At 47.2% G+C, this 72,089-nt stretch overlaps 1 long non-coding RNA gene across 1 annotated transcript; it reads right to left on the reverse strand.

Annotated features, from left to right (window-relative positions):
- Positions 1-42,291: 42,291 nt before the first annotated feature.
- LOC137544573 (uncharacterized) lies at positions 42,292-58,397 on the reverse strand. The gene is made up of 3 exons (XR_011025915.1): positions 58,308-58,397; positions 50,268-50,302; positions 42,292-42,754 (listed from the first exon to the last, which is right to left on the reverse strand). It is a non-coding gene; the product is annotated as an uncharacterized lncRNA (long non-coding RNA).
- Positions 58,398-72,089: the final 13,692 nt, after the last annotated feature.

Raw genomic sequence — 72,089 nt, forward strand, 5'->3', positions numbered from 1 at the left:
GGTTTTTTTTGCTGATACATCAGCAGTGTAGGGCCATTCACCTATGCTATTGGTGGTGTTTTGACTGAATCTGAGACTTTGATCTCTACTGCGCAGTCTATTTGTCGCACAAATCAAGAACGGTATCTCCGCTGCCAGAGTGGTACTCTTCTTGGTATGTGTGATTGTCAGGGGAAGTAGCAGGCGTCGTGTGGGTCCAAGTCAGATGTGAGGTTGAGACCACATCTATAGCATATTGGTGGGGTGGGAGGGTTCTCTTAGAAGGGTAGATTTTTTCCTGGAGTTTGTACTCCTTTCAACTAGTTAGGGCATACCTTTCAACTATTATAGGCTTTTAAAAGGGTGGGGGGTAGGTTCCTTAGAGAAGATTGTGTTTTCCATTGGAAGATTCTTCTCTTGTTCAATTAGCACGGGGTGGGTTGTGCCAACATATACTAGGTTGGTGGGATGAAGTAGTTCCCTGGGGAGGGTGTCTGTGTGATGTCACTTTTTGCTGTGACTAGGATCTCTGCTGCACCTTCTGCTTATCACACAAATCAGTAAAACATCTCAGCAGCCAAGCTGCTACTGATGTATGTGATGCCGGGGAGGTAGGAGACGCAGTTTAGCGCCAAGTCTAACTGAAGTTGACGCCACACATATAGTGAACCGGAGGTGCAGGTAGGGTCCCAGAGAAGATTGATTTCCAGTGGAAGATTCTTCTCATGTTAGGTTAGCACTGGGTGGGAAGCCGACATACAGCATGTTGGTGGGATGAAATTGTTCCCTGGGGAGGTTGTCTTAATCTGGGAGGGTTTTTTTGCTGATAAATCAGCAGTGTAGGGCCATTCACCTATTCTATTGGTGATGTCTTGACTGAAGCTGAGACGTTGATCTCTACTGCGCGGTCTATTTTTCGCACAAATCCAGAACGGTATTTTCGCTGCCAGAGTGGTACTCTTCTTGGTATGTGTCATTGTCAGGGGAAGTAGAATGCGTTGTGTGGGTCCAAGTCAGATGTGAGGTTGAGACCACATCTATAGCATATTGGTGGGGTGGGAGGGTTCACTTAGAAGGGTAAATTTTTTCCTGGAGTTTGTACTCCTTTCAACTAGTTAGGGCATACCTTTCAACTATTATAGGCTTTTAAAAGGGTGGGGGGTAGGTTCCTTAGAGAAGATTGTGTTTTCCATTGGAAGATTCTTCTCTTGTTCAGTTAGCACAGGGTGGGTTGTGCCAACATATACTAGGTTGGTGGGATGAAGCAGAGCCGGGACAAGGTCCTCCAGCACCCAAGGCTGAGACAGCAAAGTGCGCCCCTCCATCCCTGCCACCCCAGCCGTCACACACTGATTGCTATTAGACTAAGAGGTGCCACAGGGCCCACAACCTCCCCAACACCGTAATCTCTACTTATCTGGCTTGCAGTCACTGCCATGTATCCCCTTTTCTTATTTCTTTCTGCTTCAAACACAATTAGGAATGACAGCTGAATGAATTGTGCGCCCCCTCGTACACTGCGCCCTGAGGCTGGAGCCTCTCCAGCCTATGCCTCGGCCCGGCCCTGGGATGAAGTAGTTCCCTGGGGAGGGTGTCTGTGTGATGTCACTTTTTGCTGTGACTAGGATCTCTGCTGCGCCTTCTGCTTATCACACAAATCAGTAAAACATCTCAGCAGCCAAGCTGCTACTGATGTGTGTGATGCCGGGGAGGTAGGAGACGCAGTTTAGCGCCAAGTCTAGCTGAAGTTGACGCCACACATATAGTGAACCGGAGGTGCAGGTAGGGTCCCAGAGAAGATTGATTTCCAGTGGAAGATTCTTCTCATGTTAGGTTAGCACTGGGTGGGAAGCCGACATACAGCATGTTGGTGGGATGAAATTGTTCCCTGGGGAGGGTGTCTTAATCTGGGAGGTGTATTTTGCTGATAAATCAGCAGTGTAGGGCCATTCACCTATGCTATTGGTGGTGTCTTGACTGAAGCGGAGACTTTGATCTCTACTGCGCAGTCTATTTGTCGCACAAATCAAGAACGGTATCTCCGCTGCCAGAGTGGTACTCTTCTTGGTATGTATGATTGTCAAGAAAAGTAGAAGGCGTTGTGTGGGTCCAAGTCAGAAGTGAGGTTGAGACCACATCTATAGCATATTGGTGGGGTGGGAGGGTTCTCTTAGAAGGGTAGATTTTTTCCTGGAGTTTGTACTCCTTGCAACTAGTTAGGGCATACCTTTCAACAATTATAGGCTTTTAAAAGGGTGGGGGGTAGGTTCCTTAGTGAACCGGAGGTGCGGGTGGGGTCCCAGAGAAGATTGATTTCCAGTGGAAGATACTTCTCATGTTAGGTTAGCACTGGGTGGGAAGCCGACATACAGCATGTTGGTGGGATGAAATTGTTCCCTGGGGAGGGTGTCTTAATCTGGGAGGGTTTTTTTGCTGATAAATCAGCAGTGTAGGTCCATTCACCTATGCTATTGGTGGTGTCTTGACTGAAGCTGAGACTTTGATCTCTACTGCGCAGTCTATTTGTCGTACAAATCAAGAACGGTATCTCCGCTGCCAGAGTGGTACTCTTCTTGGTATGTGTGATTGTCAGGGGAAGTAGAAGGCGTTGTGTGGGTCCAAGTCAGATATGAGGTTGAGACCACATCTATAGCATATTGGTGGGGTGGGAGGGTTCTCTTAGAAGGGTAAATTTTTTCCTGGAGTTTGTACTCCTTTTAACTAGTTAGGGCATACCTTTCAACTATTATAGGCTTTTAAAAGGGTGGGGGGTAGGTTCCTTAGAGAAGATTGTGTTTTCCATTGGAAGATTCTTCTCTTGTTCAATTAGCACGGGGTGGGTTGTGCCAACATATACTAGGTTGGTGGGATGAAGTAGTTCCCTGGGGAGGGTGTCTGTGTGATGTCACTTTTTGCTGTGACTAGGATCTCTGCTGCACCTTCTGCTTATCACACAAATCAGTAAAATATCTCAGCAACCAAGCTGCTACTGATGTGTGTGATGCCGGGGAGGTAGGAGACGCAGTTTAGCGCCAAGTCTAACTGAAGTTGACGCCACACATATAGTGAACCGGAGGTGCAGGTAGGGTCCCAGAGAAGATTGATTTCCAGTGGAAGATTCTTCTCATGTTAGGTTAGCACTGGGTGGGAAGCCGACATACAGCATGTTGGTGGGATGAAATTGTTCCCTGGGGAGGGTGTCTTAATCTGGGAGGTTTATTTTGCTGATAAATCAGCAGTGTAGGGCCATTCACCTATGCTATTGGTGGTGTCTTGACTGAAGCGGAGACTTTGATCTCTACTGCGCAGTCTATTTGTCGCACAAATCAAGAACGGTATCTCCGCTGCCAGAGTGGTACTCTTCTTGGTATGTATGATTGTCAAGAAAAGTAGAAGGCGTCGTGTGGGTCCAAGTCAGAAGTGAGGTTGAGACCACATCTATAGCATATTGGTGGGGTGGGAGGGTTCTCTTAGAAGGGTAGATTTTTTCCTGGAGTTTGTACTCCTTTCAACTAGTTAGGGCATACCTTTCAACTATTATAGGCTTTTAAAAGGGTGGGGGGTAGGTTCCTTAGAGAAGATTGTGTTTTCCATTGGAAGATTCTTCTCTTGTTCAGTTAGCACGGGGTGGGTTGTGCCAACATATACTAGGTTGGTGGGATTAAGTAGTTCCCTGGGGAGGGTGTCTGTGTGATGTCACTTTTTGCTGTGACTAGGATCTCTGCTGCGCCTTCTGCTTATCACACAAATCAGTAAAACATCTCAGCAGCCAAGCTGCTACTGATGTGTGTGATACCGGGGAGGTAGGAGACGCAGTTTAGCGCCAAGTCTAACTGAAGTTGACGCCACACATATAGTGAACCGGAGGTGCGGGTAGGGTCCCAGAGAAGATTGATTTCCAGTGGAAGATACTTCTCATGTTAGGTTAGCACTGGGTGGGAAGCCGACATACAGCATGTTGGTGGGATGAAATTGTTCCCTGGGGAGGGTGTCTTAATCTGGGAGGGTTTTTTTTGCTGATAAATCAGCAGTGTAGGGCCATTCACCTATGCTATTGTTGGTGTCTTGACTGAAGCTGAGACTTTGCTCTCTACTGCGCGGTCTATTTGTCGCACAAATCCAGAACGGTATTTTCGCTGCCAGAGTGGTACCCTTCTTGGTATGTATTATTGTCAAGAAAAGTAGAAGGCGTCGTGTGGGTCCAAGTCAGAAGTGAGGTTGAGACCACATCTATAGCATATTGGTGGGGTGGGAGGGTTCTCTTAGAAGGGTAGATTTTTTCCTGGAGTTTGTACTCCTTTCAACTAGTTAGGGCATACCTTTCATCTATTATAGGCTTTTAAAAGGGTGGGGGGTAGGTTCCTTAGAGAAGATTGTGTTTTCCATTGGAAGATTCTTCTCTTGTTCAGTTAGCACAGGATGGGTTGTGCCAACATATACTAGGTTGGTGAGATGAAGTAGTTCCCTGGGGAGGGTGTCTGTGTGATGTCACTTTTTCTGTGACTAGGATCTCTGCTGCGCCTTCTGCTTATCACACAAATCAGTAAAACATCTCAGCAGCCGAGCTGCTACTTATGTGTGTGATGCCGGGGAGGTAGGGGATGCAGTTTAGCGCCAAGTCTAACTGAAGTTGACGCCACACATATAGTGAACTGGAGGTGCGGTCCCAGAGAAGATTGATTTCCAGTGGAAGATTCTTCTCATGTTAGGTTAGCACTGGGTGGGAAGCCGACATACAGCATGTTGGTGGGATGAAATTGTTCCCTGGGGAGGGTGTCTTAATCTGGGAGGGGGTTTTTTTGTTGATAAATCAGCAGTGTAGGGCCATTCACCTATGCTATTGGCGGTGTCTTGACTGAAGCTGAGACTTTGATCTCTACTGCGCAGTCTATTTTGTCGCACAAATCAAGAACGGTATCTCCGCTGCCAGAGTGGTACTCTTCTTGGTATGTGTGATTGTCAGGGGAAGTAGAAGGCGTCGTGTGGGTCCAAGTCAGATGTGAGGTGAGACCACATCTATAGCATATTTGTGGGGTGGGAGGGTTCTCTTAGAAGGGTAGATTTTTTCCTGGAGTTTGTACTCCTTTCAACTAGTTAGGGCATACCTTTCAAATATTATAGGCTTTTAAAAGGGTGGGGGGTAGGTTCCTTAGAGAAGATTGTGTTTTCCATTGGAAGATTCTTCTCTTGTTCAGTTAGCACGGGGTGGGTTGTGCCAACATATACTAGGTTGGTGGGATGAAGTAGTTCCCTGGGGAGGGTGTCTGTGTGATGTCACTTTTTGCTGTGACTAGGATCTCTGCTGCACCTTCTGCTTATCACACAAATCAGTAAAATATCTCAGCAACCAAGCTGCTACTGATGTATGTGATGCCGGGGAGGTAGGAGACGCAGTTTAGCGCCAAGTCTAACTGAAGTTGACGCCACACATATAGTGAACCGGAGGTGAGGGTGGGGTCCCAGAGAAGATTGATTTCCAGTGGAAGATTCTTCTCATGTTAGGTTGGCACTGGGTGGGAAGCCGACATAAAGCATGTTGGTGGGATAAAATTGTTCCCTGGGGAGGGTCTCTTAATCTGGGAGGGTTTTTTTGCTGATAAATCAGCAGTGTAGGGCCATTCACCTATGCTATTGTTGGTGTCTTGACTGAAGCTCAGACTTTGATCTCTACTGCACGGTCTATTTGTCGCACAAATCCAGAACGGTATCTCCGCTGCCAGAGTGGTACTCTTCTTGGTATGTGTGATTGTCAGGGGAAGTAGAAGGCGTTGTGTGGGTCCAAGTCAGATGTGAGGTTGAGACCACATCTATAGCTTATTGGTGGGGTGGGAGGGTTCTCTTAGAAGGGTAGATTTTTTTCCTGGAGTTTGTACTCCTTTCAACTAGTTAGGGCATACCTTTCATCTATTATAGGCTTTTAAAAGGGTGGAGGGTAGGTTCCTTAGAGAAGATTGTGTTTTCCATTGGAAGATTCTTCTCTTGTTCAGTTAGCACAGGGTGGGTTGTGCCAACATATACTAGGTTGGTGAGATGAAGTAGTTCCCTGGGGAGGGTGTCTGTGTGATGTCACTTTTTCTGTGACTAGGATCTCTGCTGTGCCTTCTGCTTATCACACAAATCAGTAAAACATCTCAGCAGCCAAGCTGCTACTGATGTGTGTGATGCCGGGGAGGTAGGAGACGCAGTTTAGCGCCAAGTCTAACTGAAGTTGACGCCACACATATAGTGAACCGGAGGTGCGGGTGGGGTCCCAGAGAAGAGTGATTTCCAGTGGAAGATTCTTCTCATGTTGGTGGGATGAAATTATTCCCTGGGGAGGGTGTTTTAATCTGGGAGGTTTTTTTTGCTGATACATCAGCAGTGTAGGGCCATTCACCTATGCTATTGGTGGTGTTTTGACTGAATCTGAGACTTTGATCTCTACTGCGCAGTCTATTTGTCGCACAAATCAAGAACGGTATCTCCGCTGCCAGAGTGGTACTCTTCTTGGTATGTGTGATTGTCAGGGGAAGTAGCAGGCGTCGTGTGGGTCCAAGTCAGATGTGAGGTTGAGACCACATCTATAGCATATTGGTGGGGTGGGAGGGTTCTCTTAGAAGGGTAGATTTTTTCCTGGAGTTTGTACTCCTTTCAACTAGTTAGGGCATACCTTTCAACTATTATAGGCTTTTAAAAGGGTGGGGGGTAGGTTCCTTAGAGAAGATTGTGTTTTCCATTGGAAGATTCTTCTCTTGTTCAATTAGCACGGGGTGGGTTGTGCCAACATATACTAGGTTGGTGGGATGAAGTAGTTCCCTGGGGAGGGTGTCTGTGTGATGTCACTTTTTGCTGTGACTAGGATCTCTGCTGCACCTTCTGCTTATCACACAAATCAGTAAAACATCTCAGCAGCCAAGCTGCTACTGATGTATGTGATGCCGGGGAGGTAGGAGACGCAGTTTAGCGCCAAGTCTAACTGAAGTTGACGCCACACATATAGTGAACCGGAGGTGCAGGTAGGGTCCCAGAGAAGATTGATTTCCAGTGGAAGATTCTTCTCATGTTAGGTTAGCACTGGGTGGGAAGCCGACATACAGCATGTTGGTGGGATGAAATTGTTCCCTGGGGAGGTTGTCTTAATCTGGGAGGGTTTTTTTGCTGATAAATCAGCAGTGTAGGGCCATTCACCTATTCTATTGGTGATGTCTTGACTGAAGCTGAGACGTTGATCTCTACTGCGCGGTCTATTTTTCGCACAAATCCAGAACGGTATTTTCGCTGCCAGAGTGGTACTCTTCTTGGTATGTGTCATTGTCAGGGGAAGTAGAATGCGTTGTGTGGGTCCAAGTCAGATGTGAGGTTGAGACCACATCTATAGCATATTGGTGGGGTGGGAGGGTTCACTTAGAAGGGTAAATTTTTTCCTGGAGTTTGTACTCCTTTCAACTAGTTAGGGCATACCTTTCAACTATTATAGGCTTTTAAAAGGGTGGGGGGTAGGTTCCTTAGAGAAGATTGTGTTTTCCATTGGAAGATTCTTCTCTTGTTCAGTTAGCACAGGGTGGGTTGTGCCAACATATACTAGGTTGGTGGGATGAAGCAGAGCCGGGACAAGGTCCTCCAGCACCCAAGGCTGAGACAGCAAAGTGCGCCCCTCCATCCCTGCCACCCCAGCCGTCACACACTGATTGCTATTAGACTAAGAGGTGCCACAGGGCCCACAACCTCCCCAACACCGTAATCTCTACTTATCTGGCTTGCAGTCACTGCCATGTATCCCCTTTTCTTATTTCTTTCTGCTTCAAACACAATTAGGAATGACAGCTGAATGAATTGTGCGCCCCCTCGTACACTGCGCCCTGAGGCTGGAGCCTCTCCAGCCTATGCCTCGGCCCGGCCCTGGGATGAAGTAGTTCCCTGGGGAGGGTGTCTGTGTGATGTCACTTTTTGCTGTGACTAGGATCTCTGCTGCGCCTTCTGCTTATCACACAAATCAGTAAAACATCTCAGCAGCCAAGCTGCTACTGATGTGTGTGATGCCGGGGAGGTAGGAGACGCAGTTTAGCGCCAAGTCTAGCTGAAGTTGACGCCACACATATAGTGAACCGGAGGTGCAGGTAGGGTCCCAGAGAAGATTGATTTCCAGTGGAAGATTCTTCTCATGTTAGGTTAGCACTGGGTGGGAAGCCGACATACAGCATGTTGGTGGGATGAAATTGTTCCCTGGGGAGGGTGTCTTAATCTGGGAGGTGTATTTTGCTGATAAATCAGCAGTGTAGGGCCATTCACCTATGCTATTGGTGGTGTCTTGACTGAAGCGGAGACTTTGATCTCTACTGCGCAGTCTATTTGTCGCACAAATCAAGAACGGTATCTCCGCTGCCAGAGTGGTACTCTTCTTGGTATGTATGATTGTCAAGAAAAGTAGAAGGCGTTGTGTGGGTCCAAGTCAGAAGTGAGGTTGAGACCACATCTATAGCATATTGGTGGGGTGGGAGGGTTCTCTTAGAAGGGTAGATTTTTTCCTGGAGTTTGTACTCCTTGCAACTAGTTAGGGCATACCTTTCAACAATTATAGGCTTTTAAAAGGGTGGGGGGTAGGTTCCTTAGTGAACCGGAGGTGCGGGTGGGGTCCCAGAGAAGATTGATTTCCAGTGGAAGATACTTCTCATGTTAGGTTAGCACTGGGTGGGAAGCCGACATACAGCATGTTGGTGGGATGAAATTGTTCCCTGGGGAGGGTGTCTTAATCTGGGAGGGTTTTTTTGCTGATAAATCAGCAGTGTAGGTCCATTCACCTATGCTATTGGTGGTGTCTTGACTGAAGCTGAGACTTTGATCTCTACTGCGCAGTCTATTTGTCGTACAAATCAAGAACGGTATCTCCGCTGCCAGAGTGGTACTCTTCTTGGTATGTGTGATTGTCAGGGGAAGTAGAAGGCGTTGTGTGGGTCCAAGTCAGATATGAGGTTGAGACCACATCTATAGCATATTGGTGGGGTGGGAGGGTTCTCTTAGAAGGGTAAATTTTTTCCTGGAGTTTGTACTCCTTTTAACTAGTTAGGGCATACCTTTCAACTATTATAGGCTTTTAAAAGGGTGGGGGGTAGGTTCCTTAGAGAAGATTGTGTTTTCCATTGGAAGATTCTTCTCTTGTTCAATTAGCACGGGGTGGGTTGTGCCAACATATACTAGGTTGGTGGGATGAAGTAGTTCCCTGGGGAGGGTGTCTGTGTGATGTCACTTTTTGCTGTGACTAGGATCTCTGCTGCACCTTCTGCTTATCACACAAATCAGTAAAATATCTCAGCAACCAAGCTGCTACTGATGTGTGTGATGCCGGGGAGGTAGGAGACGCAGTTTAGCGCCAAGTCTAACTGAAGTTGACGCCACACATATAGTGAACCGGAGGTGCAGGTAGGGTCCCAGAGAAGATTGATTTCCAGTGGAAGATTCTTCTCATGTTAGGTTAGCACTGGGTGGGAAGCCGACATACAGCATGTTGGTGGGATGAAATTGTTCCCTGGGGAGGGTGTCTTAATCTGGGAGGTTTATTTTGCTGATAAATCAGCAGTGTAGGGCCATTCACCTATGCTATTGGTGGTGTCTTGACTGAAGCGGAGACTTTGATCTCTACTGCGCAGTCTATTTGTCGCACAAATCAAGAACGGTATCTCCGCTGCCAGAGTGGTACTCTTCTTGGTATGTATGATTGTCAAGAAAAGTAGAAGGCGTCGTGTGGGTCCAAGTCAGAAGTGAGGTTGAGACCACATCTATAGCATATTGGTGGGGTGGGAGGGTTCTCTTAGAAGGGTAGATTTTTTCCTGGAGTTTGTACTCCTTTCAACTAGTTAGGGCATACCTTTCAACTATTATAGGCTTTTAAAAGGGTGGGGGGTAGGTTCCTTAGAGAAGATTGTGTTTTCCATTGGAAGATTCTTCTCTTGTTCAGTTAGCACGGGGTGGGTTGTGCCAACATATACTAGGTTGGTGGGATTAAGTAGTTCCCTGGGGAGGGTGTCTGTGTGATGTCACTTTTTGCTGTGACTAGGATCTCTGCTGCGCCTTCTGCTTATCACACAAATCAGTAAAACATCTCAGCAGCCAAGCTGCTACTGATGTGTGTGATACCGGGGAGGTAGGAGACGCAGTTTAGCGCCAAGTCTAACTGAAGTTGACGCCACACATATAGTGAACCGGAGGTGCGGGTAGGGTCCCAGAGAAGATTGATTTCCAGTGGAAGATACTTCTCATGTTAGGTTAGCACTGGGTGGGAAGCCGACATACAGCATGTTGGTGGGATGAAATTGTTCCCTGGGGAGGGTGTCTTAATCTGGGAGGGTTTTTTTTGCTGATAAATCAGCAGTGTAGGGCCATTCACCTATGCTATTGTTGGTGTCTTGACTGAAGCTGAGACTTTGCTCTCTACTGCGCGGTCTATTTGTCGCACAAATCCAGAACGGTATTTTCGCTGCCAGAGTGGTACCCTTCTTGGTATGTATTATTGTCAAGAAAAGTAGAAGGCGTCGTGTGGGTCCAAGTCAGAAGTGAGGTTGAGACCACATCTATAGCATATTGGTGGGGTGGGAGGGTTCTCTTAGAAGGGTAGATTTTTTCCTGGAGTTTGTACTCCTTTCAACTAGTTAGGGCATACCTTTCATCTATTATAGGCTTTTAAAAGGGTGGGGGGTAGGTTCCTTAGAGAAGATTGTGTTTTCCATTGGAAGATTCTTCTCTTGTTCAGTTAGCACAGGATGGGTTGTGCCAACATATACTAGGTTGGTGAGATGAAGTAGTTCCCTGGGGAGGGTGTCTGTGTGATGTCACTTTTTCTGTGACTAGGATCTCTGCTGCGCCTTCTGCTTATCACACAAATCAGTAAAACATCTCAGCAGCCGAGCTGCTACTTATGTGTGTGATGCCGGGGAGGTAGGGGATGCAGTTTAGCGCCAAGTCTAACTGAAGTTGACGCCACACATATAGTGAACTGGAGGTGCGGTCCCAGAGAAGATTGATTTCCAGTGGAAGATTCTTCTCATGTTAGGTTAGCACTGGGTGGGAAGCCGACATACAGCATGTTGGTGGGATGAAATTGTTCCCTGGGGAGGGTGTCTTAATCTGGGAGGGGGTTTTTTTGTTGATAAATCAGCAGTGTAGGGCCATTCACCTATGCTATTGGCGGTGTCTTGACTGAAGCTGAGACTTTGATCTCTACTGCGCAGTCTATTTTGTCGCACAAATCAAGAACGGTATCTCCGCTGCCAGAGTGGTACTCTTCTTGGTATGTGTGATTGTCAGGGGAAGTAGAAGGCGTCGTGTGGGTCCAAGTCAGATGTGAGGTGAGACCACATCTATAGCATATTTGTGGGGTGGGAGGGTTCTCTTAGAAGGGTAGATTTTTTCCTGGAGTTTGTACTCCTTTCAACTAGTTAGGGCATACCTTTCAAATATTATAGGCTTTTAAAAGGGTGGGGGGTAGGTTCCTTAGAGAAGATTGTGTTTTCCATTGGAAGATTCTTCTCTTGTTCAGTTAGCACGGGGTGGGTTGTGCCAACATATACTAGGTTGGTGGGATGAAGTAGTTCCCTGGGGAGGGTGTCTGTGTGATGTCACTTTTTGCTGTGACTAGGATCTCTGCTGCACCTTCTGCTTATCACACAAATCAGTAAAATATCTCAGCAACCAAGCTGCTACTGATGTATGTGATGCCGGGGAGGTAGGAGACGCAGTTTAGCGCCAAGTCTAACTGAAGTTGACGCCACACATATAGTGAACCGGAGGTGAGGGTGGGGTCCCAGAGAAGATTGATTTCCAGTGGAAGATTCTTCTCATGTTAGGTTGGCACTGGGTGGGAAGCCGACATAAAGCATGTTGGTGGGATAAAATTGTTCCCTGGGGAGGGTCTCTTAATCTGGGAGGGTTTTTTTGCTGATAAATCAGCAGTGTAGGGCCATTCACCTATGCTATTGTTGGTGTCTTGACTGAAGCTCAGACTTTGATCTCTACTGCACGGTCTATTTGTCGCACAAATCCAGAACGGTATCTCCGCTGCCAGAGTGGTACTCTTCTTGGTATGTGTGATTGTCAGGGGAAGTAGAAGGCGTTGTGTGGGTCCAAGTCAGATGTGAGGTTGAGACCACATCTATAGCTTATTGGTGGGGTGGGAGGGTTCTCTTAGAAGGGTAGATTTTTTTCCTGGAGTTTGTACTCCTTTCAACTAGTTAGGGCATACCTTTCATCTATTATAGGCTTTTAAAAGGGTGGAGGGTAGGTTCCTTAGAGAAGATTGTGTTTTCCATTGGAAGATTCTTCTCTTGTTCAGTTAGCACAGGGTGGGTTGTGCCAACATATACTAGGTTGGTGAGATGAAGTAGTTCCCTGGGGAGGGTGTCTGTGTGATGTCACTTTTTCTGTGACTAGGATCTCTGCTGTGCCTTCTGCTTATCACACAAATCAGTAAAACATCTCAGCAGCCAAGCTGCTACTGATGTGTGTGATGCCGGGGAGGTAGGAGACGCAGTTTAGCGCCAAGTCTAACTGAAGTTGACGCCACACATATAGTGAACCGGAGGTGCGGGTGGGGTCCCAGAGAAGAGTGATTTCCAGTGGAAGATTCTTCTCATGTTGGTGGGATGAAATTATTCCCTGGGGAGGGTGTTTTAATCTGGGAGGTTTTTTTTGCTGATACATCAGCAGTGTAGGGCCATTCACCTATGCTATTGGTGGTGTTTTGACTGAATCTGAGACTTTGATCTCTACTGCGCAGTCTATTTGTCGCACAAATCAAGAACGGTATCTCCGCTGCCAGAGTGGTACTCTTCTTGGTATGTGTGATTGTCAGGGGAAGTAGCAGGCGTCGTGTGGGTCCAAGTCAGATGTGAGGTTGAGACCACATCTATAGCATATTGGTGGGGTGGGAGGGTTCTCTTAGAAGGGTAGATTTTTTCTTGGAGTTTGTACTCCTTTCAACTAGTTAGGGCATACCTTTCAACTATTATAGGCCTTTAAAAGGGTGGGGGGTAGGTTCCTTAGAGAAGATTGTGTATCATTTAAAGAGAGCCCGAGGTGGGCTCAAAAAAAAAGTAGCCCACCTGATCCAGGGGGCTATAGTGTGGTGTTGGTGAGGCAGAGACCGGCAGTGTGGGGACACAGAGGCGTGTCAGAAGGCAGAGAACATGCCTCTGTGTCCCATCTGCCCCGCAAAGTTCCTCCTTGGGTTCTCTTTAAGCCTGGTACACACTTTTAGGGCTCACTAGCAGCCTTTTCTAAGCTCTAGTAACTTGAAAAGCTCTTGCTAATGATATGCTAAGGGGGATTTTTATAAAATCACATCCCTCAAGTGGGATCACACCCATAGCATTACACTAGCAAGAGCTTTTCAAATCACAAGTGCTTGGAAATGGCTTAGTAACTTACTGCTAGTGATTTTCAGGCCTCAATTATGATTGGCCAATCACTGACCAATTTTACCACCTTTATGTAGTCAATAAATGTACTTTTTGTGGTGCTGATCACATATAAACAATAGAATACAACCACATTAACAACTCATTCATAAAAAAAATTGACAGATGCCGTTCACTATTCAATCCTTTAAGTTTTCTAGCACACATGTTGAAGACCAGAGGATGCAGCGGACGAGACCGGGAGAAGCTGGACGGTCACTGCTGCTGAAACAGGTGAGATTACAATGCATAGGGACTGGGGGGTACATTTTCTTTTGGGTGACAGCATCCAGGTGGTGAAGGGCGGTGTCACAAGGCCAATCCCCAAGAGATTTCATGGTGAAATTGATTGGGAATTGGCCTGCGGTGTATGGGCAGCCGACAGATCTTTTTCAGAGCAGATTCGATCAGAGCGAGATCTGTCCCTTCGTAAATCTGCCCAAACATGGCTAGATGTATGGGCACCTTAAAGGATACTTTAGCGCTAACTTCAAATAAAAAAGGAAGCTCAATGTGTGCATGTGGAGCTGTACGGATCCTTACCGTTCCTCCCGTGCCCTGGCGTCTCCCTCCGTTCTCCGGTAATAATCCTAATTCTCCTCTTCCTGTTCAGCATGGTCATTGACCTCCGACCCGGACATACTGCGCTGTGCAAGTATGTCTGCCAGGGTGCTTTGTTACCACACCCAACAGCGACGCCATATGACATAAGTGAGTTAAAGTGGTCGCAAGATGCCCTAGCACATATACTGCACATGCACAGCACCGTATGTCCTGGTCAGAGGTCACCGACCGCGCCGACGAGGAAAAGGAAGAATTGGATTATTAGCGGAGAACAGAGGGAGACGTCAGGGCACGGGAGGTACGCAAAGGATCCGCCCAGCTCACCATACACACATTAGGCGTCCTTTTTGAATTTAAAAGACAACTGAAGTGAGAGTTATATGGAGGCTGCCATATTTATTTCCTTTTAAGCAATACTAGTTGCCTCAGCAGAAAATTCTTATGGATAATACAAGGAAAAAATTGCAAACGTGGATCGCGTCTCACTAATTGCTGTGTTCACAATACCGTTAAAAGTACATCAAAGAGACTGCGCTCTTCATCAAAGCTAAATACAGAAAAGTCTCACTGTCCTTATTCGGATTGTCCACAGACCATCCCCGATCAAGGTTCACACTGCATGTGTCTCTAGTGCTCCAACCAGTATCAGCCAAGATTCATGTTATATGCAGAAAAAAGGAGACAAAGCAAACATAGTGTAAAACTGTATCAGGATGTCAGATGCTCCAGCACCTCTCCAGAGTGTCAACTTCCGTCACCCAGCACACTACACCAACTGTGCCTGGACACCTCCCAATGTTCCCGCACTCACCCAATTAACCTCCAAGATAGCAACAGTATTTTGTGTGCCCACCATTATTTTCAAGTGTACTGCACGTCATCACCAGCAAATTTAAAACTTCTGCATCACCCATTGACTTTCATGTATTCCGTCATCGATTGGTCGTTGCAGAAGTCCAATGGTAATGCACTCTTGACTTTGTGGCGGTTCGGTGGCTGATCGGTAACTTCCGACACAACGAAGGCATAGGTGCTCCCATTAAAGCCAGGCATGGGTGCTCCCAGCATAGCCAGGCATAGGTGCTTCCAGTATAGCCAGGCATAGGTGCTGTCAGTATAGCCAGGCATAGGTGCTCCCAGCATAGCCAGGCATAGGTGCTCCCAGCATAGCCAGGCGTAGGTGCTCCCAGAATAGCCAGGCGTAGGTGCTCTCAGCATAGCCAGGCGTAGGTGCTCCCAGTATAGCCAGGCATAGGTGCTGTCAGCATAGCCAGGCATAGGTGCTCCCAGCATAGCCAGGCATAGGTGCTCCCAGCATAGCCAGGCGTTGGTGCTCCCAGCATAGCCAGGCGTAGGTGCTCCCAGCATAGCCAGGCGTAGGTGCTCCCAGTATAGCCAGGCGTAGTTGCTCCCAGTATAGCCAGGCATAGGTGCTCCCAGTGTAGCCAGACTTAGGTCCTCCCAGTTTAGCCAGGCACATGCTTCCAGTATAGCCAGGCATAGGAGCTCCCAGTATAGCCAGGAAAGTGCTCCCAGTATAGCCAGACATGGGTACTCCCAGTATAGCCAGTCATAAGAATTCCCAGTATACTGTAGCCATGTATAGAAGTTCCCAGTATAGCAAGGAAAGTGCTCCTAGTATAGCCAGACATGGGTACTCCCAGTATAGCCAGGCACAGGTGCTTCCATTAAAGTCAGGCATAGGTGCTCCCATTAAAGCTAATCAAAGGTGCTCCCAGTATAGCCAGACATGGGTACTCCCAGTATAGCCAGGCATAGGTGCTCCCAGTATAGCCAGACATAGGTCCTCCCAGTTTAGCCAGGCAAATGCTTCCAGTATAGCCAAGCATAGGAGCTCCCAGTATAGCCAGGAAAGTGCTCCCAGTATAGCCAGGCATGGGTACACCCAGTATAGCCAGTCATAAGAGTTCCCAGTATAGCCAGGCATAGAAGTTCCCAGTATAGCCAGGAAAGTGCTACTAGTATAGCCAGACATGGGTACTCCCAGTATAGCCAGTCGTAAGAGTTCCCAGTATAGCCAGGCATAGAAGTTCCCAGTATAGCCAGGAAAGTGCTACTAGTATAGCCAGACATGGGTACTCCCAGTATAGCCAGGAACAGGTGCTCCCATTAAAGCCAGGCAAAAGTTCTTCCAGTATAGCCAGGCATAAGTGATCCCATTAAAGCTAGGCATAGGTTCTGCCAGTATAGCAAGGCATAGGTGCTGCCTGTATAGCCAGGCATAGGTGCTGCCAGTATAGCCAGGCATAGCTGCTCCCAGCATAGCCAGGTGTAGGTGCCCCATCATAGCCAGGCGTAGTAGCTCCCAGTATAGCCAAGCGTAGTTGCTCCCAGTATAGCCAGGTGTAGTTGCTCCCAGTATAGCCAGGCATAGTTGCTCTCAGTATAGCCAGGCATAGTTGCTCCCAGTATAGCCAGGCATAGTTGCTCCCAGTATAGCCAGGCATAGTTGCTCCCACTAAAGCCAGGCATAGTTGCTCCCAGTAAAGCCAGGCATAGGTGCTCCCAGTAAAGCCAGACATAGGTGGTCCCAGTAAAGCCAGGCATAGGTGCTCCCAATAAAGCCAGGCGTAGGTGCTGCCAGCATAGCCAGGCATAGGTGCTCCCAGTATAGCCAGGCATAGGTGCTCCTAGTATAGCCAGGCATAGGTGCTCCCATTAAAGCCAGGCATAGGTGCTTCCAGTATAGCCAGGCATAGGAGCTCCGAGTATAGGCAGACATGGGTACTCCCAAGATAGCAAGTCATAAGAGTTCCCAGTATAGCCAGGCATAGAAGTTCCCAGTATAGCCAAGAAAGTGCTCGAAGTATAGCCAGACATGGGTACTTCCAGTATAGCCAGGCACAGGTGCTCCCATTAAAGCCAGGCATAGGTGCTCCCAGTATAGCCAGGCATAGGTGCACCCAGTATAGCCAGGCATAGGTGCTTCCAGTAAAGCCAGGCATAGGTGCTCCCAGTAAAGCCAGGCATAGGTGCTCCCAGTAAAGCCAGGCATAGGTGCTGCCAGTATAGCCAGGCATAGGTGCTGCGAGTATAGCCAGGCATAGGTGCTCCCAGTATAGCCAGGCATAGGTGCTCCTAGTATAGCCAGGCATAGGTGCTCCCATTAAAGCCAGGCATAGGGGCTCCCAGTATAGCCAGGCATAGGTGCTACCAGTATAGCCAGACATAGGTCCTCCCACTTTAGCCAGGTATATGCTTCCAGTATAGCCAGGCATAGGAGCTCCCAGTATAGCCAGACATGGGTACTGCCAAGATAGCAAGTCATAAGAGTTCCCAGTATAGCCAGGAAAGTGCTCGTAGTATAGCCAGACATGGGTACTTCCAGTATAGCCAGGCACAGGTGCTCCCATTAAAGCCAGGCAAAGGTGCTCCCAGTATAGCCAGGCATAAGTGATCCCATTAAAGCTAGGCATAAGTGCTCCCAGCATAGTCAGGCAGAGTTGCTCCCAGCATAGTCAGGCATAGTTGCTCCCAGTATAGCCAGGCATAGTTGCTCCCAGTATAGCCAGGCATAGTTGCTCCCAGTATAGCCAGGCATAGGTGCTGCCAATATAGCCAGGCATAGGTGATGCCAGTATAGCCAGGCATAGGTGATGCCAGTATAGCCAGGCATAAGTGATCCCATTAAAGCTAGGCATAAGTGCTCCCAGCATAGTCAGGCAGAGTTGCTCCCAGCATAGTCAGGCATAGTTGCTCCCAGTATAGCCAGGCATAGTTGCTCCCAGTATAGCCAGGCATAGTTGCTCCCAGTATAGCCAGGCATAGGTGCTGCCAATATAGCCAGGCATAGGTGATGCCAGTATAGCCAGGCATAGGTGATGCCAGTATAGCCAGGCATAGGTGATGCCAGTATAGCCAGGCATAGGTGCTCCCAGTAAAGTCAGGCATAGGTGCTCCCAGTAAAGTCAGGCATAGGTGCTCCCAGTAAAGCCAGGCATAGGTGCTCCCAGCATAGGCAGGCATAGGTGCTCCCAGCATAGCCAGGCATAGGTGCTCCCAGCATAGCCAGGCATAGGTGCTCCCAGCATAGCCAGGCATAGGTGCTCCCAGCAGAGCCAGGCATAGGTGCTCCCAGCAGAGCCAGGCATAGTTGTTCCCAGTATAGCCAGGCATAGTTGCTCCCAGTATAGCCAGGCATAGGTGCTGCCAATATAGCCAGGCATAGGTGATGCCAGTATAGCCAGGCATAGGTGATGCCAGTATAGCCAGGCATAGGTGAGGCCAGTATAGCCAGGCATAGGTGCTCCCAGTAAAGTCAGGCATAGGTGCTCCCAGTAAAGCCAGGCATAGGTGCTCCCAGTAAAGCCAGACATAGGTGCTCCCAGCATAGACAGGCATAGGTGCTCCCAACACAGCCAGGCATAGGTGCTCCCAGCATAGCCAGGCATAGGTGCTCCCAGCATAGCCAGGCATAGGTGCTCCCAGCAGAGCCAGGCATAGGTGCTCCCAGCAGAGCCAGGCATAGGTGCTCCCAGCAGAGCCAGGCATAGGTGCTCCCAGCAGAGCCAGGCATAGGTGCTCCCAGCAGAGCCAGGCATAGGTGCTGCCAGTATAGCCAGGCATAGGTGCTGCTAGTATAGCCAGGAATAGGTGCTCCCATTAAAGCTAGGCATAGGTGCTCCCATTAAAGCCAGACATGGGTGCTCCCAGTATAGCCAGGCATAGGTCCTGCTTGTATAAGTAATGTGGCAGGGGAGAGCGGGCATAGCGCTACAACAAACCTTCCTCGATCCCTGCATGCACGCAGCCTCTACCTCCTTCCTTGCAGGCGTCTGTCGCAATGTTGATAACAGCACCCTCTGTGATGAAATGTGGTTACCTCATCACAGTTACCAATGCAACAGGTGCCTGGGAGGAAGGAGATAGCAGCGTGCATGCAGGGATGGAGGAAGATGAGTTGTAGCGCTATACCCGCTCCTCCCCCCCCCCCCCCGACTGCACCCACGCACCTGCCACTCCGCCTGATGTTCAGGGCAGTTGCACTGTCCGCACGGGCTTGGAAAAAGGACAGATGCAGTTCCCGGGCAACTGTCCCGATCCAAGTCGTCTCAGACCCACGCTCTCCCGCTCGTAGCTCCGTGCGCTTCCGTGTATCTTGCCTGCGGGTCACGTGTGCCGAAGCTCCGCCCTGGGCAGAGACGACTTGGATCGGGACAGTTGCCCGGGATCTGCATCTGTATCCTATATGCGCTTGAAACATCCACCGCTTGTGAGTGCAATACTTTTTAACCTATTAAACTCGTTTGGTTTTACACTATCAGAGTATGGTTCAGTTGCAGTGTTAATGGAACTCTAGTGGATATCTTTGAACTGCGGATGATTCCTACCCCCAAAAGCTTTCATTCCTACCTCCGGATATCTTGGAGGTTAATTGGGTGAGTGCGGGCACATTGGGGGGTGTCCAGGCACAGTTGGTGTAGTGTGCTCGGTGACGGAGGTTGACACTCTGGAGAGGTGCTGGAGCATCTGACATCCTGATACAGTTTTACACTATGTTTGCTTTGTCTCTTTTTTCTGCATATAACGTGAATCTTGGCTGATACTGGTTGGAGCACTAGAGACACATGCAGTGTGAACCTTGATCGGGGATGGTCTGTGGACAATCCGAATAAGGACAGTGAGACTTTTCTGTATTTAGCTTTGATGAAGAGCGCAGTCTCTTTGATGTACTTGTAATACTAGTTGCCTGGCAGCCTTGTCACTTCTCTGCCTCTAACACTTTTAGCCATAGACCCTGAACAAGCATAGGCAGATCAGGTGTTTCTCACATTTTTGTCAGATCTGACAAGATTAACTGCATGCTTGTTTCTGGTGTGATTCAGACACTACTGCAGCCAAATAGATCAGCAGGGCTGCCAGGCAACTGGTATTGTTTAAAAGGGAATTAATATGGCAGCCTCCATAGTCTTCTCTCTTCAGTTGTCCCTTAAGTTAGCGCTAAGGTACCCACAGGTAACTGTTAAAATCTATCCGTTTCTCTGATAGGAGCCTACTCAATAGCCTGTATGGTAAAAGTCATCAGATTGCCCCGTGCAGATCTAAGACATGTCAGGACACATTAGTGTTTCTTTTATTCTGGACATCATTAATATGCTCCCTTGCTCTATCTTTTAAATGGCAGCTAGTCCATCCTACATATTGAATCTTGCATTATGTGCATGTAATGACTTACAGTATCTCACAAAAGTGAGTACAACCCTCACATTTTTGTAAATATTTTATTATATCTTTTCATGGGACAACACTGAAGTTATGAAACTTTGATACAATGTAAAGTAATAGTGTAAATTTCATCAAATTATCTCAACACACAACCATTAATGTGTAGACAACTGGTAACAAAAATGTGTGCACCCCTAAGTGAAGAATATCATAATATCTGCCCATAGCAACAGTATTTTGTGTGCCCACCATTATTTTCAAGCGCACTGCACGTCATCACCAGCAAATTTAAAAGTTCTGCGTCACCCATTGACTTTCATGTATTCCGTCGTCGATTGGTCGTTGCAGAAGTCCGATGGTAATGCACTCTAGACTTTGCGGTGGTTCGGTGGCTGATCGGTAACTTCCGACACAACGAAGGCATAGGTGCTCCCATTAAAGCCAGGCATAGGTGCTCCCAGTATAGCCAGGCATAGGTGCTGTCAGTTTAGCCAGGCATAGGTGCTCCCAGCATAGCCAGGCATAGGTGCTGTCAGTATAGCCAGGCATAGATGCTGCCAGTATAGCCAGGCATAGGTGCTCCCATTAAAGCCATGCATAGGTGCTCCCAGTATAGCCAGACATAGGTCCTCCCAGTTTAGCCAGGCACATGCTTCCAGTATAGCCAGGCATAGGAGCTCCCAGTATAGCCAGGAAAGTGCTCCCAGTATAGGCAGGCATGGGTACTCCCCGTATAGCTAGGCATAGGAGTTCCCAGTATAGCTAGGCATAGGAGTTCCCAGTATAGCCAAGCATAGGAGTTCCCAGTATAGCCAAGCATAGAAGGTCCCAATATAGCAAGGAAAGTGCTCCTAGTATAGCCAGACATGGGTACTCCCAGTATAGCCAGTCATAAGAATTCCCAGTATACTGTAGCCATGTCTAGAAGTTCCCAGTATAGCAAGGAAAGTGCTCCTATTATAGCCAGACATGGGTACTCCCAGTATAGCCAGGCACAGGTGCTTCCATTAAAGTCAGGCATAGGTGCTCCCATTAAAGCCAGGCATAGGTGCTCCCAGTATAGCCAGACATAGGTCCTCCCAGTTTAGCCAGGCAAATGCTTCCAGTATAGCCAAGCATAGGAGCTCCCAGTATAGCCAGGAAAGTGCTCCCAGTATAGCCAGACATGGGTACACCCAGTATAGCCAGTCATAAGAGTTCCTAGTATAGCCAGGCATAGAAGTTCCCAGTATAGCCAGGAAAGTGCTACTAGTGTAGCCAGGCATGGGTACTCCCAGTATAGCCAGGAACAGGTACTCCTATTAAAGCCAGGCAAAGGTGCTCCCAGTATAGCCAGGCATAAGTGATCCCATTAAAGCTAGGCATAGGTGCTGCCAGTATAGCAAGGCATAGGTGCTGCCAGTATAGCAAGGCATAGGTGCTGCCAGTATAGCCAGGCATAGGTGCTGCCAGTATAGCCAGGCATAGCTGCTCCCAGCATAGCCAGGTGTAGGTGCTCCCATCATAGCCAGGCGTAGTTGCTCCCAGTATAGCCAGGCGTAGTTGCTCCCAGTATAGCCAGGCGTAGTTGCTCCCAGTATAGCCAGGCGTAGTTGCTCACAGTATAGCCAGGTGTAGTTGCTCCCAGTATAGCCAGGCGTAGTTGCTCCCAGTATAGCCAGGCGTAGTTGCTCCCAGTATAGCCAGGCATAGTTGCTTCCAGTATAGCCAGGCATAGGTGCTCCCACTAAAGCCGGGCATAGGTGCTCCCAGTAAAGCCAGGCATAGGTGCTCCCAGTAAAGCCAGGCATAGGTGCTCCCAGTAAAGCCAGGCATAGGTGCTCCCAGTATAGCTAGACATAGGTCCTCCTAGTTTAGCCAGGCAAATGCTTCCAGTATAGCCAAGCATAGGAGCTCCCAGTATAGCCAGGAAAGTGCTACCAGTATAGCCAGACATGGGTACACCCAGTATAGCCAGTCATAAGAGTTCCCAGTATAGCCAGGCATAGAAGTTCCCAGTATAGCCAGGAAAGTGCTACTTGTATAGCCAGACATGGGTACTCCCAGTATAGCCAGGAACAGGTGCTCCCATTACAGCCAGGCAAAGGTGCTCCCAGTATAGCCAGGCATAAGTGATCCCATTAAAGCTAGGCATATGTGCTGCCAGTATAGCAAGGCATAGGTGCTGTCAGTATAGCAAGGCATAGGTGCTGTCAGTATAGCAAGGCATAGGTGCTGCCAGTATAGCCAGGCATAGGTGCTGCCAGTATAGCTAGGCATAGCTGCTCCCAGCATAGCCAGGTGTAGGTGCTCCCATCATAGCCAGTCGTAGTTGTTCCTAGTATAGCCAGGCGTAGTTGCTCCCAGTATAGCCAGGCGTAGTTGCTCCCAGTATAGCCAAGCATAGTTGCTCCCAGTATAGCCAGGCATAGTTGCTCCCAGTATAGCCAGGCATAGTTGCTCCCACTAAAGCCAGGCATAGTTGCTCCCACTAAAGCCAGGCATAGGTGCTCCCAGTAAAGCCAGGCATAGGTGCTCCCACTAAAACCAGGCATAGGTGCTCCCAGTAAAGCCAGGCATAGGTGCTCCCAGTAAAGTCAGGCATAGGTGCTCCCAGTAAAGTCAGGGATAGGTGCTCCCAGTAAAGCCAGGTGTCACGGAACGCAAACGCAATCGGTTTATTGCACCGATTGCCAGTGACGTGCTATATCTGGATTGATTGTGTAGGAGCTTCTGCAGTCTTTTCTCAGCAGAGAGATAGCATCAGCTTAACTGCAGGATGGCTCTTTTGATATGCTAATGAGCAGGAACAAACCCTTGTGTTCAGGAGGCTAGAGTTTACTTTTTATTACCTCAGATAGATGTCAATGGGCTCACCAAATGGTGACTCTATTCAAAGCACTGCTTTCCCCCCAGACTGGCCGGAGCCATATAGACAGAATAAGAAAGCATGGAGTTTAGGATTTTGAGCATGTTTAAGCAATACCGTTCAGGTGAGAAATGTGAAAGTTATATCATTCTGCTGGTCCGGATCTTGTGAGTATTTTGATATTAAATTGGGGCCACTGGCATAACCAGAACTCGGGGGATTCCACTGTTTTTTAACCGGGCATGAAAACATGCCCAAGTTTGGTATCATATGAACTGGCCTAGTCTGAGAAATATGAACATGTGATGGTCATGTGTGTGCGGAAAGCGTAAGCCGAGATATGGCAAATGTCATATTTGGTGGGCATAGAGCACCCCTCCAGGGAGCTCACCGCCCCTGTCTAACCCCTGGGCTGTACTTGAGGCTCCACCCAAAGGCGGGCATTGTTCAAAATTGTTTGCAAGGGACCACTCCCTCAGTCCTCCAAATTCCACCTTCACGAGAGCACACTGACAGCCAGGGGACCATGTGGTTGGCGGACATCTTGTCTGAACTGAAACAAAGGACATTTTCCATTTTGCTTGGATTTTAAATTGAGCTGAAAAAGGACATTTTCCATGAAACTAAGTATTTTTTCTCCCTTTCTTTTATTTTTCATACTGGCTATTAATGTTTCAATAATTGTTGATTTTAGTAATTGTCTGTATATATTTATTATTTATATTGCCGTGAATAAAGACTTTATCAAAGTCATTCACTGTTCTGCTACCCTGCTATTCAGCCATACACATAAATTGATCCCAGGTCTCTGGAGAGACGCTACTACTATTGTTGATATCTAGACAGAATACAGCGTGTTTTAACCGTTTTTTTTTGCAGGATCAGTCAGTCAGTCAGTCGGTAGGGTCCACTGGCCCATACCAGTGGTGGTGGCAGATATACCCTGAAATAGTGTGTAAGTTGTATTTCCGTAACCCCACAGGCTCCCTTCTGGTCGGGCTGCTGCCCAAATTTCTGTCGGTTTCTGCGCAAAGATCGCGACCAAAGCTTGCATGGTCTGTGTGCTGAAACCGATTGGAAGGCAATTTGCGGTCTGACCACTAGGGCTCCTGTGACACCAGGCATAGGTGCTGCCAGTATAGCCAGGCATAGGTGCTGCCAGTATAGCCAGGCATAGGTGCTGCCAGTATAGCCAGGCATAGGTGCTCCCAGTATAGCCAGGCATAGGTGCTCCTAGTATAGCCAGGCATAGGTGCTCCCATTAAAGCCAGGCATAGGTGCTCCCAGCAGAGCCAGGCATAGGTGCTCCCAGCAGAGCCAAGCATAGGTGCTCCCAGCAGAGCCAGGCATAGGTGCTCCCAGCAGAGCCAGGCATAGGTGCTCCCAGCAGAGCCAGGCATACGTGCTCCCAGCATAGCCAGGCATAGGTGCTGCCAGTATAGCCAGGCATAGGTGCTCCCAGCAGAGCCAGGCATAGGTGCTCCCAGCAGAGCCAGGCATAGGTGCTCCCAGCAGAGCCAGGCATAGGTGCTGCTAGTATAGCCAGGAATAGGTGCTCCCATTAAAGCCAGGCATAGGTGCTGCTAGTATAGCCAGGAATAGGTGCTCCCATTAAAGCTAGGCATAGGTGCTCCCATTAAAGCCAGACATGGGTGCTCCCAGTATAGCCAGGCATAGGTCCTGCTTGTATAAGTAATGTGGCAGGGGAGAGCGGGCATAGCGCTACAACTCACCTTCCTCGATCCCTGCATGCACGCAGCCTCTACCTCCTTCCTTCCAGGCGTCCGTCGCAATGTTGATAACAGCACCCTCTGTGATGAAATGTGGTTACCTCATCACAGTTACCAACGCAACAGGCGCCTGGGAGGAAGGAGATAGCAGCGTGCATGCAGGGATGGAGGAAGATGAGTTGTAGCGCTATACCCGCTCCCCCCCCCCCCCCCGACTGCACCCATGCACCTGCCACTCCGCCTGGTGCTCAGGGCAGTTGCACTGTCCGCACGGGCTTGGAAAAAGGACGGGAGGAATTGGCAGATGTCAGCATTAGGGTGACAGATATGCACCTATCCTCTCTTGTCAATAGTATCAAAAAGTCCTGTGAGTCTCCCAGAGAGCAATATAATATACTGTATTAGGTAGCCAGAAGTCCCCGAAAAATAATATAAGGTAGTCAAAGGTGCCCCCAAATAGTAATGAGTATCCAGAGGTTTCACCAAAATAGTACTAGGTAGCCAATGGAGTCAATTTGGGATGGATAAATGGCCCAATATGCGAGTAACCTTTTTTTTTTTTTTTTTAATTAAATACAGATATTGGAATCATTTTAGACTAATGTTTACATGTTTAAAATGCTATCTTACTGTACTACTGTCATATCTTGCCACTTAGTTGAAATATTTCATTGTTGGTGTGTCTTGAAGTACTTATATATTGTCAATGCATTTATGTAACAAACATATCGATGGTAAACGTTATTCTCCTGAACAGTTGAAAGTAAACGTTATTCTCCTGAACAGTTGAAAACCATATTTAAAGAAAACCACAGCTGTTAGAAAAAAAAGAATCTATACTTCCCCGGGGCAGAGGATCCCGACTGAACCAGTTACCGGTGCTGATTGTGTCTGTAAGGCAGACCGCTGGACGATGGCAAGGGACTCAGAAGTGCTTATGGAACTGGAGGAAGCCCGTGGGTAGGTATCTATTCTTAGTATTCTAACAGCTTTGGTACACTTTACATTTCTTAGTACCAATTTGGAGAGAAGAGGATTTGGCTGTAGGGGAGGTGGAGGCCATATGTAAAGCTTAGGGGTATATTTAAATAATTTTATTTTAACTTATATTGTAAAAGCATTTATGTAACGATGGTAAAAGTGTTTTTCCTGAACGGTTGGCAACCATATTTAAAGAAAACCAGAGCTGTTAGAAAAAAATAATCTATACTTACACGGGGCAGAAGATCCCGACTGAACCAGTTAACGGTGCTGATTGTGTCTGAAAGGCAGACCGCGGGACGACGGCGAGGGACTCAGAAGTGCGTATGGAGCTGGAGGAAGCCCCTGGGTAGGTATCTAGTCTTTGTATTCTAACAGCTTTGGTACACTTTTCATTTCTTAGTACCAATTTGGAGAGAGGAGGATTTGGCTGTAGGGGAGGTATAAGCCATATGTAAAGCTTAGGGGTATATTTAAATAATTTTAAATATGCCCCTGATTTTTACTCAGCAGATTGCAACCCTTTGTAATTGAATGTTAAATTGTGTCTTTAAAGCTGCAAGCTTAGTATTTTAGCTTTTGTTTTAAAAATTGTAGTGTACTGCATGTTTTTTGTATGCAAGATGTTTTCCAGTATATTTCCTCTATAGATGCGGAACATGTGAGAATTTCAATAGGTTAACATTCTGAAAAACCCTTCTGGAAAATTTGACGACAGCACTGCAAAAATGCAAGGGTTACAAGAGAAAGGATAATACCACTGGATATAGCGGATTAGGAATGAGAATCTCTTGGTGAAGAACAGACATGGGACCCGAAGTCTAGAGCTCTCTATCATGTATGGAGTCAATTTGGGATGGATAATTGGCCCAATATGTGAGTAAACTTTTTTTTCTGTTGATACAGATATTGGAAGCATTCTAGACGAATGTTTACATGTTTAAAATGCTATGTTACTGTATTACTGTCATATCTTGCCAGATAGTTGAAATATTTTTTTGTTGGTGTGCCTGGAAGTACTTGTATATTGTCAGCGCATTTATGTAATGATGGTAAAAGTGTTTTTCCTGAACGGTTGGCAACCATATTTAAAGAAAAGCAGAGCTGTTAGAAAAAAAAGAATCTATACTTCCCCGGGGCAGAAGATTCCGACTGAACCAGTTACCGGTGCTGATTGTGTCTGAAAGGCAGACCGCGGGACGACGGCGAAGGACTCAGAAGTGCTTATGGAGCTGGAGGAAGCCCCTGGGTAGGTATCTAGTCTTTGTATTCTAACAGCTTTGGTACACTTTACATTTCTTAGTGCCAATTTGGAGAGAAGAGGTTTTGGCTGTAGGGGAGGTGGAGGCCATATGTAAAGCTTAGGGGTATATTTAAATTTTAAATATGCCCCTGATTTTTACTCAGCAGGTTGCAACTGTTTGTAATTGAATGTTAAATTGTGTCTCTATAGCTGTAAGTTTAGCATTTTAGCTTTTGTCTTGAAAATTGTACTGTACTGCATGTTGTTTTTTGTATGCAAGATGTTTTCCAGAACATTTCCTCCATAGATGCGGAACATGTGAGAATTTCAATAGGTTAACATTTTGAAAAACCCTTCTGGAAAATTTGACGACAGCACTGCAAAAATGCAAGGGTTACAAGAGAAAGGATAATACCACTGGATATAGCGTGTTAGGAATGAGAATCTCTTGGTGAAGAACAGACATGGGATCTGAAGTCTAGAGCTATCTATCATGTATGAAGTCAATTTGGGATGGATAATTGGCCCAATATGTGAGTAACCTTTTTTTTTGTTAATACAGATATTGGAAGCATTCTAGACTAATGTTTACATGTTTAAAATGCTATGTTACTGTATTACTGTCATATCTTGCCAGATAGTTGAAATATGTTTTTGCGTGGAAGTACTTATATATTGTCAATACATTTATGTAACGATGGTAAAAGTGATTTTCCTGACCGGTTGACAACCATATTTAACCACTTGATGACCCAGCCTTTACCCCCCCCCCCCCCCTTAAGGACCAGCGCTATTTTTTGTGATCTGTGCTGGGTGGGCTCTGCAGCCCCCAGCACAGATCAGCTGGCACGCAGAGCGATCAGATCGCCCCCCCTTTTTTCCCCCCTATTGGGATGATGTGCAGGGGGTCTGATCGCTCCGATCGGCAGGCATGTTGCGGGGGGGCACCTCAAAGCCCCCCTCCGCGGCAAAATTCACCCCCTCCCTCTCCTCCCTCTCACCCCTGATGATCCGGGATGCACAGGACGCTATCCGTCCTGTGCAGCCAGTGACAGGCTGTCCCGTCACATGGCGGCGATCCCCGGCCGCTGATTGGCTGGGGATCGCTGATCTGCCGTACGTCGCTGCTGCGCAGCAGCGCCGTACAATGTAAACAAAGGAGACAAATGTCTCCTACGTTTACATTTTGCGAGCCGCAATCAGCGGCTCGCAGGCTATTCACGGAGATCCGCTCCGTGATCTAACAGGAAACGGCTGCTCGCGCGAGCGGCCTTTCCTGATTAATTAGGGAGGCACCTGGCGACACAGATGTGCGTCGCTGGTCCTCCAGCTACCACTTTGCCGCCGTACGGTATGAGTGTGCGGTCGGCAAGTGGTTAAAGAAAACCAAATTCTAACAGCTTTGGTACACTTTACATTTCTTAGTACCAATTTGGAGAGAAGAGGTTTTGGCTGTAGGGGAGGTGGAGGCTATATGTAAAGCTTAGGGGTATATTTAAGTAATTTTTTTTTTTTTTTTTTTATATTCTTTATTTATACCAAAAATATAATTTTACATATCATATCATATCATCACGAAGAAAACATTTCTTTACATATCATCTTCATTTTACATATTTTACTACTTTAAAATCCAGTGATAATTCTTGGCTATTAGATTGTTTTCAGACACTCCAAAAATCTCTATTTTTCAAGTTCCAACTACCATGGAGCCTTTCTCTTTGCACCATTGCTACCAAGTACCCTTATTTCCTTTCACTTTCTTCCTCTCATTCTAGATACCCACCTTCCTCATTCATCTGGGATTTCACCCGTCCCCATTCGATATCACTTACACTCCATTCAGCTTTAACTCACTTACATCATACACACCTAGCTCATATACACTAGACAGGGAGAGGGGTAGGAGGGGAGGGGGGACGGGAGGACCGAGGCCCCATATTTTCAATTCTCATTCTGTTCCCAGTTAATCCTATTTATTGATCCCTTAAGAATGCCCCTCTATTCCTCCTGCTCCTGCGTACTTATAATTATTTTATACTCTTCGGATCTAATAAATTCTTCCCACTTCCCCCAAGTTTGTTTTACCTGCTCCTCCTTCCCTATTTTCTCCTGGACCAGTTGTTCCATATCAAATATATGGGATACCTCTCTCAGCCATTCTCCAACTGTTGGAGTGTGGGTCGTCTTCCACCATCTTGGTATTAATATTTTTGCTGCATTAACTAAGTGGTTTATTCCTGATTTCATATATTTCCTTATACTCATCGAGTTGGCGTGTAAAAGAAAAAATCCCGGCTCGTCTGGGAGTTCCCATCCCACTATCTCTCCAATGTATCTTCTCACTTCCCTCCAATAAATTTTAATGTTCTCACAGCCCCAAAATATATGCATCAAAGTTCCTCTTTCCTTACCGCATCTCCAGCACCCCTCATCAGCACCTACAAACATCTTTCCCAGTCTGGTGGGGGTGTAATACCACCTACTAACCAATTTTACTCCCGCTTCCTGAATCCTGGTGGAAACTGAGCACCTGTGCATAAGGCACAGCACATTTTTCCATTCCCTATCCGTAAGTTCTCTTTGTAGGTCTCTTTGCCATTTAATCCTCCAATTTCCCGTTAGATCTTGACCACCATTCAACATATTGTATATTTTAGACAGGGAACCCCTGCTATTTCCCTCCTCCATACACAATCTCTCAAAGGGGGTTAGCTCTCTAGAAAACTCCTCTTTTGTCCCCAGTCTCCTGAGAAATGACCTAAATTGCATAAGGCTCCACCATTCACTCTCGTTGGTCTGTGGGTCTTTAAGGAATTTCGTCAGGGGTTCCCACTCCCCTTTCCTCACCAACATTCCCGCCCTCAATATTTGTGATCCTCTCCAATGTGGGTAGGAGTTCTTTTGATGCCCCTGTTTAAATTCTGGGTTGTCTAATATCGGGAGGAGTGGGGAGGGTCCATTAATCAGTTGACATTTCCGCCTATACGAATATAGTGTCTTTAACGCATTGTTCATAAACCCTCCTGCCAGATGGTCGCTAATCACTCTTTTGTTCAACCACGGTAATCCTACCAAAGGGACATTTATTAAATGCTGCTCTATTTCCGTCCAAATTTTTTCTTTTTTATTTTTATGCCAGTCCACAATTCTATTTAAAGAGGCTGCAGCATGATATAGCTGGGGATTCGGAACCGCAAGCCCACCTTTCTCTTTAGGTTGTGTCATTAATTTGTACTTTATCCGTGGTGGTTTAGAATACCAGATAAATCTCACAAATTCCCTTCTCAGAGACACAAAGAAGGAGGTAGGGACTGCTATTGGCAACGATTGGAATATATATATTAGCCTTGGCATAATATTCATTTTTAAGATGCTGATCCTTCCAAACCATGAGAACTCAGGTCTATTCCAGCTACTCAAGTCCTTCTTCACTTCCTGGGCTATAGTTTTATAATTACTTTGATATAATGTTTGAACGTCCGGTGATATATTTATCCCTAGGTATCTCAATGTAGATGTCACCCACTTTATGGGAAAATTTTCCTTAAGTTGTTCTATTTCTCTCTGTTCCATAGCTACTCCCAGGGCCTCACATTTCTCCCAATTAATCTTAAACCCCGACAATTGTCTATACTTATTGAATTCCCTCAAAAGACATGGCAGGGAGACCCTGGGATTCATTAGGAAAAACAGGAGGTCATCTGCAAATCCTGCCACTCGATGTTCCCTATCTCCTATTTCTAGTCCCCTTATGTCTGGATTTGCTCTAATTCTTCTCAAAAATGGTTCTAGTGTCAACAAAAAGATCAGTGGAGAGAGGGGACAGCCCTGCCTAGTCCCATTATAAATCCTCAGGTGGTCTGACAAGACACCGTTAACTTTCACTCTTGCCGTCGGGTTTGAGTACAAGGCTAATACTCGCGTCATCATATTCTCTCCCAGTCCTATATGACTAAGGACTGCTTTCATGAAGTCCCAATCTACCCTGTCAAATGCCTTCTCGGCATCCGTCGAGAGGCACATGACAGGGGACCGGGACTCCTTTGCTTGCTGCAGAAGCATAACCGCTCGGGTGACATTATCCCGTGTCTCTCTCTGTAGAACAAACCCGGCCTGGTCTGGATGGACCAGTTCCGGAATTACCCTCGCTAATCGTGTTGCCAATATATGTGACCCTAATTTCAAGTCCACATTTAGCAACGATATCGGTCTATAGCTAGTGCATAATACCGGGTCCTTATCCTTCTTTATTATCACTGCAATCTGTGATTCCAGTGAGCTCCTCCGATATAGACCCCCGCTGTCCCCTCTCTCCACTATGGAATTCAGTGCGTCTGCCAAGTGCGGTGCCAGAGCGTGTTCGAAGCATTTAAAATATTCTGCCCCAAATCCGTCCGGGCCCGGCGCCTTGCCAACTGATACATGAGCTATTGCACTCTTTACTTCCTCTATAGTTATAGGTTCTTCAAGCCTCTTTATGTCTTCTTCTGTTAACTTTGGCATAGCTGATTCCTTAATATAATCTTCTATTTCCCTTTTTCTTTTTATTCTATAGCTATTCATCTCCTCCTTCCCTATTCCATATAGTTTTTCATAGAATTCTTTAAATACTCTTGCTATTGATTCACTTCTTTGATGTTTCTTATCTTGAGTATCTTTAATATATGGGATATAATTAGCCTGTTGCTGCTTCTTCAGGGCTCTTGCCAATATTTTCCCTCCTTTGTTCCCATGCTCATAGTAGGTTTTCTGGCATCTCTGTACCGCATATCTTGCTCGCATGAACATTAAGCTTTTATATCTTTCTCTTTCTGCGGCCAACTCACCCAATATATCCCTCTTCCCTGTTACCTTATGTTCTCTCTCCAGTCTCTCTATGTTGACTAGTATTCCCTTTCTTATTTTTTCCCCTTCCTTTTTTGCCCTACTTCCCTCCTCTATAAGATTTCCCCTTATCACGCATTTATGCGCTTCCCATGTAATCATGTGTGACGTGTCTCCTCCCTTATTTATTTCAAAGTATGTATTTATATTCTTCATTATTCTCTCCCTAACGTCCTCTCTTTGCAACAAATAGGTATTCAATCTCCATTGTAATGGTCTTCCTTTTCTAGCAGATAGATTTATCTTTAAGGAGACCGGGGCATGATCTGATAATGTAGCACATCCTATTGCTGATTCTATCTTTTCGGAGAGAAGATTATGCGACACAAAGATGCAATCTATGCGTGAATACATATCATGTGGGGCCGAATAAAACGTATAGTCTCTATCTGTAGGGTGCTGGAGACGCCATATATCTACGAGCTGTCTGTTCTGTAGCATTTTTCTTCCTCTTTTAATGCCTTTGTAGGTGAGGAATGACTTACCGGATGATGAATCTATAGTTGGTTCCAGCGTAAAGTTCATATCACCTCCTATTACCACATCTCCCTCCGCAAAATCATCTATTGCCCTTAAAAATTGTTCCAAGAAATTTATTTGACCTACATTTGGGGCGTAGAAAACTCCCATTGTTATCCTCCTACTCTCATATTTTCCCTTAACTAACAGGAATCTCCCCTCTTTATCTCTATATGTCTCTTCCTCCTCTAACATCACTCCCCTAGCGAAGACAATGGCCACACCCCTCTTTTTTGCTTCTTGTGCACTACTATATATCGCCCGGGGATATTTTTTGTTGGTTAATTTTGGGTGGGCTGGATTTTTAAAATGGGTTTCCTGTATAAGTGCTATTTTTATTTTGGCTTTATACATTTCCTGCAGTATCGAAGATCTCTTCTCTGGCTTATTGAGGCCTCGGGCATTCAGGGACATTGTATTAAGCCCCGTCATCTCCTTATCCTATTCCCAATCCTCCCCTCCGCCCCCCCCCCCCCCCACGCCATCTCCCCATCCATCCATTCACACCTCACTCTCTCCACTCCATTCCATGTACCCAATTTATCTTCTATGTGGATCTTGTCCACATCAGCATTCCTACTGAATACTTTTGAGCCATCCACTCCTATCCTGTAGGTTTCCTTGAGTTTTTCCTTTCCTTTCCCCTCCCTACTCTTATTGGCCCTCCGGCCCTGTGGGGTATAGTGTTGCGTAACAACCATGATGTTAAGTCCCTCCTCACCCCCCGCCTCCCCGACCCCCTCCTTCCCAAACTCATTTATATGGACCAGCCAGACACCCGAAAGTAGAAGACAAGAGGAGGAGAAAAAAAAAAAAAAAAAAAAAAACACTAATCTTCCTAGTTCCTTTCCCCCTTACAAATATAAAGGAGTGAGTTTACAGTCATCTCATAGCTTAGAAACTGGCGGCTCTCGGGACAGGTATTTATATTTTGTGTTCTAACGTATTCTTTGCCCTTCTAATCCCCCCCTTACATGTGAACTTATCTCACCTCTTATATTCTATTACTATTTCACTTCCCCCTATTTCTTTCCCACCCCAATTGTATTAACTTATTTAATACTTATGTGCTATTAAATTATTATACATCTGTGTTTCTATTCTCGGTGTTTTTCCCCTTCTTTTCCCTTTCTCTGGTGTTTCTTCTCCTTCCCTGTCCTTCCAGTCACCAGTTTCCATGCCCTTAATACCATTCTTTGGGGTTACCTTCTACTTCCATATAGTTTTTTACCACCATCCTCCATTTCCCCCCAACAAATTTTCCAAAGTTTTCACCTGTTTGAGATGCCGACCCCTCCCTGTTCACCCCCACTACCTCTATCTCATTGATACTTCTTATTAACCCCTTATTTGCTCCACCAGCGGTTTTCATGACAGGCACGTCCTTCAATCTATCATTTTAACTAATCTCCCCTCCGGCCTACTCCCTCACCCCACCTCCTCCCTCTAACTATTAAATTCCTCTCCCGTGTCCCTTATATTCTCTTAATTCTTAAGGCTACCTGTCATTCCAACCGCCCGTGTGATACATATCACCATAATACACATTACTTCTTTTTTTTCTCTCTTTTTCCTCCCCCCCCCCCTCCCCTTCCCCTCATATATAACATAAATCCCATTATTGTTATACCAAGACATAACCAAAGAAAAAGGGGGCATCCTAGTCCTTCCTAACTCACTTGATTTTCCAATATTCCTTCAGTTTACTATTTATTTGTACTTCTTTCTCTTTTCTCTCCCCCCCTCCACCCCCCCTCTCTCCTCCCTCTCCCTCCACCGTCCCCTTCAAGTGGACTATTATGAATGCTAATCATCCTTCTTCTTTCTCCCGTCTGGCGGCTTTTAGGACAAGTACCTGTGTATTCTCCTTACTACTTTCTACTTCTTTCCTTTTCCCCTCTCTATTCCCCCCGCCCCCGCACTCTCTATATCCCCCTCTAATTCCCCCCCTCGCCTTGTTCGTTCTTATTTCTATTTAATCTGTGGCATCCCACTGTTGTTATTATATTCAACCTGTGATCTATATATCTTTATGTGTCTATTCTTTTCTGTGTTCTATAGTGCTCTAAAATCCATCTCCCTTTTCCCCTTGTGTGTGTAGCTTCCTTCTTTTCATCTCTCCTTCCTGTACACGTGTTAAACTTATTTATTATTTAAATCTCCTATAATTTGTGAATCTGTGAACTATTTCTAGAACTTTACCCCTTTATTCCACATTCCTTGTCCTTCCGGCCTGCCAGATTCCATCTCCGTCTTAATTATTACTCTCAGGTGTCTCTTATCCATCAAGTATACGCTTTATATTTCCTCCCTGTGTTTATCTCCATTCAATTATTGGCACTATACATTCATTGCCATTTAAGTTATCCACTAGCGACTGCTGTGGCGGGAACCTCCATCTTCTATATATTAATCTAATCCTTCTTCTCCTATCTCCACCTCCCCCACCTATTTACTTATTTCCTTTTAAACCTTTTTAACCCATCTTATTCTATCTGACCTCCCACCACTTCAGTCGCCCGTGGATATCATTCCACTCTTATATTCTTCATCCTTCAGATCCATCACAGCTTAATGTTAACATCTGAAGGAGAGCAGTGTTCTTTCTCAATATCTCCCTCCCCCTCCACATAGGAGGGGTCAGCAAGAGAGAGAGAGAGAGAGAGAGAGAAAAAAAAAAAAAACAACCAACAAAAAAAAAAAAAAAAAAAAAAAATTTAAATCAAATTATTTTCCTCCTCTAGTTTCCCTCCTTATTTCAAGTCCCCAGACCCATCATATGGCTTTTTAAGGCCTCTAGATCTTTGTGACATCATTTCAGAGTCCGGATCCCAGTCAGGGAGCTTCATCGCTGTGATATCTAAGAAATCAAAAAGTTCAGGAAGGTCATTGGGATGTCTTAAGAAAAAGGAACGTTGATTCTTCCTCACTATGAGGCTAAATGGGAACCCCCATCTGTACTGTATTCCTTCTTTTTGTAGAACCTGCAGCAATGGACGCAATGCTCTCCTCTGCTGGAGTGTACTAAATGCCAAGTCCTGAAAGAGCTGGATTTGGACTGAGTCACACAATATAGTCTCCTGTAATCTTGCAGCGGCCATTATTTCTTCCTTCTCATGGAAGTGATGCAAACGGCAAATAACATCCCTTGGTGCCTCCTGTGATTTCACCACCTGTTTCAATGTTCTATGGCACCTCTCAAATCTAATTGGTTGCTCTGGGGGTCTTTTTAAAAGTGTATTAAATATATTAGTCAGTTTTAATTGTAGCTCCTCTGACTTATACAGTTCTGGTATGCCCTTGACTCTAATGTTTTTTCTTCTAGATCTATTTTGAAGGTCCTCTACTTGATATTGCAGGGAGCTACAGTATTGAGAGTGCTTATCTCTCTCCTTCGTTAACTCAGTCTGTAGTTCCTTGATTTTAGACTCTAATTTGTCCACTCTGTCATTTGTTACTTGTAGAGCGTCTCGTATTACTTCCACCTCTACTTTAGTAGCCGATACTATTTTCTCGATCTGATCTGTGAGCTCTTGCTTAGTGGGCAAATTTTTTAAGTGGAGCCAGATATCCTCCAGATTTCCCTGTTTCTTATGGGATATTTCCTGATGCTCTGCTATCGGTGGGGCTGTCTGTTGCTTTTCTGTTTGCTTTCCTGTTTTTGGGAAAAAATCTTTAGCTGATCTCTGAGAGGTATTGAGGCTTTCATCTGCCTCCTCTCTCTTTTTATTGCGGCCTGCCATTCTCTCCCCGTTGCAGATTGCACCCTAATCTGACAGCAGGAAATAACACAGTTCCTTCTCTCTTATCAGTTCTTATCTCTCTTGTCAGCTCCCAGCAAACAAACTTCAGTTAGAGTTAGTGTCTCTCACCTCTGCCTCTCCCCCACCGTTAGCCCGAATCCACCTCCTCCCGGGTCTCCCTCGGTCTGTTTGTCTCTTTTCAGCGTCCTCCTCCCTCTGCGTTAGACAGCTGTTTATCCGAGTGCCTCTCTTGGCTGTTTCTCCGCTCTTTGATGTCTGTATGGATTACTCCGCACTCTAGCGACCTCTGCCAGCTGGGTTCCCCACGTGATGCTGTGGTCTCTCCCGGCTGAAGCTCCAGTGCGCTCAGCAGGTATACTCTGCTGCCACCTCTTCTGCCGGGGTTATCTGCACTAGTCGGCGCTTCTCTTCTCCCAGTCCTCCCTTTTACTTTTTGCTAGGTCCACCGCCTCGGTTCTCAGCCAGTCCACGCCACATCGTAGGTAAATCTCAGGAAGGGGTCAGGGACGGAGCGGTGCAACAGGAACCACCCCTCACGTCATCCACTCCCCCCAGCAGCACAAATCTTCATATTTAAGTAATTTTAAATATGCCCCTGATTTTTACTCTGCAGGTTGCAACAATTTGTAAGTGAATGTTAAATTCTGTCTCTATAGCTGTAAGTTTAGCATTTCAGCTTTTGTCTTGAAAATTGTAGTGTACTGCATGTTGTTTTTTGTATGCAAGATGTTTTCCAGGAATATTTCCTCCATAGATGTGGAACATGTTAGAATTGTCCTAGACTGTGGATTGGTGTATTTATACTTCAGCGGGACATGTGGACTTATGACTTGTGAGCCCGATACTGGATGTTGGGACTGGTGAGAATTGCATTGTTTTGGATTTTTTTTGTGCATCTGCTATTTGTGGAGCTACTACTGGGACTTTGGAACTTTTCTTTCTTTTCCTGTGAAGCTGTGAACTGTAACTCCTTGGTGGGGAAAATAGTGAGATTTTTTAGACTGTGGGTGTAGTAATGCATTTCCCAGTTTAAGGGTGCTAGGCGAACCCCAATTTTCTGGCAGGGTTATGGAGGTTTGTGACAGTTCTAAGACAACAGAATCAAGAGACACATTCACAAAAAAAGAAACAAAAATTCCAAAGTCTCACTCAAATAGCAGAAAGTTCACAACACATCCCAGCAATCCATATACAGAAGTGCACAACAGATCCCAGCACTGTTTAAAAATATTGGGGTACCCGTGCACCCCATATTGCTGGGGGGGGGGGAACTAGTAGAAGCATCAGATTACCTGTTGTGCCCACAAAATCTCAACTTATCCCCCAAATATCCCCAGCACCGTATACAAAAATTGGGGTACTCGTGCACCCCATATTGCTAGGGGGGACTAATGGAAGCATCAGATTACCTGCTGTGCCCACAAAAATCTAAAATGATCTCCCAGATATCCACTGATCCCAATGTGTTCTGATCTCATTCATTTTCTATGGAGAAGCATAGAGGCTGCATGGACCGATGCACGAGTGCTGCCTAGAGTGAAGTCATGTAGTATCAGTGCTGCCTAGAGTGAAGTATTTTAGCACTGGTGATGTATGAGTGAACCTCTCTATCATTTACTTCCTGTGGCCCAAATTTGAATAACTTGGAAGTGTATTGAAAAAATACGCTTCCGTGCATGCGTGCCTCAACACGAAGGTAAAAAAACAAAACAAACTGTGTTACCATAGACTTACATGACTTCCGGTTCGCCGCACATTACCCGACAACGAACGAATTACTCTTGCGTTGAATTGGGCACTTCCAGCGGAACGCATCGCACCGCACTAGGTATAAAATGCCCCATAGATTTTAGTGTAGTGTTGGCTCCAGTGTGAAAAGGGCCTGAGGGTTCTTTTATACTTACGTGCTGTGGTAGCAGTGTGGTTTAGAAGAATCGCACCGCAGCCAAAAAGTCGCACTGCGAGTTATAGGTGCAGTGTGACCAAAGAAAAAAAAATAACACGTGACTTTGGTGCACTTCCGGGAGTAGCTGGGTGCTGAACTGCAGGTTCTGCATTACTTTTGCCCTGAGCATTGCCACACTATCCCACTGCAGGAAGTGTATCATGCCTCATTGGCTGTAATGGCCACTGTGATGAGCTGCAATGGGGGAGAGTACCGTGACTTGACATGGTCAGTGGAAAAGGGGCCTGAACAGAACAGCCCATAAAATAACCCGACATAAGCCTGAATTAATATAAATTGCTTACTTCTGTAATGCTGGATTCACTCTAGTCTGTGCATTTTTCTGCATGAGTTTTGTGATAGTGGTACATTGCTGTAAGGGCCTATTCAAACTTGAGCGTTTTGCCGCCGATTTCGGCAAAACACTCAAACACTAGCGCTTTTGAAAGCGCTAGTGTAATTAAACCCTATGGGCCCATTCTTACCTGGGCGATTCAGCGCAAACTGCCCAAAATCGCGTAACACAAACGCGTCGCCTGCACCATTTTCAGGCGATTTCCCAGAGATCGCGTTTCAGTGCTATAGAAGCGATCGTGGGAAAATCGCTGCAGTGTTCAGTGATTTTTCAGCTGAAAAATCACTCACGCAAAACGCCGGCAATAGGCGCCGGCGTTTTGCGCTTTCGAGTGTGAATTGGCACTTAGTTGTGTTTGTGAAAAACGCATTCAAGTTTAAACTGGCCCATTGATTAACATTGGTTCTTAGTTTTCTTTTGCAGAAAAATAAATTGTGAATCCAGCCTCATGCCTCTATGATAGAAAAAGGGTGCATTCACACTGCATCTGTTGCATTGCATAACAATTCTCTTCACATCTCTGCAATGTAATGCATCATGCTATTCAAACTCGCAAACCAAATAAAACCTGCCCCCCCCCCTTCCCCCATAAAAACCCTAAACCTCCCCCTCCAGGATCAAAAAATGTTTCTGTGTCCACATGCACTACCTTATAGCCTCTCCCCTCCCACTCCCTAAAGCCAGCAGAGCGCACATTACCTGTCATTGGAGCTATCAGCACGTTCTCTTTACGCTTCTGTTCAGCAGTGCCGTACAGTGTAATGACTGATATTTATGTTTGCAAAAGAATGTTTCTCCTCCGAATGTCCAGTGTTAACAAGCTGTGTGTTTATAACATTGTGTTACTATACAGCTTAGTCTAAAGTAGGCTTATTAGCTAAAAGTGTATTTTTTATTTACCTCTAAGTTAGCCAATAAATGGTATCATTCTGATTCAAAACTTCTTCCTTTTATTGATGGCTAACACAGTACAACACTCTACTCCTTTTGATGTAAGTATGTAACTTTTTTTTTAGAAGCCCCTCTACACTTGCCTTGCAAGTGTGCATTGCGTTAACCTGTTTTGCCGCAGTGTAACGCAACGACTATGCAAGGCAATGGGGCCTAGCACACTTACCGTGTTGCTTCAGAAGTTCCCAATTGGCCACTGACCTGCCGCAAAGTCAACAGCACATTACCGTCTGACTTCCACACCAACACAGCGGTGGCGGAATGCCTTTAAGTCCAATGGACGACACAGAAATTTTTAAATTAGGCGTGCATGCACAGAACGAACTGAATACGACAGGAAACCCTGTCTAGCAGGGAATACGTCAAGTGGCAAGGGATGTGTGGGGGGAGTCGGCAAGGGGCGTGTCAGTGCACTCTGCTGCGGGGTCATACGAATGCAGTTTTTTGCGTTGCAGTCCAATGCAATGGGGGCGGAGCATCTCACTGCAACGCTATTGCCAGCTGTAACACCGTCCTTAAAGTTACAGGCGTACTTTAAAATAAAAGACACACTTGTGTGAGTGCAAGGAACTAATCACTATCATTTTAAACCAGAGACTTTCATACTCTTTGGGCCAAATTTATTAAGGCATTTCCAGAGACCTCAGAGCATCTCCATATTATAAGTGATTCAGCAAAACATTTAATGAACTGAATTCCAGGTGAGGATTTGTCACCCTCACCTGGATCATATCAGATCATAGTCAAGGTTCCTGAGATGTACGTAGACTAATGATTATAAAGTTGTGATTACTCGCAGAATGCGCAGCAAAAGGTTTTTTGTTTTGTTTTGTAATAATCTTTGGATAGCCTGGATTTATTTTTTTAAAAAGGCACTCACTGCGGGTACCTGCATACGACTGCAATCGCTCAACTACTAATTTACTTGCCTTTCAGCAGCCACTACTATAGTTCAGTATGATCCAGGAAAAGGCTACAATCGACCACCTTATAGCAGACATTTGTAAGGAGCAGTTCACACCAACGTTTACTGCCAGCCACGGCACCTGTTGTTAAAGTCCTGCCCAAAGGTGAAAGGGCGGTGCCTCTACTGGCAGCCGTGTTCTGATCCCAAATTTTCATTTCTGACGACCCAGAAAGCAACATGCTCTTTCCAGGGTCTCTGTGTCCTCCTGTATGAAGTGCCAGATTTCTGGTAAGAGCACAACGGTCCAGGCCTTGGGCGGCTGCAGGCCAATGGGGCACCTGGACATGAAAGAGGGGTTGCTGCTTATGAAAGGAGAGGCTGAAAATGGGGAGCAATGCATTAAAAAAGAAAACTGATGGTCAAGGGAGCTGTTCCTGAAATAAAGGGGTTGCTGTACATGGATGATACACATGGAAGAGGGGCTGCACACAGAATGGGAGGGCAGCACAAGAAAGGGGAGTTGCATACTTGGTCTAGGGGCATAAAAAGTAAAAGCCCGGCCGGGCCTGCGGGGATGAAAAATGCTTTTCTGCATGCATGCCGAGGCCCGTGTGAATCGGCTCGAAGAACACCAGGTTTGCTGAACCATTTGTGACGTCCCCTCTAGAGGTGCTTCGAGATCTCTGGAGACATCTTAGTAAATGAGCCCTTTGAGGCATTGACCAAGTACAAGCTGAATAATCTTGATTCCACTCAATGCATACATGTTGCAGGTGTGTGACCTAAACACTACTGAAAGCAAACAGCCTGGCAGCCAGGAATCTGGCACATCGTAGAGAACAGATTCCATACTCTTCTCACTTAGGCCTGGGGCCCACTCCAGATCGCTAATCATTGTAGCAAATGCTAAGTGTTTGTTTTTCTAGGGTTTGCTAGTGATTTCCAGTGCGATTTGTGTGACGACAGGAAACACTGTACAATCTCATGATGGCGATTGTACAGTGCTTCCAATGTGCATTTATTTTTCTTTTGTATGCTGCTAAATAAAGTTTAAACTACTTTCTGGATCTCCCAATATCCATTTCTGCTGGCATCAAGGCCCTAGCCCCACCCCCTAGCACAAGAGATCATATGAGCTCCTCGATCTCCAAATAGAGACTCACCAATGACCTTTTGTGCTGGGGGCGGGGCTAAGCACCTGGAAGCCAACAGAAATGTGTATCGGGAGATGGCACAAGTACTTTAAATTTCATTTACACAAGAAAATGGCCCAACAACGCCACTGCTAAATTGCTTTTCCAAAGCGATTCAGGCCCTCAGGTTTCCTTACAAGCCGTAGTTCAGGTACCAATGTTGTTCTTAGACCTGTATATGTACAGCTGAGCACAGTGCATGAGGCAATTCTTTGCTGCTGTATACCCGCATCATGTGTCAAACACAGGCATGCATGTGGTTACAAATGCTGCTACCGGACTGCATTCAATGGAAGCCAGAAGTCAATGGTCGTTAAGCGTTGTGTTCAGCCATCTTTGGGTGTGTCCATCTAACATTTTGGGGGGGGGGGGCAGTGAGGCGAGTCACAAGGATGTTTCCCTAAAGATTTCATGCTGAAAACAATTGGGAATCACCCTGAGGTTTATGGTGGCCAGCGGATCTCTCTCCAATCAGATTCGATCAGAGAAAGTTCTGTCTTTCGGGCGCCAAAATCGCTAGATGTATGGGAACCTTTACACTCATTTTAATTATACCACCATACTACCCCCACGGCTTCCAAGATCTTCCAAACAGACAGACAGAAATTTTTACTGTTAATCTCTGAGCCTTCAGTACGTCAGAAAGAAAACTATTGGATGACTAACCTCCCAAGTTTGAGGCTTCAAGTGCACCTGTTTTGTGGATTCATGCTAAAATGACAACTACTACAGCAATCCATCAATTGTGTATATTCCTTATTACTTGTGTTGGTGTGTCATAACAGCAACACAACTGAAGTCTCAATACATGTGCGTAAATCACAGACCAAAGTTTATTTCTTTGTTGAATGTTGTTGTAAAAAAGACTGTAATCTACAGTATATAATACTCTGGCAACAGTTTAGTGAGTTGAACAGACAACATAAAACTCAACAACTGAATGGACAATCATCAAATACAGACATGGAAGACTAGAACAATTTTTAACACTGGGTATATAAAGCAAGAATAGGGAAATAAAACACTGGCTCACAGAGCTCACAATTGCATTTACAGAGCGCAGGCACTTTGTGACTCTTGAGATTATGTTGGCGATGTCCCAGAGCTCCTTACTAAGGCCACCATAGGAAGTCCAGATCGATGATGTCTGGCTTTTCTAGTAGAAGGTATCTCCAATCTCCCCTCTCGTGACTGCTTGCACGGCCTGCTCTGGTATCAGTGATGGATCAGTGAGAATGGACGTAGAGGTGCTAAGCTGCCATAAAGCACTTAATACCGCTGAAATAATACAAAAAAGGTATCAGTAGTTATTCAAGAAGAGTACTAAATGTAATACCATTCTACATGAACTATATAGTGTAAATACAAAAACACCCCTAAAGGATTGCTTTGTGATTTACTCAATAGTGTAGGTTTTTACATTATTTCCTTTGCATCATTGGGTCCACAACCTGTTAACCTTGCTGCAATCAATTACATCTTTGAAGACAATATACCGTATTTTTCGCCGTATAAGACGCTCCGGCATATAAGACGCACCCAGATTTAGAAGGCAAAAATCAGGAAAAAAATAAACCTTGGTGCGTCCATGATGCAGGGGCGTCTTAGGGACTTTTCACCCCCCAGTTACTCTACATACTATTACACTGACCACATAAGGGGACAGTGTAATGATTGCCTATTCCCATGTTGCCTGCCTGTGTTCCCCTATGTGGTCAGTGTAGGGATTGGCTGTTCCTGTGTCCCCCTGTGCCTGCTGTTTCCCCCTGTGCCTGTCATGTCCTCCTGTGCCAACCATGCCCCCCTGTGGCAGCCATGTCCTCCTGTGCCAACCATGCCCTTCTGTGCCAGCCATGTCCCCCTGTCAGTCTCCCCGTGCCAGATATGTCCCCGTCAGTGTCCCTGTGCCAGCCATGTCCCCCTGTCAGTGTCCCTCTGCCAGCCATGTCCCCCTGTCAGTGTCCCTCTGCCAGCCATGTCCCCCTGTCAGTGTCCCTCTGCCAGCCATGTCCCCCTGTCAGTGTCCCTGTGCCAGCCATGTCCCCCTGTCAGTGTCCCTGTGCCAGCCATGTCCCCCTGTCAGTGTCCCTGTGTCAGACATGCCCCCCTGTCTGTGTCCCTGTGCCAGCTATGTCCCCCTGTCAGTGTCCCTGTGCCAGCCATGTCCCCCTGTCAGTGTCCCTGTGCCAGCCATGTCCCCCTGTCAGTGTCCCTGTGCCAGCCATGTCCCCCTGTCAGTGTCCCTCTGCCAGCCATGTCCCAGTCAGTGTCCCTGTGTCAGCCATATCCCCCTGTCTGTGTCCCTGTGCCAGCCGTCCCCCCCCGTCAGTGTCCCTGTGCCAGCCATGTCCCCCTGTCACTGTCCCCCTGTGCCAGCCATGTCCCCGTCAGTGTCCCTGTGCCAGCCATGTCCCCCTGTCAGTGTCCCTGTGCCAGCCATGTCCCCCTGTTAGTGTCCCCCTGTGCCAGCCATGTCCCCGTCAGTGTCCATGTGCCAGCCATGTCCCCCTGTCAGTGTCCCTGTGCCAGCCATGTCCCCCTGTCAGTGTCCCTGTGCCAGCCATTTCCCCCTGTCAGTGTCCCCCTTTGCCGTCCGTGTCCCGCTGTGCCGGCCATGTCCCCCTGTCCATACCCCCCTGTGCCAGCAGCGTAAATACAGTATATACGTTACCTGCTCCTGCTGCCATGATCCTGGCTCCAGTCCTGCTTTGCTATCCTCTTCTCCCATCTACCGCTGCTACAGACGCCGAACATCGCTTGCCGGTGAGTCCCAATTAGCCGCACGGTGATTACGCATGCATGACCCTGGCGCACTTGTACTGATTGCGTAATCCCTGCGCGGCTAATTAGGACTCACCGGCTAGCGATGTTTGCCGGCTGCAACAGCGGTAGATGGAAGAGGATCGCGAAGCAGGACTGGAGCCAGGATCATGGCGGCTGTAGCAGCAGGCATTGGTGGATGGCAGAAGAGGATCGCGAAGCAGGACTGGAGCCAGGAGCGCGGCGGCAGGAGCAGGTAATGTACAGTGGAGGAAATAATTATTTGACCCCTCACTGATTTTGTAAGTTTGTCCAATGACAAAGAAATGAAAAGTCTCAGAACAGTTTCATTTCAATGGTAGGTTTATTTTAACAGTGGCAGATAGCACATCAAAAGGAAAATCGAAAAAATAACCTTAAATAAAAGATAGCAACTGATTTGCATTTCATTGAGTAAAATACGTTTTTGAACCCCTACCAACCATTAAGAGTTCTGGCTCCCACAGAGTGGTTAGACACTTCTACTCAATTAGTCGCCCTCATTAAGGACACCTGTCTTAACTAGTCACCTGTATAAAAGACACCTGTCCACAGAATCAATCAATCAATCAAGCAGACTCCAAACTCTCAAACATGGGAAAGACCAAAGAGCTGTCCAAGGATGTCAGAGACAAAATTGTAGACCTGCACAAGGCTGGAATGGGCTACAAAACCATTAGCAAGAAGCTGGGAGAGAAGGTGACAACTGTTGGTGCGATTGTTCGAAAATGGAAGGAGCACAAAATGACCATCAATCGACCTCGCTCTGGGGCTCCACGCAAGATCTCACCTCGTGGGGTGTCAATGGTTCTGAGAAAGGTGAAAAAGCATCCTAGAACTACACGGAAGGAGTTAGTGAATGACCTAAAATTAGCAGGGACCACAGTCACCAAGAAAACCATTGGAAACACATTACACCGCAATGGATTAAAATCCTGCAGGGCTCGCAAGGTCCCCCTGCTCAAGAAGGCACATGTGCAGGCCCGTCTGAAGTTTGCCAATGAACACCTGAATGATTCTGTGAGTGACTGGGAGAAGGTGCTGTGGTCTGATGAGACCAAAATAGAGCTCTTTGGGATTAACTCAACTCGCTGTGTTTGGAGGAAGAAAAATGCTGCCTATGACCCCCAAAACACCGTCCCCACCGTCAAGCATGGGGGTGGAAACATTTTGCTTTGGGGGTGTTTTTCTGCTAAGGGCACAGGACAACTTAATCGCATCAACGGGAAAATGGACGGAGCCATGTATCGTGAAATCCTGAACGACAACCTCCTTCCCTCTGCCAGGAAACTGAAAATGGGTTGTGGATGGGTGTTCCAGCACGACAATGACCCAAAACATACAGCAAAGGCAACAAAGGAGTGGCTCAAGAAGAAGCACATTAAGGTCATGGAGTGGCCTAGTCAGTCTCCGGAACTTAATCCAATAAAAAGCCTATGGAGGGAGCTCAAGCTCAGAGTTGCACAGAGACAGCCTCGAAACCTTAGGGATTTAGAGATGATCTGCAAAGAGGAGTGGACCAACATTCCTCCTAAAATGTGTGCAAACTTGGTCATCAATTACAAGAAACGTTTGACCTCTGTGCTTGCAAACAAGGGTTTTTCCACTAAGTATTTAGTCTTTTATTGTTAGAGGGTTCAAAAACGTATTTCACTCAATGAAATGCAAATCAGTTGCTATCTTTTATTTAAGGTTATTTTTTCGATTTTCCTTTTGATGTGCTATCTGCCACTGTTAAAATAAACCTACCATTGAAATTATACTGTTCTGAGACTTTTCATTTCTTTGTCATTGGACAAACTTACAAAATCAGTGAGGGGTCAAATAATTATTTCCTCCACTGTATACGAATAATTGTTTGTAAACGATCGATAAGTAAATTGTATGGTTAGTGGCAACCTTAAAGGTATCCATTAACCTCCTTGCCGGTTATCCCGAGCTCAGCTCGGGGTAACCTGCGCAGGAGGATATCTCAGGCCCCGCTGGGCCGATTTGCATAATTTTTTTTTTGTTACAAGCAGCTAACACTTTGCTAGCTGCTTGTAACTTCCGATCGCCGCCGCTCGCCGCCGATCCGCCGCAATCCGCCGCGCCGAGTCGCTCCCCCCCGCCCCAGAGCCCTGCGCTGCCTGGCCAATCAGTGCCAGGCAGCGTTGAGGGGCGGATCGGGATTCCCTATGACGTCCCGACGTCCATGACGTCGGTGACGTCATCCCGCCCCGTCGCCATGGCGACCGGGGAAGCCCTGCAGGAAATCCCGTTCTCAACGGGATTCCCTGCATACTCTGATCGCCGAAGGCGATCGGAGTGGGTGGGGGGATGCCGCCGCTTAGCGGCTATCATGTAGCGAGCCCTTGGCTCGCTACATGATTTAAAAAAAAATAAAAAAATAAAAAAATGTGCGGCGCTGCCTCCTTGCCGGATTTTTTAGACCGGCAAGGAGGTTAAAGGTACAATCTTGATGGTACAATCTTACCACTTCTGGGTAATATGAGGGACAATCTGACTATTATATCCCCCTACCTCAGGTTTCCTTTAAGTCATATGAAAGGGGGTGGTTAGTGTTAGGCCCAGGAGAGGAGAGATTAGTGTCGGGCACTCAGGTTAGTGTCGGGCATCAGAGAGGACAATGTTGGGATGAGGTTAAGGGAAGAGTAAAAAAAAACAGCCAGATCAGCTGTTCATGCCCAATCTGCAATTGTCGGCCTAATACACGAGTTTCACAAGCATCACAATTTTGGAGAAGTCACAGTTTGCCCAGATACAATCCCCTCTCCAATAATACAGAGAGAGGAATGTGTCTCTGTGGAACTACAAGTCCCAGCATAGCATTCAGCAGAAACTCTGGCAGAACGGTGGTGTAGTGCTCTTGCCTTGCAGCGCTTGGTCCCCGCTTTGAATCCCAGCCAGGGCACTATCTGCAAGGAGTTTGTATACTCTCCCTGTGTCTGCATGGGTTTCCTCTGGGCGCTCTGATTTCCTCCCACATCCCAAATACATACAGATAAGTTAATTGGCTCCCCCTAAATTGGCCCTAGACTACAATACATACAGTACATGATAGACATACTGTACACTCACCTAAAGGATTTTTAGGAAGACCATACTAATACGGTGTTTGACCCCCTTTCGCCTTTAGAACTGCCTTAATTCTACATGGCATGGATTCAACAAGGTGCTGAAAGCATTCTTTAGAAATGTTGGCCCATATTGATAGGATAGCATCTTGCAATTGATGAGAGATTTGTGGGATGCACATCCAGGGCACCAAGCTCCCATTCCATCACATCCCAAAGATGCTCTATTGGGCTGAGATCTGGTGACTGTGGGGGCCATTTTAGTACAGTGAACACATTGTCATGTTCAAGAAACCCATTTGAAATGATTCAAGCTTTGTGACATGGTGCTAATATTATCCTGCTGGAAGTAGCCATCAGAGGATGGGTACATGGTGGTCATGAAGGGATGGACATGGTCAGAAAGAATGCTCAGATAGCCCGTGGCATTTAAACAAGGCCCAGCTGGCACTAAGGGGCCTTATGCTGGCCATTCACTGGCCCGATTTGCCGCCGTTCAACAGCAGATTCGATCACTGGGATTGAATCTGCTGCCAATCGTTCACGCTAAACGCACCCGCCGATCCGATTTCCTCCCGAAATCGGATCGGTCCGTCAATCGCGCCGTGCGGGAAATTACCGACGATCGCCCGCGGGTAGGGAGTGCGTCGCTAGCGGCGGTCGATCCGATACAGGTATACATTACCTGACGCTGGCTCCCTGGCATCTTCTTCGCGCTGCACCGCTCTGTTCCTGCTCCATCCCAGCGTACATTAACTTCCTGTGTCACTCCAGTGACCAGGAAGTTCAAATAGAGGGCGCTCTATTTGAACTTCCTGGTCACGGAGTGACAGTGTACGCTGGGATGCGGTGCGGGATGCTGGGATGCGGTGCAGCGCGGAGAAGAGGACCCGGAGCCAGCTTCAGGTAATGTATACGGGGGGACAGGCGGCAGGAGCAGCTCAACAGATTGTGATCGGTTTTAGGCTGAAATCGATTCACAATCTGTTTGCAGTAAAGGCAGCCATACGATCCCTCTCCGATCAGATAGGGATCTGTCAGTTGGTCGATCTAATGGCAAATCGACCAGTGTATGGCTACCTTACAGTGTGCCAAGAAAACATCCCCCACACCATTACACCACCACTACCAGCCTGCACAGTGGTAACAAGGCATGATGGATCCATGTTCTCATTCTGTTTACGCCAAATTCTGACTCGATCGAGACTCATCAGACCAGGCAACATTTTTCCAGTCTTCAACTGTCCAATTTTGGAGAGCTCATGCAAATTGTAGCCTCTTATTCCTATTTTTAGTGGAGATGAGTGGTGCCCAGTGGGGTCTTCTGCTATTGTAGCACATCTGACTCAAGGTTGTGCGTGTTGTGGCTTCACAAATGCTTTGCTGCATACCTCGGTTGTAACGAGTGGTTATTTCAGTCAACGTTGCTCTTCAATCAGCTTGAATCAATCGGCCCATTTTTCTCTGACCTCTAGCATCAACAAGGCATATTCGCCCACAGGAGTGCCGCATACTGGATGTTTTTCCCTTTTCACACCATTCTTTGTAAACCCTAGAAATGGTTGTGTGTGAAAATCCCAGTAACTGAGCAGATTGTGGAATACTCAGACCGGCCTGTCTGGCACCAACAAACATGCCACGCTCAAAATTGCTTAAATCACCTTTCTTTCCCATTCTGACATTCAGTTTGGAGTTCACAAGATTGTCTTGACCAGGACCACACCCCTAAATGCATTGAATCAACTGCTATGTGATTGGTTGATTAGATAATCGCATTAATGAGAAATTGAACAGGTGTTCCTAATAGTCCTTTAGGTGAGTGTATAACAATGGTAGGAATTAGATTGTAAGCTCCTTGAGGGACAGTTAGTGACAAGACTAATATATATATATACACACACTTTACAGCACTGTGTAAGATGTTGGTGCTATATAAATAATAATAAACGTTATTTTTTTTTTGTCTTATAGTGGGAAGCCAGCGTGGTCACTGAGTCACACCTACACACAGTGCGGTGCCTATAAGCTCAGATGTGGCCATGTAGTAGAATGAGGGGGAGGAGCACAGTCTAACTCTTCCCCGCAAAATCCACGACTTTCTTGGTCGTGGATTTTGCTGCCCTGTGCGCTTCCGTGTGAGGCAGGGCTATGAGCTGCAGCCCTGCCTTACACACGTCTGTCAGCGGCGGATCTCCGCCTCTCCCCTCTCAGCAAAGGAAGACTGAGAGGGGCAGGGGAGAGGCGGCGATCCGCCGCTGACAGACGCGTGTGAGGCAGGGCTGCAGCTCATAGCCCTGCCTCACACGAAAGAGCTGCCCGGATTGCTCCCCGGGGTGTTTGAGGGGATTTAGATTGGCGGGGATGTGGCGGTTTAGTTAGGGATATAGTATTAAAAAGATTTATGACAAAAAAATACATTTTTTTTAGAGACTTCTGAGTCTCTTTAAAGTGTACCAGAGATGAATGGGGAAAAAAAAAATGTACATACCTGGGGCATCCTCCTCCGGCCTAAAGCTTACAGCCTAAAGGCCTGTTCCTACTAGACATGAATCACTGCGTTTTCCCGCATGCAAAATCAAATGGGGAAAAGCAGCCTATTTAAAAATATTGCATGCGCCGGGGGGGGGCGAGAATCAGATGGCATGCAGCCAAAATATTCATCACAAATCTGAATCTCTATATGCATGGCACAGCTCGAGGGATTCAGGTGCATTCTTGCATTACTGCAAGTACCGGTGTGCATCTCGCAAGACGCACACCAGCACAGTGGAAATAGGCCCTAAAACAGGGAGACAGGTCAGTCTGACATAAACTTCTTGCACTGAATACACACATCATACTTTTACCACTTGAACACGTACAATACAAACATCTCTGCACCAGAATCATTAATTACTAGGTTTTCTCATACTTACATTCCCCTCAAAAGGCGTTTTATCACAAGGTCTGTCTGCAGAATAAAATAATGTAATATGTAAATTAAATAAAATCAGCAACTATCTTTCGTTAATGCTATACAGTAAACTTTTATATCACCTGACATGAAACTTCCATAGACCTCCAAATACCTAATTACTTACTGTAAGCCCATGCACTGCATACATATCTACACCCTGTAGGCACATGCACTGTATACATATCTACACCCTGTAGGCACATGCACTGTGTACATATCTACAGCCTGAAGACATCTACGCTGAATACTTATCCACCCACTGTAAGCACATGCACTGTAAACTGATCCACACCCTGTAGGCACCTGGGCTGTATACACATCTACATCCTGTAGGCACCTGCTCTGAATACTTACCTACCTGCTGTAAGCACATGCGCAGTATACAAATCTACAGCCTGTAGGCACCTGAGCTGTATACATATCTACATCCTGAAGGCATCTGTGCTGGATACTTACCTACCCGCTGTAAGCACATGCACAATATACAAATCTACACCCTGTAGGCACATGCACTGTATACATATCTACATCCTGAAGGCATCTGTGCTGAATACTTATCCATCTGCTGTAAGCACATGCGCAGTATACTTATCCACCCACTGTAAGCACCTACACTAACTACATGCCCACCCCACCGTAAGCACCTATGCTAAATACTTACCCACCTGCTGTGAGGCCCTGCTTTGAATACTTACGGTATCCATACATCTAGTGAGTTTGGTGGCCGATCGACCAAGAGACAGGTCTCTCTCTGGTCAAATCTGATCGGAGAGAGATCTGTAGGCTGCCGTAAACCGCAGGCCAATTCCCGATAAGTTTCAGCATGAATTAGTTCGGGGACTGGCCCTGTGACGCCGCTTCACCACCCGCACCCACTGTCCCCTCCTAATGTTTTATGCCCCCCCCCCACAGTGCCCATGCAGTTATACTTTACCTGTCATAATGTCAGTTTCCTCGTACTTCCGCATTTGCCTGCATTATAACACGTAGGACGTGTGTGACGTCACCACATGCTATATGCCAGTAGTCACGTGGGGCCCTAATGCTTAAATCTCTCATCGCGGTTGGCAGACAGGTAAAGTTTAACTGCGGGTGGGGGGGGGGGGGGGTGTTTGGACATAAAACACTAGGAGAGACAGAGCTGGGGGTTCTGGCGCTCGTCCCAATATTGCACGCTGTCCTTGCCATGTATCTGATCGAGAATTTTTTTTTTATATATCTCCATTATCTTCCATGGCACAGCATCTTCAAGTATTGAAGATTTTCCATCATGTCCCATTGATGAATGCAAACAATTATCAACTCGGATGGTCAATTGGCTACTAAGTCACGTGATGCTTGGGCACCTTTACCCGACCGCTGTAACTAAACATGCTTCAGCACTTGGTCCAATTCTGTGGCCTCGTTGAGCTGTTTTGGCACCTTGAAATCTCCATGTAATTGGCAAGGTGGGTATATCAAGCAGAAATGTGATCATGTTAAAGAAGAACTCAGTGAAAATAATGTACTAAAAAAAAAGTGCTTAATTTTTACAATAATTATGTATAAATGATTTAGTCAGTGTTTGCCCATTGTAAAATCTTTTCTCTCCCTGATTTACATTCTGACATTTATCACATGGTGACTTTTCTACTACTGGAAAGCGATATAAGTGGAAAGAGATCCTGTTAATTCCCACAATGCAACAAGGCTTGCACAGTGTGATATCAGAACCATGGTCCTGGCATCAGTGTGGGAGGGGTTTTACCACAGTATCAGCCATATAGAGTCCCCTGATTATCCATTTGTGAAAAGGAAAAGCTTTCTCATGGGAAAGGGAGTATCAGTTCAATCCTTAATTACGGTTTCTCTTTAAAGCAAATCTTTACTTATAATGGAAGTCAAGTAAATCTGACATCTGTATCCTGAAATAACAAAAACATTCTTACCACAGTGCCAGGGGTGCAGCTAGTAAGAAATCTCTGTGCCCCCACCACCCCCCCACCCCCACCAGTTTTAAGTAGCCTGAGTTGCCCCTGGTATTAAAGAGAACCCGAGGTGTGTTTAAAGAATGTTATCTGCATACAGAGGCTGGATCTGCCTATACAGCCCATCCTCTGTTGCTATCCCAAACCCCACTAAGGTCCCCCTGCACTCTGCAATCCCTCATAAATCACAGCCGTGCTGTGAGGCTGTGTTTACATCTGTAGTGTCAGTCTCAGCTGCTTCCCCGCCTCCTGCATAGCTCCGGTCTCTACCCCCGTCCCTTCCCTCCAATCAGCAGGGAGGGAAGGGATGCAGACGGGGACTGGAGTTCTGCAGGAGGCGGGGAGAGCAGCAGACTGACACTATAGAGATAAACACAGCCAGCTCTGACAAGCTGTTTGTCAGCAGCGTGGCTGTGATTTATGAGGGATTGCAGAGTGTAGGGGGACCTTAGGGGGGTTTGGGATAGCAACAGAGGCTGGGCTGTATAGGCAGATCCAGCCTCTGTATGCAGATAATATTCTTCAAACCCACCTCGGGTTCTCTTTAAGCAGTCCTTCAGTATTGGTAGTCAGAGGGTACCCTCTAGTATCAGATAGCCCCATGTAGCTCCACAGTGTATAGGAAGTGCGAAGTAATCCCCCAAATTTATGCAGCATCTCCCAGTCTAGATAGCCAGAAGCAGCCCCCTCCTTAACAGTACAGGTAGCCAGAAGTAGCTCTCCTGTATAGGTAGCCCCCCGGTATAGATAGTCAGAAGGGACCCCAGTATTAGGAAGTATCCCCCATTATTGGTAGCCAGAGGTAGCCCCACAGTATAGGAAGCCCCCTCAGTATTGGTAGAGCGAAGGGCAACCCAGTATAGGTAGCCTCCCCCCATAAAGGTAGAAAGAAGAACTAGGTAGCCAGAAGTAGGTGCACTCAGTGTAGGTGGCCAAAGGGGCCATCCAGAATAAGTAGCCAGATGTGACCCCTCCCCCAAAGCAGAATAGTGATCTACCTTCTTCAGGTGTCCCTGCCTCTATTATTAGAGCACCCACTCTCGTCATGTAACCAGACAGCGTGACAAGACAGTATCCCTTCAAGTTATGCTGAAGGTCTGCTTTAATGCGTATTTGCAGAACAGTCCTGTTTTTTTTTATTAATTACAGTTGGAGACAGTGATTTTTTTTTTTTTTTGCAGGTATGCTAGGGTGACCCAGAGATTTTTTCAGTTTGCTGATGATGTTATCACTCTGAAATAGCAACCAGCCACAAGCTTTGTCTTATTACTTCTGTACAAATGAAACATCTCTGTGTCCTGCATGAATTTGATTAAAACAAAATTCAAAATATTCACATTTTATTGCTTTATGGCCTGAAATGCAGAAACACAAAGCCATTTTCAAGCTCCATTTACAAAATTCAACTAAAAACAGGCAAGTGAAATGTATACCGTAATTCAGAAAAAATAAAACCCTCATATCCCCACATCATGCGGGCCCCCTGCCATCACCAGGCTAGTGCCTTTGTCGACTTGCCTTTAATCTTGCCCTCCCTAAAGATGCCCATACCAGGGCTGTGGAGTCGGTAAAAAAAAATCATCCGACTACAACTCAGTTTATGAAACCCTCCGACTCCAGGTACCAAAATAGCTCCAACTCCTCGACTGACTCCACAGCCCAGTCCGAAACATGGAGTGGGTAGAAAAATCATTCAACTCCAGCTCCTCAGTTCATGAAACAACCGACTGACTCCAGGTGCCCGAAAATTGCTCCGACTCCACAGCCCTGGCCCATACATCTAGCAATGTATGGGCAGATTCAACCAAGAGACAGATCTCAGATCAGAGAAATATCTGTTGCCTGTCCATACACCACAGGCCGATTCCTGATCAATTTCAACATGAAATCTCTCAAGAATCGGCCTCGTGTTGCCGCCTCGCCACCCCTGGATGTTGATGTCCAACCGGTCAAATCCTTGATTAAGCAGGCTTATTATAATACTGATTTTCATACAATCAGATAATAATAATGGTAGATCAAATTCGAAATTGACATATGTATGGCCACTCTTCACACACAGTCGCACCCACACCGAACTCCAGAAAATGAATCTCATTGCCCATATTTAGTGAATATACAGATACAGTACTCATACACAAGCTCCACACACACATATTTCAATATATTAAAACACACAGCACATCAATATTCTGCTAAAAAGGAGTACCTAAGCTCAACTCCAATGGTCTGAAATAATTTGAAAGGAAAAAAGAAAAAAATCCCCAAAATTGCAATGGTTTACATGCACATGAACCACTGTAATGGTAGGGATTTTTCTCCTTTTTTATGTTTATCTATGCAGTAGCTGGATATTGGGCTGGAAAACCTGAGCTGAAGCTTGTGTTCAGAAACACAATCACCTAAGGAGAGGGAAGCCTCAGCATCCTACAGAGGCTTCCCTCTGTGTCCTCCGCTGCTTGCCGGGAACCTTGTGCTGCTTGGAGCCATCTCCCTCTGCAGCCATGCGAGCAGGGCCTCACCTGTGCAGTATCTGCTCCAGCCTACTGCACAAGCACGGCCGTACTCACACAGGCGCAGCACGGCCACACTTGTGCCAGAAGAGGAGTGCAGCCCTGATCAGATTACTGACATGCCCTTGTTGTTAAAGAGAGTCTGTAATTGAAAAAGTGCCCCTGGAGGTACTAACCTCAGGAGGGGGAAGCCTCTGGATCCTAATGAGGCTTTTCCTGTCCTTCACAGTAGCTCCTATCCAGCACTGGCTCCCCCTGAAAATCCACTGACGGCCGCCTGCAGGCTCAGTAGCACCTATGGCATGCGGCGATATTTACCTTTTGGATCCAGCACAGGCACAGTACCATCTTCCCCTTCTGGCTCTAGCGGAAATAGTCGAGCCCCATCGGGTCCACTCTACTGCGCAGGTGCAAACCGCATCGTAACACAAGGGCAATGCAAGGAAATGGGGCCTAGTAGCACACTTACCATGTTGGCTTGCGAAGGAAGTGCCCGATCCACCGTCGAGCCACCGCAGGGTCAACAGCACATTACAGTTACACAGCGGCAGTGGAAGCAATTAAGTCAATGGGCAATGTGGACGGTGTGGATGCGCAGAATGACTGGAATACGACAGGGAAACAAGAGAATCCCAGTGACGTACTTCCTGTCCAGCAGAGTACGTCACAGGGCGACGGGCGTGCGAGGGGAAGGCGCTATACATATGATCCTGTCGGAGCACTCTGCTGCAGGGTTACAGGTTAGAACCACAGTGTAAAGCAAGCACCAATGGGAGAGATATAGTTCAAACGTGCTATGACTCCTATGGTCTGTGCACATCAGACCAAATCAATAGTCAAGGTCCAAAACGAGTCAGCACCGTCTTCAGTAGGAAATAGCTCTTTTATTGGTTAAAAAGCATGATGTCAAGTATCTGTCAGCGACACCTCCGCTGTTTCGGGCGTATAGCCCTTTTTCAAGCCAAGAAGCAAAGTCATCACACCAACATGTAATACATCACAGTTTAAATAGTATAACATTACCCAGCCCACCAATCAGCATTGCTCTATATCGGCCAATCAGAGAGAGGCAGGGACCGGCGGACCTGATGGGGAACTAATCCCTTTGCATGCAAAGAAGGAAGCCCAGCTCCTCCCCCAGGCGTTACCAAATACTCACCGCCTAATCCACGGTGAAAACAGCAATCGTTACAGGTTAGGCATTTTGTGCGCATCACACCGCAAACACTTTTCAAGTGTAAAACCAGCCTAAAAGCAAACCTATAATGTTTGCTACAACCTATTTCGGATCTATGGGAGGGGGAAGCCTCTGGGTCCTCTAGAAACATCCCCATCTTCATCAGCCAGGCCGGTCCAGTGATGAGACCTGAAGCGTGGCCACGTGTCACCTGCGCAGTAGCACAGAACCGACTGTGCTTGGCTTTTTTCCGCTGGAGCCTGGCTGGTGCTCCTGTGCAATGCGCAAACAGTCCACAAGTGGTTTTGCAGGGATCTCAGCGCTGGAACGGCTCAGTGGAGGAGGACGGAGAATCCAGAGGCTTACCCTTACCAAGGTAAGTATCTGGTAGGGGCACTTCTTATTCCCTACAAGTACACGTTAAATTACACGTTAAATTACACCCTTGTGGCTGTTAGTGGAAATTACAATATTTTATGCTTGATACACACCATGCAATTTCCCGTCAGACAGACCAGTTAAATCGATTGTTTCTGACAGGTCCGATCGTTCTTTTTTGTAATCAATTTTGTAGAGACATGATCGAAAAATCGATTGTACCTGTCAGAAATAGTTGATTTGACCCATCTATCTGAAAGTAAGTCTGCGCGAGCGGCGCTGTCGATCACCGCTATCGATCACCGCCACGTGGGCCGGAGCGGACTGCGCAGGCGTAGTAGTACTGCGCGTTCGCAGTCCGCTCCGGCCCACGTGGCGGTGATCGACAGCGTCGCTCACGCAGGCGCAGTACAGAGCGACCTGGAGTTCGCTCTGACGTCATAGCCGGGGACCGGGACGGACCTGCGGCGAACGGCTGCGGGCAGAGCTGCGGCGAGGGACGTCCTGGGAGCTTGGAGCTGGAGGAAGCCCCCGGTAAGTACCACTTCTTTTACTATTTTTCCCCTGATGACTCCGTTAAAGAGAACCAGAGACGTTGCAAAAAAGCTTTTATACATACCTGGGGCTTCCTCCAGCCCCATAAGCCTGGATCGCTCCCATGCCGCCGTCCTCCGCTGCCTCTATCCGCCGGTACCAGGTCCCGTATTTTCGGCCAGTCAACGCAAGCGCAGTGCGTCACTACCGGCGGACGCGGCCAATTGTACGCAAGAGCAGGGACTCTCTCCATATCCTTACGCATGCGCCTCCATACTACACAGGCACATGCGTAAGGCTATGGAGGGAGTCCCTGCTCTTGCGTACAATTGGCCGCGTCCCAGTACCGGCGATAGAGGCAGCATAGGATGGCGGCGCGGGAGCGATCCAGGCTTATAGGGCTGGAGGAAGCCCCAGGTATGTATAAAAGCTTTTTCATTTTTTCAATGCTGTTCGTCTCTGGTTGCCTTTAAGTCCCTGCCTTCACTCCAGCACTCACAACACATCTAGGGATGATGGGCAGATTCCACCAAGAGACAGATCTCTATCTGATCCAATCTAATCAGATAGAGATCTGTTGGCTGCCCATACACCAAAGGCCAATTCTTGATCGATTTCAGCATGAAATCTTTTAGAAAATGGCCTTGTGACATTGCCTCGCCGCCCCACCAAATGTTTTATGTGACCCCCCCATGCATTTATACTTCCGAGTGCCAGCACTGAATTCCTGCATTGGCGTGCCATATGACTACCCAGCGTCTAGCACATGTGTGACACACACCCCATGTCTATATGCAGGTAGTCATGTGGGGCACATCTGTGGAAGTACAGTGCAGACACTGAGGGGACAGGTAAAGTAGGAGCACCAGGGGGTACATAAAACATTTGGAGGGACATCAGCCAGGGGGTCTCTGTCACATTCGTCATTCATGTTTATCGCATTCTGTTACCACCACGCACTGAATCAACCACGTTGACCCGAGATTTCCCTGCATGCCTAATCAATACATTCAACCAATTTCAGCCTCAATTTGGTCGTACTGTTGATTGGTCACTTGGCAGCACCGATTTTATCCAATTCAAACATAATTAACAAAATTGGATGGTCGATTGTCCGCCAAGTTGACAGATGTATGGCCACCTGCAGTCAGCTCCACCTCCACACACACCAAACCCCATGAAATATTAATACATCACTAATCATATTATGCATATACAGTACACAATTCCAGGGCTCTGCCTCCTTGCATGTGAACAGTCAATAGGCAGAAATTACTACATACTCTACACGTACAGCAGCACACAGGCTGCTTCTTCCTTCCTTATCTATAATGTTTCACATCCATCCTCCACCATGCTCTGTTTTCCCCAATAATAACGATAGTGCACAGCAGCTACTGGGGCACTAATGATAGGCCAAAGCTATATACCTGCATGGTAAGGTAAATGGGCTCTGGTCACGTGTGCCTGCATGCACCGCCCTCAGCGGTGACATGCCCAATATGACGTCAGACATCATACCTTCCCCGAGGATCCGCTCCTCGCAGACTCGGCGCCGGTTGCAGAGAGCTCGAGCTCGCACACTCGGCCGGCGGCGGTAGCAGAGAGGACTGACGTGTTGCTAAGACGGCAGCTACCTCAGCCCTATACGTCGATTCCACTAACTAGAAGGAGAGAGCGGCTGTCTGAACACTGATCACACCCGGAGCTCCCCCTTGTGGCTGGCAGCTAGAAGGAGAGAGCGGGTCTGAACACTGATCACTCCCGGAGCTCCCCCTTGTGGCTGGCAGCTAGAAGGAGAGAGCGGCTGTCTGAACACTGATCACACCCGGAGCTCCCCCTTGTGGCTGTAGCGGCAATAGCAGGATGGAAGCAAAACATTGAAGGAGATTTCTGTGAGTAAAAATGAACCTAGTTCTGACCGGGGCAGGTTTTGGGTTACATTTATCCCAGGTCCCTAATCTCGCCCTCCCAGTATAGGCAGCGGGATGTATTCACTCCCTCCCCAGTATAGGTCACCATATGACCCCTGCACAGACAGCCAGAGCTCAGTCCCACACCCATCTTGTAAATGCAGCAACGCAAAAGTGTCCTGAATATCCTTTACCCTCTGGCCTATACATTGTATATATATATTTAATAGTGTTTGCAGTGAATGTGCTGATGTTGCTCACGTGCTGCTGCTTTGTGCTGCAGCTGCATTTTACAATTAAATTATAAGCTGCCATTTTTTGGTGCATTTGGAAGTAGCGGAGTTCATTTGCAGCGCGCAGTTTCTGCACATACTGGGGTACTAATGATAGGCCAAAGCTATACACTTCCATGGTAAGGTATTGGTAAGGTATTTGTGTTGTGGTCACGTGTGGTTGCATGCGGTCAGGGCAGCCATCAGGGGGGGACAACTGACACTGCAGTGAGGGGCCCAGGGCTTCTGGGGGCCCTGGGCCCCCCCAAGCGCTGGAAGGGCCGCATATGCTGGCTGCGGGCCTGTGGCTCACTAACCAGCACACTGCATTCCAGCACTGACAAAAGAGGCACAGGAAGAAAAGAGGGGAACAAAAGAGAATGGATAAAGTATAATAACGGTCCTACAAGTCCCTGTCTCATTTGTTAACTGGGGACTACCTGTATTTTGCTAGTATTTGACTCCACCCTCAACATGCCATGGCCACGCCCACTTTCCCCCCGCATCTTGCTGTGCTTGCCGCTTTCTTTAGTGTTCTGAGCCATGAACATTTTTTCGCGCAGCGCACTTCATGCACGGGGTGGGGTGGCTAGTGGGTGGGCACAGCAACCAGTGGGTGGGCCCAGGGAAGGGGGCCCCAGGCCTGATGATGTGTGAGGGGCCCCAAAATTTCTAATAGCGGCCCTGCATGCGGTCACCTGTCACTGCTTGCGCTGTACCCAGCGGTGACACGCCCATGACATGACGTCATAGTCAGACATCATAGTCACCTCAAGGATCCACTTCTCGCAGATTCGGCAGTAGACTGGATAGAAGCTACTCCAGCCCCGTACCTCCACTAGTGTTGTCCGGATCATGAACGATTCGGATCTTTGATTCTATTTTGTGAGTCGAATCATCCGAATCATCAAAATGAGTGATTCGGATCGCAAAAGGGGAGGGGCCAGGAGCAACACGCCCCCTCTCAGCGGGCAGCAGGGTCCTGGAAGCAGAGCAGAGATGGATCGCTCTGTTGGAGGGGACTCAGGGGAGCCAGCCTTGCAGGGACAGGTAGAGGGGACATGGCTGCCACTGCCCGATATGTGTAGAGCACACATACTGGCTGAAATGTGCTGCTCATTATAGGCTGTCTGTTCCTAGTTGTGCACAGTGAACACATTGGAAACTTTTAGCTCAGCTCAGTAACTTTGCAGGCACTATGATTGCAGGGCAATATGATCCTCCTGCCCTCGGCACTAAACAGCCGCACTTCACTTCTGGGAATGCTTTCTTTTACTGTGCGACGTTTCCATTCAAGGTATACAGATGAACATGTAGGTGAAATATATGTAAAGCATGATTGCAGCATGTGGGTATTGTGCGCAAATATTTCTGCTCTCTGCTCGTCCCTCCTCCCTTCTCTGTCCACTCCCTGCCCTCTGTCCATCTTCTCCCCTTCTCTGTGTGTCCACCCCCCTCTCCTTCTCCTGCCCTGCTAGTCATTTCATCCCCAAATGCTTCTCTAGTAAAATGATCCGAGATTCGGATCAAAGATCCGGATCTTTTCAATGATCCGATTCGAATCATCCGGATCATTGAAAAGATCCGAACTTCCCATCTCTAACCTCCACTAACCAGAAGTGAAAGAGATCGGCTTTCCGAGCAGTAATCATACCCCTAGCACCCCCTTGTGGCTGGTAGTGGGAATGGCAGGATGGAGGCACAGAATGGAAGTCATTACTGTGAGTAAAAGTACGTTCATTAGTACGCATGCCCTGGCCTTGATTGTGCACCTGTTGCCAGGTACGCTTTGTGATGTCACGCTCATGCGCAGAGCATGCCCAGCCACAGGCGCACAATCTAGGACGCTCACCAAGCATGCGTACTAATGAACGCATCCCCGGCCCAGGGTATACGTACTACTGCAGGTCATTGTGACCTGGAAGTAGTACAGGGGCCAGGCTGTCCATAGCTTCGCAGCGAGCAGTTTGCAGAACTGCTCGCAACATCACTACTTGTAAATGCAGTAGCGCAAAGGTGCCATAATTATTATCCTTTCCCCTCGGTCCTTGTAATTGTGTATATTTTTATAGTATGTACACTTAATTTGTTGATGTCTGCTCATGTGTTACTGCTTTGTGCTGCAGCAGCATTTTACAATTAAATGATAAACTTCCATTTTTTGGGTGGGTGCATTTGGAAGTAGCTTATTTTTTTTAAAGATTCTTTATTTATAGAAGAATTTTTATACAACAAGAAAAAATACAACATAGTACAGTGTAACAGTCAACTCCACTATTCGCCATCCAGAGAGAAAATGACACGGTGCAGCCGATAGCGACCAGAGCCATCAGCATAGATAATATCATAACATAGATAACGAAGTGTGGGTGTCGAACTTGTGTGCAAAATTTCCATAAGTGTAGTATATTACTTATTTTATGGTATTCAGAGCTGCACGTGTCTGCCCCCACGTGCGTTCCAGCCCATAGGCTTCCCTCTTCCCAAGCGGGGGAGGTGGAGGATAGGTGGAGACGGATGTCCCGGGGCCCGGAGGGATCAATCACCCAGGACACCCGGCCCACCCATTTGAAATATGTCCCATGTTAGGCTGGTGCGCTTGGTTATTACACCTTAAGGGTCAAAGATATTCACACTGAGTAAAAATAGAGATAAGAGGGGAGATAGGATGATGAGGTGTCACACATAGAAGTGTGAAGTGAAAAGAGAGAGAGAAAAGTAAAGAAAAAGAAAGGTAAAGAGTTCAGATTGCTGTGCGCCAGGTGGGGGGGGAAGCGCGAAAACCGCCCTCTTCAATAATTAAGTCCAAATCCAGAAGATAGACGCTCATGTAACGACAGGGGGGAACCACCACCGAGGAGTCAACGTGTCATCCCATAAGCCCCCTATAAGAATCAGATTCCTCAAACTCCGACCAGGGAGCCCATGTTCTGCCATATTGTTCATCCCTCTTATGTATAGACTGGGTGATATTTTCCATCTGTTGGATATGTTTTATCTCCTGAAGCCATTCCGTAACTGTGGGAGGTTGGGTCTCCCTCCAGTGACGGGCAATTGTTATTCTGGCTGCATTGATAAGGTGCTTTGAAAGGGATTTTTTATATTTCCCTAGGCGTCTTGGTGTGTTGTGAAGTAAATAGTACGTTGGGTCGTCCGTGGCGGTCACTCCCGTAATCTCGGATATAAGTTTCTGGACAATGTTCCAATATGGGGATAACAGGGGACACTCCCAGAAGATATGCAAAAAGGTGCCTCTGAGTGTCTGGCACCTCCAACATGTATCTGCTGAACCCGGGAACATTTTGGCAAGTCTAGCAGGGGTGTAATACCACTGCGTCAAGAACTTGTATCCTGATTCTTGGAACCTCGCCGAAGTCGAGGTTTTGTGAGCTAATATAATGATTTTTTGCCATTGTGTATCGGTGAATGGGCGCCCAGTATCAGCCTCCCAACGCAATCGAAACCCATTTGCAGAATCGGGGTCAGTTATCAGTAGTGCGTATACCTGGGAGATGGTTTGGGTTATATGGCCTTCCCCATCACATAATAATTCAAAAGGGGTGAGAGGTCGAGTAAGCTTGGCTTTATCACCGAGGCTGAGCAGAAAATGTTTGAATTGCATGTAAGACCATATATCAGCTTTAGGTAATTTTAGGGCGGCTCTTAGTGATTGTATACTCCGCCAGTCATTATTTTCAAATAAATGGGATGCTCTTATGGTCTTCCCCACCCTCCAGTGTTTATATGCTAAGCGGTGTGTGCCCTGGGGGAAATTAGGGTTGTCCAGCAGCGGTACTAAAGGGGAGGGCCAGGGGCTTATTGTCGTGTGTCTACGTAATTTATGGAACATCTTTAGTGTATTTTCCACTAGGGGGTGATGGTTATCCATATGGGTAGTCTTATGGCTGATCCATGGTAATTGTGCTATGTGTGGAGTGGCCATATCCCTTTCTACACCAACCCACTGTTTATTCTGTTCATGTCTGCTCCAGTCCACAATCCTGATGAGCATTGCCGCCGAGTAATATAGTTGCAAGTTGGGGACTGCCAGTCCTCCATCCGCCTTAGTCTGGGTTGCGACAGCGTATCGGATCCTGGGGGGTTTACCCCTCCATATGAATTTGGCAAAGCACCTACGAGATTCTTTGAAAAAGGACACAGGCACCGAGACCGGGAGAGTCTGAAAGATGTACAGAAAGCGAGGGAGGAGATTCATCTTGATGATGTTTATTCTACCAAACCAAGAGAACCTTGGTACATCCCATCTCTGTAGATCAGTTTTGGCTCTGGATAATAATGGGGCGTAATTTAGTGAGAAGACATCTGCTAAATCATTAGGGATTTTGGTTCCCAGGTATGATAGCGCTCGTGAGGACCATCGAAAAGGGAAGTTAGACTCAATCATAGATTTAACCGAGGGGTCTAATGTGATATTGAGGGCTTCAGATTTATCATAGTTCACTTTAAAGTTAGTCAGATGTCCAAAAAATTTGAATTCATCGAGTAGATTTGGTAAGGAAGTGTGGGGATGAGTTATATAAAAGAGCAGATCGTCCGCATAAGCGGCGACCTTGTGTTCCCCGGACGGAAGCCGAAGTCCCTTAATGTCGGGGTTTGCGCGGATGGTACGTAAAAGTGGCTCCAATGTTAGTGCAAAAATTAGGGGCGAGAGAGGGCAGCCCTGTCGGGTGCCATTAGATATTTTAAGGGGAGCCGACAGTTCCCCATTAACCTTTACCTGCGCGTTCGGAGATGTATACAGAGCCATTATGCGAAGAAGCATATTACGCGCCAGTCCAATGTGCTGTAGAGTGCCCCCTATGAAATCCCAATGGACACGATCGAAGGCCTTCTCCGCATCTGTGGATAGTAGCATCATAGGTAAGGCCCTCGATCGTGCCCAGTGCACCATATTAAGTGTGCGTATCGTATTGTCTCGTGCCTCGCGCATCGGTATAAAGCCCACTTGGTCGAAATGGACCAATTGAGTCATATATGGGGATAATCTATTTGCGAGTACTTTGGCATATAGCTTCAAATCCAGGTTTAATAAGGATATAGGGCGGTAGCTAGTGCATACCGCCGGGTCCTTGCCCTGCTTGTGTATGACCGAAATGTGGGAACTCATCATATCGTCCGGGAAAGACAAGGGGCAGTCATCATCCGCGATCGAATTAAGAGCGCGAAGCAAGTGGGGGTGAAGAATATCAAAGTATTGCATGTAATAGTCGCGTGGGAGACCGTCCGGTCCCGGTGCCTTTCCTGTGGGGGTCTGTGCTAAAGCTACTTTGAGCTCCTCAAGGGTGAGGGGTCCTTCTAATTCTTTAATGTTATCTTCAGACAGTTTAGGCATCCCAGATGCCTCAAGGTATGTCTTAATTTTCCCTCTCAAGGTGTGCTTAGCTAGATCTGATCTATCTCTGGGAAGGTTATATAATGAGTCATAAAACTGTCTGAAGACTTTCGCAATCGAGGAGGATCTATGATGTTTTCGAGAGGTGAGATCATTGATAAATGGTACATAGTTCCCCGTCTGCTGCTCCCTAAGGGCCCTGGCTAACAAACGGCCGCATTTATTGCCATGTTCATAATAATATTGCTTACAACGCGTTGCTGCGTACCGTGCTTTGAAAAATAGAAGGGATTTTAGCTTGTCCCTTTCTGCCGTCAGGACCCTCAAGTCAGCATCAGAAAGGGAGCTCCTGTGTATTAGTTCCAGGCGATGGATTTCCTGGAGGGATTTTTCGATCATTTCTGTTCTTTCTTTTTTAAGTCTGCTACCCTCTTGTATAAATATTCCTCTCATGACGCATTTGTGTGCCGCCCATACTGTCATGGGCGACACGTCATTAGTCACATTTGTTGCAAAGTAACGCTCCAGTGCTTTGCTGACTCTTGCTTCTATTTCCCTATTCTTCAGTAAGGATATATTGAGCCTCCAGGTGAAAGGAGCCAATTTCTTTTCCAGAATCGTGAACGATGCTGTGACTGGAGAGTGATCTGATATAGTACCTTCTAATATCCGAGTATCTGACACAGTCGGTAGTAGATTGTGTGATGCAAATATGTAGTCGATACGCGTGTAAGTCTTATGAGGGTGCGAGAAGAATGTGTATTCCCTATCCGATGGATGGGTAAGGCGCCATAGATCCACCAGCTGTCGGGACTGTATAGCAAGCGCACAGCGTCGGATCACCCTATGTGGCACTGTTGATCTACCGGAGGAGGTATCCATAGTTGGATCCAATGCTAAATTCAGGTCACCCCCTATAATCAGGCTGCCCTCTGAGAATGCATCCAACTCCTCTAGAAAGTTAGTCAAGAAGGTTTGCTGTCCAGTGTTAGGGGCGTAGTATGCACCAAATGTGTATGACCTATTATGAATGGTTCCTTTGACCAGCACAAATCGCCCTTCCCTATCCCTGGAACTCTGGGTCTGTGTTATATTAATGTGTTTGGAGAATAATATGGCCACTCCTTTGGTCTTAGTATCTGGCGATGCACTATAAAAAGCCTGCGGGAAATGTCTATTAGTCAATTTAGGATGTTCACTCCCCTTAAAGTGCGTCTCTTGAATGAATGCTACCTGCACCTTAGAGCGTTGTAATTCATTTAGTAGTGCGGACCTCCTCTCAGGTATGTTCAACCCCCTGGCGTTGAACGTCTGTACCTTAAGTGATGCCATCCTCTGGAAGAGTATTTCCAATTAATGGCAGTCCCCGCGCCACCCACCCCATCCAGCACCCAGCAGAAAGAGAAAAGAGAGTAAAGAGAAAACAGAACCGAGAAAACAGACAAACAAAAGAAGTTAGGAGTCTATGCTCCCTGTTATATAGTAGAGGGAGAAAGAAGCTCCCCCACCATATCGCCCAGAGAAGGTCAGGACTCTCCTTTCTACTGGAGGAGAGCAACATCATATGCCTGACCAACCTGAGGAGAGAGACGAATCCAACAGCCCGCATGGCCAGCGCCCGTCCCTCCCCCCACACGGCAGTCGTATAAACATGTCTAGTGGAAACTTCTATTAACATAACTTAATTGTAAAACCCCATGCGAAAAGATAATATAACAGAACAATTATCAGCTTATGTGTTGGAAAGATAATGTTATGGTTATAATCTCAGGAGTATGTAACCTTCCTATATTATAAGCGGTAAAGTATGCCTATAGGTAAATTCTTGATCGCAATTCTGTGTACAGACACACATGTATTGTACAACAACAACATAGCCGCACTCATCCCCGCACCAGAGCCCCCACCCCCGATTCCCATAAACACAACCCCGTATCTTGATCATCCGAGTGGCCTCAGTAGGCCCAGCTGTATATAGAGGAACAGTACATTAATTGTATCACAGTCTGATTAAATGAATAGCTGCACGAGGGTAAGCCTATAAAGTGTCGGCTATGTATGATATCTGCCAAAGCTAACTAGCGAAGAGTGTAAAGTTCGCATGGGTATTCCACTGAGGAGTCCATTGTTCCTGTCGGATACAAGATTAAGCTCATTCAGCCAATAGGAGTCTATATGCAGTCCAGGGGGATCCGATCAACATACCAGGGGAAGAGGGAAGGATACGGAGAAAGGGGAGGGGAAGGGCAAACCCGGGTGTACAAAAGGCGCGAAACATATTACCTTAACGTGCGGGTCTCAGTCCAGAGAAGGGGGATTAGTTCAATAAGGCATCATATTGTAGAGGGGGTCCATTGGTGAGTAAGTGGGATCACAGTTCCTCATTTTCGGAGATGCCATAACACTGTTGCGTGGATGCCGAAAAGCCCGCACGGTGAATAAGATCCTATGTTGAGTCTCATAAGCCTCGCTCCTGTGTGTTTCTCTGGCGCTTCTGCTTTTGTGGCTTGGCGAAGTCGATGCTGTCTGGGTCCCACTCCGGAGTCGCCACTGACGGTATATTCATGGTCTTAAAGAAGTCAGGAAGATCTTTTGGATGTATCAGGGCAAAAGAAGTGCCATTTTTGGTCGCCAGCAGATGGAAGGGGAAGCCCCATTTATAAGTTGCCCCCGCCTGGAGTAGAGCAGTTATAACTGGCTTAAGTGCTCGTCTCTGAGCAAGAGTGGAGGGAGCTAGATCCTGATATAATGAAATAGATGCGCCATCAAAGTCCACCGTCCCCGATTCACGAGCTGCCCCCATGATTGCTTCCTTGACATCAAAATCGTGGATCCGGCAAATAACGTCTCTTGGCGGTTCGGAGCCTTTTGGCATAGGGCGGAGGGCCCTATGTGCTCGATCAAATTTGAGCGGATGATCAACAGCCCTGTTAAGCAATCCGTTAAAGATTGCGCGTAGGGTGGGCTGCAGGTCTTCCATTCTCGTGGCCTCGGGTAGCCCCCTTACCCTAACATTGTTCCGACGGCTTCTATTTTGTAGGTCCTCTATTTGGGATCTCATAAAGGTGTTGAGAGTCTGTTGTCCGTCACTCTTCTGCTTTAGGCCAGCGACCTCCTTCTTTAAAGTCTCCACCTCGGCCTCCAGCACCGTGACCCGCTGTGCCGCTGCTGCTATATCTGATCTTACAGTGGCGATCTCCGACTTCGTAGAGCTGAGAATATGCTCTGTCTGGTGGTGCAAATCAAGTTTGGTGGGCATTCCCCTCAGGAAAGCCCATATTTCGTCTAGTGCAGAAGGAGGCTCCGGCATGTTAGACTGCGAAGATGCAGGAGCGGGAGTCCCGGATGCCGAGGCGGCGGCCATCTTAGACGAAGTGTTCCTTGCCGTTCGTGGGGTAAAAAAGTTCTCTAGACTATCTTTCAGTCCCGCAGCCTCACTTTTTCTGGTGGTCTTCCGTCCTCCTCTGCCTGCCATACCATATATGCCACTTTTCGGGGTGAATTTTAGGGTTTCCACGCTAAAGATAGTGCCATGCGGTCGGGAGCCCAGAAGGCAAGCTGCCTCACGCGTCCATGTCACGCTCCGCCCCCCGGAAGTAGCTTATTTTATTTGCAGCACGCAGTTTTAAAGTTAAGAATTTCTAGTTTCTACAGCCCCCCAAAAATGTCACAAGGTGGTGGCTGCAGGACATGTGACAGTGGTACCCTGGAGAGCACAGTGTTATGTCCAGTCTGTGGACAGGAAATACCATCTGCTGACATTAAAGCCCATCTTGATGAATGCTAGAATGAAAAGCCTAGTGGGGTGTTGCCTAAGAAGAGGCGCCTTTTCTCCCATGATGCTGAAGGGTAGATGGGTCTGCCTCTCAAAAAAGGCCCTGGGCTTAAAGGAGTATTGTAAGGGTAAAAATAAAAAAAAAAGTATTTAACTTACCTGGGGCTTCTACTGCCCCCCGCAGATGTCCTGTGCCTGCGTCGGGACAAAGCGATCCTCTGGTCTCCTGCCATGGCTCACTTCCAAATTTTGTGACTTCAGTGTCGCAAACTACTGCATACTCGCGCCCGCTGTCTTCATCAGGAGCTTCCGGCGCAGTACTGTACTGCGCAGGAAGCTCCCGGTGACATCTGCGGGAGTGAGGACGCGCACGACCAGGGCCATGCAGGCACAGTAGTTTGCGACATTAAAATAGCAAAATCTGGAAGTGAGCCGCAGCAGAAGACTAGAGTATCTTTTTGTCCTGGCGTGGGAACAGGACGGCTGTGGAGGGCCAGCAGAAGCCCCAAGTAACACTTCCACTTGTGATCACGGTCCTGTCACCATGCAGGTGCCCAAAGTGCCTGCTTTTGTGACTTGCTGCCAGTACAGTGCTCTTTTCCACAGACGGCTGAACTGCTCATTTGTCTGGTACTTAAGCATCCTGTCTACCACCCACGACTGCTATTCAGGGCTGTCTGCTGCATATGCCGTGCTGTAGCTTGCACCCAGCTGGTGGACAGTAGCAGCTGACAGGAGGGGAATTCACCACCTGGCTGAAGTTCTGGAGAAGAGGCCTTAAAGGAGTTGTCCGGCAAAAATAAATAAAATAAGCGCTACTTACCGGGGGCTTCCTCCATCCCCTGCGCAGTCCGCTCCAGCCCACGTGACGGTGATTGACAGTGCCGATCGCGCAGGCGCAGTACAGAGCGACCTCCAGGTCGCTCTGACATCATCGCCGTGGACTGGGTCGAAGCTCCGGCGAACGGCTGAAGGGAGAGCTGCGGCGACGGATGTGCTGGGAGGTTGGGGCTGGAGGAAGCCCCCGGTAAGTAGCGCTTATTTTATTTATTTTTGCCGGACAACTCCTTTAAAGTAAACCCGAGGTGAGAATGATATGGAGGCTGACATATTTATTTCCCTGATCCTCTGCCTCTATAACATTTAGCCATTGACCTTGAACAAGCATGCAGCAGATCAGGTGTTTCTGACATTGTCAGATCTGACAAGATTAGCTGCAGGCTTGTTTCAGGTGATATTCAGATACTACTACAGCCAAATAGATCAGTAAGGCTGCCGGGCAACTAGTATTGTTTAAAAGGAAATTAACCACTTCACGACCGCCCCCAGCCGATGGGCGGCGGCAAAGTCCGGGCCCAAACGACCGCAATACGCCCATCGGCGGGGGCGGCTGCGGGAGTGGTTATGCGGCGATCGCGTCATTCGTGACGCGATCAGCCGCCGGGGACTGGCTCCGCCCACCGCTCGTAGTAACCCGCTGGCCGTTCAGAAGCGCCGGCGGGTTACTAGCACCCGGATCGCTGCACTTACATTGTAAAATAGGCTTTGTAATGTATACAAAGCCTATTATACTGGCTGCCTCCTGCCCTGGTGGTCCCAGTGTCCGAGGGACCACCAGGGCAGGCTGCAGCCACCCTAGTCTGCACCCAAGCACACTGATTTCCCTCCCCCTGCCCCCTGATCGCCCACAGCACCCCTCAGACCCCCCCCTGCCCACCCCCCAGACCACTGTTTGCACCCAGTCACCCCCCTAATCACCCATCAATCACTCCCTGTCACTATCTGTCAACGCTATTTTTTTTTTATCCCCCCCCCCTGCCCACTGCCCCCTCCTGATCACCCCCCCCACCCCTCAGATTCTCCCCAGACCCCCCCCCAGACCCCTCCCCCCGTGTACTGTATGCATCTATCCCCCCTGATCACCTGTCAATCACCTGTCAATCACCCGTCAATCACCAGTCAATCACCCCCTGTCTCTGCTACCCATCAATCAGCCCCTAACCTGCCCCTTGCGGGCAATCTGATCACCCACCCACACCAATAGATCGCCCGCAGATCCGACATCAGATCACCTCCCAAATCCATTGTTTACATCTATTCTCTCCTCTAAACACCCACTAATTACCCATCAATCACCTATCAATCACCCCCTATCACCACCTGTCACTGTTACCCATCAGATTAGACCCTAATCTACCCCTTGCGGGCACCCAATCACCCGCCCACATGCTCAGATTGCCCTCAGACCCCCCTTTATCAATTCGCCAGTGCAATATTTACATCTGTTATTCCCTGTAATAACCCACTGATCACCTGTCAATCACCTATCAATCACCCCCTGTCACTGCCACCCATCAATCACCCCCTGTCACTGCCACCCATCAATCAGCCCCTAACCTGCCCCTTGCGGGCAATCTGATCACCCACCCACACCAATAGATCGCCCGCAGATCCGACATCAGATCACCTCCCAAATCCATTGTTTACATCTATTCTCTCCTCTAAACACCCACTAATTACCCATCAATCACCTATCAATTACCCCCTATCACCACCTGTCACTGTTACCCATCACATTAGACCCTAATCTACCCCTTGCGGGCACCCAATCACCCGCCCACTCGCTCAGATTGCCCTCAGACCCCCCTTTATCAATTCGCCAGTGCAATATTTACATCTGTTATTCCCTGTAATAACCCACTGATCACCTGTCCATCACCTATCAATCACCCCCTGTCACTGCCACCCATCAATCACCCCCTGTCACTGCCACCCATCAATCAGCCCCTAACCTGCCCCTTGCGGGCAATCTGATCACCCACCCACACCAATAGATCGCCCGCAGATCCGACATCAGATCACCTCCCAAGTGCAGTGTTTACATCTCTTCTCTCCTCTAAACACCCACTAATTACCCATCAATCACCCCCTATCACCACCTGTCACGGTTACCCATCAGATTAGACCCTAATCTGCCCCTTGCGGGCACCCAATCACCCGCCCACACCTCAGAACGTCCTCAGACCCCAGCCCTGATCACCTCGCTAGTGCATTGCTTGCATCTATTTCCCCCCTCTAATCACACCTTGAGACACCCATCAATCACCTCCTGTCACCCCCTAGCACACCTACCCATCAGATCAGGCCCTAATTTGCCCCGTGTGGGCTCCTGATCACTCGGCCAAACCCTCAGGTCCCCCTCAGACCCCGTTCCGATCACCTCCCCAGTGCATTGATTGCATCTATTTTCCCCTCTAACCGCCCCCTGAGACACCCATCAATCACCTCCTGTCACCCCCTAGCACTCCTATCCATCAGATCAGGCCCAAAACATCCTGTCATCTAAGAGGCCACCCTGCTTATGACCGGTTCCACAAAATTTGCCCCCTCATAGACCACCTGTCATCAAAATTTGCAGATGCTTATACCCCTGATCAGTCATTTTGAGAAATTTGGTTTCCAGACTACTCACAGTTTTGGGCCCGTAAAATGCCAGGGCAGTATAGGAACCCCACAAGTGACCCCATTTTAGAAAGAAGACACCCCAAGGTATTCTGTTAGGTGTATGATGAGTTCATAGAAGATTTTATTTTTTGTCACAAGTTAGCGGAAATTGATATGTATTGTTTTTTTTTTCACAAAGTGTCATTTTCCGCTAACTTGTGACAAAAAAAAAATCTTCTATGAACTCACCATACTCCTAACAGAATACCTTGGGGTGTCTTCTTTCTAAAATGGGGTCACTTGTGGGGTTCCTATACTGCCCTGGCATTTAAGGGGCCCTAAACCGTGAGCAGTAGTCTAGAATCCAAAGGCCTCAAAATGACCTGTGAATAGGACGTTAGGCCCCTTAGCGCACCTAGGTTGCAAAAAAGTGTCACACATGTGGTATCGCCGTA

Source organism: Hyperolius riggenbachi, chromosome 2 (genome assembly GCF_040937935.1).
Source record: "Hyperolius riggenbachi isolate aHypRig1 chromosome 2, aHypRig1.pri, whole genome shotgun sequence".
NCBI lineage: Eukaryota > Metazoa > Chordata > Amphibia > Anura > Hyperoliidae > Hyperolius > Hyperolius riggenbachi.